This window comes from Diachasma alloeum, unplaced genomic scaffold (assembly GCF_001412515.2).
Source record: "Diachasma alloeum isolate Michigan unplaced genomic scaffold, Dall2.0 Dall_scaffold_00340, whole genome shotgun sequence".
Classification (NCBI taxonomy): domain Eukaryota; kingdom Metazoa; phylum Arthropoda; class Insecta; order Hymenoptera; family Braconidae; genus Diachasma; species Diachasma alloeum.
In genome coordinates, this window is record NW_021680479.1 from 124,259 (window position 1) to 195,817 (window position 71,559).

The 71,559-nt window shown below is 36.4% G+C and overlaps 6 protein-coding genes and 1 non-coding gene across 7 annotated transcripts; 6 read left to right on the top strand and 1 right to left on the bottom strand.

Moving 5' to 3' along the window:
• The first annotated feature begins 845 nt into the window (after positions 1-845).
• Positions 846-9,335, top strand: LOC107040734 (isocitrate dehydrogenase [NADP] cytoplasmic). Its single transcript, XM_015260951.2, has 3 exons — positions 846-1,307; positions 5,187-5,827; positions 8,645-9,335. The coding sequence occupies exons 1-3, from the start codon at positions 1,110-1,112 to the stop codon at positions 9,213-9,215; spliced, it is 1,410 nt and encodes a 469-aa protein (XP_015116437.1). The 5' UTR covers positions 846-1,109; the 3' UTR covers positions 9,216-9,335.
• Positions 9,336-9,422: 87 nt separating this feature from the next.
• Positions 9,423-14,592, top strand: LOC107040702 (rRNA N6-adenosine-methyltransferase ZCCHC4). Its single transcript, XM_015260901.1, has 5 exons — positions 9,423-9,566; positions 11,005-11,546; positions 12,234-12,927; positions 14,024-14,206; positions 14,342-14,592. Exons 1-5 carry the CDS (start codon positions 9,491-9,493, stop codon positions 14,566-14,568), a joined length of 1,722 nt encoding a protein of 573 aa, XP_015116387.1. The 5' UTR covers positions 9,423-9,490; the 3' UTR covers positions 14,569-14,592.
• A 159-nt stretch (positions 14,593-14,751) lies between these two features.
• Positions 14,752-16,396, top strand: LOC107040709 (neurophysin 1). Its single transcript, XM_015260911.1, has 3 exons — positions 14,752-14,937; positions 15,955-16,159; positions 16,218-16,396. The coding sequence occupies exons 1-3, from the start codon at positions 14,809-14,811 to the stop codon at positions 16,316-16,318; spliced, it is 435 nt and encodes a 144-aa protein (XP_015116397.1). The 5' UTR covers positions 14,752-14,808; the 3' UTR covers positions 16,319-16,396.
• A 1,927-nt stretch (positions 16,397-18,323) lies between these two features.
• Positions 18,324-25,054, top strand: LOC107040704 (serine protease HTRA2, mitochondrial). The gene is made up of 7 exons (XM_015260907.1): positions 18,324-18,736; positions 20,216-20,339; positions 20,489-20,575; positions 21,027-21,221; positions 23,025-23,175; positions 23,258-23,426; positions 24,563-25,054. Exons 1-7 carry the CDS (start codon positions 18,324-18,326, stop codon positions 24,723-24,725), a joined length of 1,302 nt encoding a protein of 433 aa, XP_015116393.1. The 3' UTR covers positions 24,726-25,054.
• Positions 25,055-30,963: 5,909 nt separating this feature from the next.
• LOC107040706 lies at positions 30,964-36,397 on the top strand. Its single transcript, XM_015260909.1, has 3 exons — positions 30,964-31,043; positions 34,680-34,845; positions 35,366-36,397. The coding sequence occupies exons 1-3, from the start codon at positions 31,035-31,037 to the stop codon at positions 35,962-35,964; spliced, it is 774 nt and encodes a 257-aa protein (XP_015116395.1). The 5' UTR covers positions 30,964-31,034; the 3' UTR covers positions 35,965-36,397.
• Positions 36,398-37,226: 829 nt separating this feature from the next.
• On the bottom strand, positions 37,227-52,938 carry LOC107040729 (octopamine receptor Oamb). Its single transcript, XM_015260937.1, has 9 exons — positions 51,990-52,938; positions 50,446-50,583; positions 50,232-50,330; positions 49,071-49,201; positions 47,008-47,145; positions 42,159-42,444; positions 40,580-40,741; positions 39,224-39,534; positions 37,227-38,955 (listed from the first exon to the last, which is right to left on the bottom strand). Exons 1-9 carry the CDS (start codon positions 52,257-52,259, stop codon positions 38,838-38,840), a joined length of 1,653 nt encoding a protein of 550 aa, XP_015116423.1. The 5' UTR covers positions 52,260-52,938; the 3' UTR covers positions 37,227-38,837.
• Positions 45,396-45,469, top strand: Trnat-ggu. The gene has a single exon. It is a non-coding gene; the product is annotated as a tRNA-Thr (tRNA).
• Positions 52,939-71,559: the final 18,621 nt, after the last annotated feature.

The following is a 71,559-nucleotide window of genomic DNA, read 5'->3' on the forward strand; positions in this document are numbered from 1 at the left end:
GATTGGAATAAATGAAAGCTCATTTCCAACTTAGCTCTTAGCTGAGTTTTCGTGGGATATCGCCGAATATAAGGGAGATATGGAAATTTTTGTAATAACCTTTTTTGTAGCCCTCCATTTGCTCTACAAAAAAGGTTATAACAACAATTTTGCTATCTACCGCAGATTCCGAGATATTCATTGAAATACGAGCTATTAAAATCTTATTTTGGAATAAATTCCACTGAACAAACGTTAAAAAACAATTCATCTTCAATCAGCAATATTTGTTGACCGAGTGAGGCCATTGGAATAAATAAAAGCTTATTTCCAAGTTTGAAAAAAGCCCTGGAAAATTTTAAAAAATCCTCAAATTTCGTTTTGCTGAAATCAGTAGCGAATTAGCTGAGTTTTCGAGAAATATCTCCGAATCTAAGGGAGATATCTAAATTTTTGTCATGACCTTTTTTGTAGTTCTCAATTCGCTCTACAAAAAAGGTCATAACAAAAATTTCGCTATCTCCCTTATATTCCGAGATAATATTCCTTGAAAACTGGCCAATACTCAAAATAGACCGTTGAATAAAAAACGAATGTTATCTGCAAATCTAAGCGACATACCGCAAATTGCATAAAAACCTTTTTTCTAGAGCGAATTGAGACCTACAAAAAAGGTCATGACAAAAATCCCGCTACCTGCCTTAGATCCCGAGATATTCACTGAAATCCTAGTAATAGTCAACTTCGACTTGAAAGTTAAGCCGCTTCGCTACGGAAATCTCATGGAAGAGTGAATTTCGCCGGTCAAAAGTCAACTTTCGTTATCACCTGTCAGTCCAAAGGTGCCTGAGGCCCCGGAATTCCATTCATAAACCATCGCCAAGTGCCATTTCGAGGCCCCGAAGTCAATTCCTCGATTGAGTCGAGCGTGTCGTGACCCCGAGGAATAAAAAAAACGAAACAAAAATCATGAATATGATTTTGTAACTCAGCCTTCCAGTCGCTGCGTTGTCACACACTCGAGTGGGGAAGGTGCATAGTGGGGCGGGTCGTCAGGGAGGAGAAAGAGAGAGGCCTAGGGGCACTCGGTAAAGTTAGAGTGAAACATAAAGCCGGCGAGGTGGGTTGCCATGTCCCTCCTGCCCCGTGGGTTCGTCGTGACGAACGCAAAATTCATTCGCTCGGCTTTCCCTGGACGATTACCCGGTGCATCGGTGATTGCCGAGTCACGAGTATCAAGGCTGTTCGATTCCAGACGTTCGAAAGGTTTTGGGGATTCATTTGTTCGGGGATTTGGTGCATCCGCTGCTGCGATGGCTAAGATTAAGGTGAGTTGACGACATTCGAGGCACACCCTTAAATCTGACGTAAATGGACAAGTTGTGGGAACGAGTCGTTCGATTTCCCCAGATTTTTAACATTAGCGCGATAATGAGGGGGCAAAGGGGGTTTCACGATTCTAACTGACATTTTAACCTTCACGATGTTTTTGATTGCGAATGGGAGCTTGGAATCGATCAAAATTGAATTTTCAATTTTCTGCGGGGGTCAAAGAGCCGAAATGTAGTGATTTTTTGAATTAGGGGTGAGTGGGGTAAAATGGACACTTTAGACTTTTGCTTTAATTACGCATAACTCAGAAACAAATTTATCAGTTGAGCTCAGTTTAAGCTCATCACTAAGGGAATGAATTATTCTTTGCAATGAAAAAAATTTTTATTAAATTTTATCAACATTTCAACCCGTTATTAACATTTAAAAAAAAATCAAAAGTGCCCATTTTACCCAAACCTCCCCTATTTTTTTTAGGATTTTTTTGGGATATCCAAGTATTCTTTATAGTTTAGTGTACATCACAGGATAGATTCAACCATTTTTAATCATCAAATTTGTTAATTAAATTGCGTGAAAAAAATTTGAAAACAATCAGGAATATTCAGAATCTTGGAAGAGGCCAAGGAAGCTTGAAATCGCTCAAATTCGAGCCAAAGAGCCAAAATATGGTGATTTTTTTTTAATTAAGTTTTTTAGAATTTTTTGGGGGTATCCAAGCATTTTTTATAGTTTAATTGAAACCACGGGGTAGATTCAACTATTTTTAATCATCAAATTGTTAATTAAATTGCGTGAAGAAAATTTGAAAAAATCAGGAATACATTGAGAATTTTGGAATAGTCCAAGGAAGCTTGGAATCGCTCAAATTCGAGTTTTCAATTTTTTGTGGGGGTCTATAAAGCCAGAATGTGGGGGTCTTTCTTTATTATTTTTTTTAGAATTTTTTTAGGCTATTCAAGTATTTTTTATAGTTTAGTGTACATCACAGGATAGATTCAACCATTTTTAATCATCAAATTTGTTAATTAAATTGCGTGAAAAAAATTTGAAAACAATCAGGAATATTCAGAATCTTGGAAGAGGCCAAGGAAGCTTGAAATCGCTCAAATTCGAGCCAAAGAGCCAAAATATGGTGATTTTTTTTAAATTAAGTTTTTTAGAATTTTTTGGGGGTATCCAAGTATTTTTTATAGTTTAATTGAAACCACGGGGTAGATTCAACTATTTTTAATCATCAAATTATTAATTAAATTGCGTGAAGAAAATTTGAAAAAATCAGGAATACATTGAGAATTTTGGAATAGTCCAAGGAAGCTTGGAATCGCTCAAATTCGAGTTTTCAATTTTTTGTGGGGGTCTATAAAGCCAGAATGTGGGGGTCTTTCTTTATTATTTTTTTTAGAATTTTTTTAGGCTATTCAAGTATTTTTTATAGTTTAGTGTACATCACAGGATAGATTCAACCATTTTTAATCATCAAATTTGTTAATTAAATTGCGTGAAAAAAATTTGAAAACAATCAGGAATATTCAGAATCTTGGAAGAGGCCAAGGAAGCTTGAAATCGCTCAAATTCGAGCCAAAGAGCCAAAATATGGTGATTTTTTTTAAATTAAGTTTTTTAGAATTTTTTGGGGGTATCCAAGTATTTTTTATAGTTTAATTGAAACCACAGGGTAGATTCAACTATTTTTAATCATCAAATTGTTGATTAAATTGCGTGAAGAAGATTTGAAAAAATCAGGAATATATTGAGAATTTTGGCATAGTCCAAGGAAGCTTGGAATCGCTCAAATTCGAGTTTTCAATTTTTTGTGGGGGTCTATAAAGCCAGAATGTGGGGGTCTTTCTTTATTATTTTTTTTAGAATTTTTTTAGGCTATTCAAGTATTTTTTATAGTTTAGTGTACATCACAGGATAGATTCAACCATTTTTAATCATCAAATTTGTTAATTAAATTGCGTGAAAAAAATTTGAAAACAATCAGGAATATTCAGAATCTTGGAAGAGGCCAAGGAAGCTTGAAATCGCTCAAATTCGAGCCAAAGAGCCAAAATATGGTGATTTTTTTTTTAATTAAGTTTTTTAGAATTTTTTGGGGGTATCCAAGTATCTTTTATAGTTTAATTGAAATCACAGGGTAGATTCAACTATTTTTAATCATCAAATTGTTAATTAAATTGTGTGAAGAAAATTTGAAAAAATCAGGAATGCATTGAGAATTTTGGAATAGTCCAAGGAAGCTTGGAATCGCTCAAATTCGAGTTTTCAATTTTTTGTGGGGGTCTATAAAGCCAGAATGTGGGGTCTTTCTTTATTTTTTTTTTAGAATTTCTTTGGGGTATCCAAGTATTTTTTATAGTTTGGTATAAATCACAGGATAGATTCAACCATTTTCAATCATCAAATTTGTCAATTAATTTGTGTGAGAAATTTTTTTTTTAAATCAGGATATTTATAGTCGTTTAAATGATATTTTGCACAGAATTATTATTTTTTTTTAGGCATGAAATCGATTTCTGGGGAAATTATGAATATGAATAAATTGGTTACGATTCCTAGCAAATGATTTTTATGATGGAAAATTGACTGTGTATAAATTATTTATAGAAAATGTTCGTAATTTTCAAAAATTGCAATTTGTTAATTGTTTCATTAATCTCCCTCCAAAAGTAAACTTTCTAATTTTTTTTAGATTTTTTAAATGTTTTTCAATGGTTCAATATCGAGATTCAAATTCAGAGCTGCAAAGTTTAAATAATAAAATTATTGTCAAATGTCCGGAAACTTGGAGTCAAATGTTTTTTAAAATAACAATTGCACTTATTGCAGAGCTAGGGACTTTTTTAATTAAAATAATGTGGTAATACAATTTTTTATAGTTATTTCGATTGACATTTTACTGTTTTATTTGACTATTTCACAGCTTCAGTCATTATAAAATAGAAGAAATTCATAGAATCACTAGATTCCACCACTTTCAATCATCAAATTTGACAACTAAGTTGCGTGAAAAAAACTGAAGAAGATCATAAATATTCAGATGAGTCATTCAAATGACATTTTGTACAGAATTATTATTCTTTTAAACATTCGTTGTTTGTAAATGAATAATTGAAATTATTTCAACTTTCGGAGTCCGTATTTTTTTAGAAATTTTAAAGACTTTTAATTTTAAAGAAATTTTAAAATCGTTCTTTTTAATAACATCATTCTTAAATGAAGAGATAGACAAAATCGCAGTACAGAATTAAAATTATTTTATTACATATAAAATTAAGTGTAGTGTACAATTTTTCAAATTTTATTATAATTTTTATTATACTAATTGTCAACCAACATTTTCAATTTTTCAAATAATTTATAAATCAGTAATCAACTTGAATGATGATTATTTGATGAATTGAAAAATCAAATTCAGATATTCAGTAACAAATGTTATAAAAATCTCTATCTCTAAACTCGGGTGCCACTCTGCTATGTTGAATACTTATTCATATTGATTCATGCTCCCGACTAACTTCTGACAGAACCCGTGTTAAACTCCGGCTAAATCCTGAATAAACCCTGATTAAATTCCAGCTACACACTGATTAAGCCTTGATTGAACCTCGATTAAACCCGAAAACGAATTCGAGTCTTGAGAGGGTCTGAATAATTTTCCAGAACAAAATAATACGCAAAACTTGAATGACAATTCACTTAATGATAGTTCCATGACATGAAGAATTAGAAGAAGAGAATACTGAAATAAGAATTTAAGATAACTCCGCTCATTCACAAAAAATCTGGGGGCGATAGCAAAATATTTGTCACGACCATTTTAATGTTTTAGATGTATTAAAATATTCCATTAAAAAGCCTTCCCTCAGGCAGGTCCAGTTGTCGACATCCTGGGGGACGAGATGACCCGAATAATCTGGGACTCAATAAAAACCAAGCTGATCCTCCCCTACTTGGACATTGAACTCCACACATACGACTTGGGAATCGAGCACCGTGACGCCACCTCCGACCAAGTGACAATCGACTGCGCTGAGGCAATAAAAAAGTACAACGTCGGTATAAAATGTGCGACAATAACTCCAGACGAGAAGAGAGTCGAGGAGTTCAAGCTCAAGCAAATGTGGAAGAGTCCCAACGGAACAATCAGGAACATCCTGGGAGGAACAGTCTTCAGGGAGGCCATAATCTGCAAGAACATTCCACGTCTCGTGACCGGCTGGAACGAGCCCATAATAATCGGCAGGCATGCCCACGGCGATCAGTACAAAGCAACGGATTTTGTGGTGCCTGGTGCAGGAAAATTAGAGATAACTTGGACTGGCACTGATGGAAACAAGATTCAGCACACAGTTCACGAGTTCAAAGGGGCTGGAATAGCTCAGGCTCAGTTCAATACCGATGAGAGCATCAGGGCATTTGCCCACAGCTCTCTGCAGTACGCACTGTCCAGGAAGTATCCCCTGTACCTGTCCACCAAGAATACAATTCTGAAGAAATATGATGGAAGGTTTGTAATTAATTTTTATGTCGAGGAGAAATATTTTGGGAACTAGAGATTTCAAAATTGGGGAAAATAGTATAGTATAGTATAATTTTTTTTGCTAATAAATCAGTAATATACTTCTGAATGGTTATTTAGCACCTCGTCTGCTTCTATAGTACATAATTCATCGTTTCATATCGTTTGATTAAAATGAATGAAATTTCTTCTTCAATTAATTGTTAATTATTATTAATATTATTATTATTATTAATATAATAATAATATTATTATATTAATAATAATATTATTATTAATATAATAATAATAATATTAATAATAATAATTAACAATGATTATTAATATTATTATGACTATTATTATTATTAATTGTTATTGTTATTAATTGTTGGTTAGTTTAATATTTGATGAAATTTCAAATATGAAATAATATATATCTATACCATCCTTTTATTCGGTGAAATTGAAGTCGAAGTAGGTCGTTTTAATGATAATTGAATCAATTTTAATCTTTCTTTTTTTTAATTCAAATAATCAGTGGAAGTAAATTTTCCAAAAGATGGAAAAACAACAAATTTTTGAATGCTATGAGAATAATTTCCGAAATTCTTTTATAAATCGAATGGAAGAATGATACTATCTATATTATGGGGTGAATTTGAAACATCATATTCTGAGAAACCATCAGAAAGTTCCCTTTCATTTTTTTTCAATTCAAAAATTTAACATATGGATTAAATTTTAATTAATGTCACTGGATGGGGCTCAACAATACCTACATTTGAAAAGAAAAATGATTCAATTCCATCGCTTTATTAGCGAACAATGGCACATTCACTTTTTGGATCACAATAGCTTCATAAAACACAAAATCCGAAACTTGAATTTTCAAGATTGCAAAGATTCCATTCGGAAGCAAAACTGGTACGATCATCAAAGAATAAATTAGTCACTCACTCAAACAGGCCTAGAATAACCAAAAATCCCCACAAATTCAATAACCCCAAGACACAATAATCAGAATTCACATTCCTCACGATTTTTATTTTGATCAGAAAAATTGATTTTCATTCACACTTTCGGCTCCCTTCGTTTCCTTCCATCATAGCAATAAAATTCCCATTTCCCCAGGTTCAAGGACATCTTCCAGGAGATCTACGATGCCCATTACAAAACGAAATACGAATGGAAGAATGATGCTATCTATATTATGGAATGAATTTGAAACATCATATTTTGAGAAACCATCAGAAAGTTGACTTTAATTTTTTTTAATTCAACAATTTAACATATGGATTAAATTTTAATTAATGTCACTGGATAGGGCTCAACAATACCTACATTTGAAGAGAAAAATGATTCAATTCAATCGCTTTATTAGTGAACAATAGCACATTCACTTTTTGGCTCACAATAGCTTCATAAAACACAAAAAATCCGAAATTTGAATTTTCAAGATTGCAAAGATTCCATTCGGAAGCAAAACTGATACGATCATCAAAGAATAAATTAGTCACTCACTCAAACAGGCCTAGAATAACCAAAAATCCCCACAAATTCAATAACCCCAAGACACAATAATCAGAATTCACATTCCTCACGATTTTTATTTTGATCAGAAAAATTGATTTTCATTCACACTTTCGGCTCCCTTCGTTTCCTTCCATCATAGCAATAAAATTCCCATTTCCCCAGGTTCAAGGACATCTTCCAGGAGATCTACGATGCCCATTACAAAACGAAATACGAATGGAAGAATGATGCTATCTATATTATGGAATGAATTTCAAACATCATATTTTGAGAAACCATCAGAAAGTTGACTTTAATTTTTTTTAATTCAACAATTTAACATATGGATTAAATTTTAATTAATGTCACTGGATAGGGCTCAACAATACCTACATTTGAAGAGAAAAATGATTCAATTCAATCGCTTTATTAGTGAACAATAGCACATTCACTTTTTGGCTCACAATAGCTTCATAAAACACAAAAAATCCGAAACTTGAATTTTCAAGATTGCAAAGATTCCATTCGGAAGCAAAACTGATACGATCATCAAAGAATAAATTAGTCACTCACTCAAACAGGCCTAGAATAACCAAAAATCCCCACAAATTCAATAACCCCAAGACACAATAATCAGAATTCACATTCCTCACGATTTTTATTTTGATCAGAAAAATTGATTTTCATTCACACTTTCGGCTCCCTTCGTTTCCTTCCATCATAGCAATAAAATTCCCATTTCTCCAGGTTCAAGGACATCTTCCAGGAGATCTACGATGCCCATTACAAAACGAAATACAAATGGAAGAATGATGCTATCTATATTATGGAATGAATTTCAAACATCATATTTTGAGAAACCATCAGAAAGTTGACTTTAATTTTTTTTAATTCAACAATTTAACATATGGATTAAATTTTAATTAATGTCACTGGATAGGGCTCAACAATACCTACATTTGAAGAGAAAAATGATTCAATTCAATCGCTTTATTAGTGAACAATAGCACATTCACTTTTTGGCTCACAATAGCTTCATAAAACACAAAAAATCCGAAACTTGAATTTTCAAGATTGCAAAGATTCCATTCGGAAGCAAAACTGATACGATCATCAAAGAATAAATTAGTCACTCACTCAAACAGGCCTAGAATAACCAAAAATCCCCACAAATTCAATAACCCCAAGACACAATAATCAGAATTCACATTCCTCACGATTTTTATTTTGATCAGAAAAATTGATTTTCATTCACACTTTCGGCTCCCTTCGTTTCCTTCCATCATAGCAATAAAATTCCCATTTCCCCAGGTTCAAGGACATCTTCCAGGAGATCTACGACGCCGAGTACAAAACGAAATACGAATCGGCAGGCATCTGGTACGAGCACCGTCTGATTGACGACATGGTGGCCTACGCCATGAAGTCAGAGGGGGGCTTCGTCTGGGCCTGCAAGAACTACGACGGTGACGTGCAGTCGGACTCTGTCGCCCAGGGCTTCGGCTCCCTGGGGATGATGACCTCAGTCCTCATCTGCCCCGATGGCAAAACTGTCGAGGCCGAGGCAGCCCACGGGACCGTCACTCGTCACTACAGGCAGTATCAGCTGGGCAAGGAGACCTCCACCAACCCCATCGCCTCCATCTTCGCCTGGACTAGGGGACTCCTTCATCGTGCTGAACTGGACAAGAATCCAGAGCTCAAGAATTTTGCTGAGACCCTCGAGAGAGTCTGCGTCAGCACCATCGAGGAGGGCTTCATGACCAAGGATCTTGCCATTTGCATCAAGGGAATGAGCAGCGTCACCAGGTCTGACTACCTGGAGACCTTCGAGTTCATGGACAAACTCGCCGGTAATTTAAAAAAACAACTGGGGAAGTAGGGGGACTCGTCATGAGTCGGTTGTAATGGGTTTATGAATTTTTAATCTGTTTTTACGTGCTTTTTGTACTTTCTAAGCGATATTTGCACTGATGTAAGAAATAAAGTTTGTAATTTCAAATTTTTGGAGACTGTTTTACCCTTTGAGTATTGGATAACCTGAAACAATTTATTCTGGTGATTCTAACCTGAATGTGATGTTGTTTATGGCGCTCTTGGGGGACTCACGTGCTCACGTGGGTTTTTGTGAGTGAGATTTTTTGGTTGTGAGGAGAGATGAGTGCTGAAGGCTCGGGGTCTGGGGTGGAGTGCTTTTGGGGGAATCTGAAGGATCATCCGCAGTGTCCTCATGGTAATTTATAAAAAGGAATATTTATTTTTGGGTGGGGTATGTTAGTTGGAGCAGTAATGGCCTGAGCTGGAATAATTTTTGGTTTGGTAATTCTGCATTTGTCTAAAGAACTGCCGCAAGAAATTGTATCATCAGAAGTTAGTTTTCGTCGATGTAATTTACATTAAAAAATGTCTCAATTTTATCCACTTCTTGAAAAAGAGATCAGAGTAGAATATTTTTTATTAAGAATAATTCAAGATTGGCTGAGTTAAATTCCTAGAATTTTTGCTGCTAAATGGAAGCTTTTTAATCGTTCAAATTTAAGTTTTGGATTTTTTCTCTGGAAAATGCAATTTTTAGACCTCGTCCGTAGGGGAGGGTAGGGTAAAACGGACACTTGACTTTTTTTTAAATATTCATGACGTGTTGAATTGTTCGTGAAATGGAATTTGTGATGAGCTTAAACTGAGCTCAATTGATAAATCTGTTTCTGAGTTATGAATATTTTTTAAAAAGTCAAAAGTGTCCATTTTATCCTACCCTCCCCTACATCTGTGTGCATGTGGGTACATAACAAAATTTTTCTTCAATTGTTCGCTAATGAATGAATGGAATTGAGTCGTTCTTTCAAATGTAGGTATTGTTAAGCCCTATCGATCGCCATTAATTAAATTTTAGTTCATCGATTAATTTTTTAATTTTCGAATTTTTTCGAAAATCGGTTGTCCCTCAATAACTAAAAAAATTTTCTGAATTGATTGAATGATGACTTAAAAACTTCGTTTGGATGTCCTTTTGACCGAGTTCGAAGATGAAGGCGATAGCAATAATCGTGATTTTGATTAATTTGAAAATTTGCAAAAATTTTGTATTTTTTGAAAATCAGAATTCCGGGGATATCTTTGAATATCATGCTTCAAATAAATTCAATCATAGCTTAAAATGTTTGTTTCAATGCCATTAAGTCGAAGTTAAAAGATGATAACGATAGCTATATTGGTTGATTTGATTTTTACGATGATTGTTGAAAATTTAGAATTTTTCATGAATTTCCCTGAAAGTGAGCTTTCTGATGGTTTCTTCAAATGTGATGTTTCAAATTCATTCAACTATGTGTAAATAAAATTTTTCTATTAACATTTTATCGAAGGGCTGAGGGGAGAGATAGAACTGTAAAAAAGACAATCGGTTGTATAGAAGAAAGGGATAATAAGAATAATGACGATGATAACATTCAACTAAGTTGAAAATCTGACAAAATTAGTTGAAAAGAAATCTTATTCAATTTAATAAAATGAAATAAACAATGAATTATCCACGATAGAAGGAAATGACGTGCAAAATACCATTCGGAAACATATTGCAAATTTATTAGCAAAAATAACAATACTATATGCGATACAAGAGCAATTCCCCACTTGATTCGATTTTTATCTCGCTATTAATGTAATCATAGGACCAACACTATTATTTGGAAAAAGACTAAACGGAGAAATAACGCAGTACTACGCCTGCTCAGCCTGCAGAGACCGAAAGCTCTGCAACTTCTACCTAGAAAAGACCGATAAACTGACTAAAATCCAGAAGAACGCGTGGCAGGCGGAATCGAAGAAGTTCATTCAACAATACAATCACAGAAAATACTTCTTGAGACTGAATGAAATCACATCTGAACGTCCAGAGAACAGGGGATACTGCCACACCTGTGGCAGACTATACTTCGTCAACGAGATCGCCAAACATAAGGATCACGAATTGACAACTGGAGTCACTGACGATCAATTGAAAAACCCCACGAAGATCCTCAAACCCCTATCCAACCCGAAGAAAGAGGCCCAGTACTTGTTCTCGGAGAAAGCAACAGCTGAGGTCGTTGATTTATTGATAAAGGCTGGAGCGAAACATATCTTGTGCATCGGTGCCCCTCGAATACATGAATATATTACACAGAATCATGAGAAGATGACGAGTCTTCTACTCGATTTTGATGGGAGATACGTAAGTAAAATTAAAATTGCCATTTTTTAAATATTTGAAGATTTTGCAATGATTTTGCGATTTAAACTCTGAAATTCTACATCTAATTCTTCTTTTGAAACTCTAAAAAAATATTTAAAAAAATTGGATAGTCTGTTTTTAAGAAGAATTGATCAAATACTAAATAAACAATTGAGAATTAAAATGTTAAATTTAATTCAATTCGTAATTTAACTTGATTCTTCTTTCAAAGCTTCAAGAAACTTTAAATGAATCTGAACAAAAGTTAGAAAGTCCGTTTTTAAGAATAATTGATGAAATACTTTATAAACAATTCAGAATTAAAATGTTAAAGAACTTAATTTAATTCTTAATTTAATTTAATTCTTCTTTTGAAGCTTCAAGAAACTTTAAAAAATCTGAACAACAATTAAAAAGCCTGTTTTTACGAATAATTGATGAGATACTTCATAAACAATTGAGAATTAAAAAGTTGAAAAATTTAATTTAATTCTTAAATTAATTTAATTCTTCTTTCGAAGCTTCAAGAAACATTAAAAGAACCTGAACAAAAATTAGAAAGTCTTTTTTCAAAAATAATCGATTAAATACTTCGTAAACAATTAAGCATTAAAATGTTAAAAAAATTAATTCACAATTCAGTGCAAAAGCTTGTGAAAAATAAAGTCAATTTGTTTTACTCATTAGCACAATTTCTTTGGACCTCTGAGTTTCTGCTGGTACAATCTCTTCAACAACCACTTCTTCACCGAAGAATCCCAAGAAGTCTTTAATGATTTTCTCACCCAGGACAATGGAAAGAATATATTTCTGGTCTGTGACCCCCCATTCGGTGGTCGAGTGGAATTCATGTCCCAGACGATAAAGTCAATAACCGATTCCCACAGGATTTTGAATAAACTCGATAATAACGAGACACTGAAGATATTTTTCGTACTCCCATATTTCATGGAATCCATAATGCTGAATAAATCGAATCCCCGTGGGGTCGATGGAGGTCTGAAGGACCTGAAGATGTCAGACTACAAAGTTGATTATGAAAATCATCCTCTCTTCGTGACAGGCTCGAGTGGTAGAAAGTACGGCTCCCCTGTTCGTATATTCACAAATGTATCGTTAAATTTACTGAAATTACCAGAGGACGGGTACAAGTGGTGCAAGAGATGTGATAAGTGGGTGGCGAGAGAGAATAAACACTGTAAATTATGTAAATCATGCACATCGAAGGATGGAAGACGCTACAGACATTGTAAAATTTGTAACAGATGTGTTAAACCTACTTGGAAACACTGTGATAAATGTGAACGATGTGTTCTCGAGAAACACGTCTGTGGAATTAAGCCGAAAATTACGGGCGAGTGTTTTACATGTTGTGGAACAGGTATTTATGCATTCAGAGCGACATTAGTCTTCTTTTAATTTAAGTAGCGCCGCCCGAAGGGTGTTGATGCCCCTTTGTCTCACTGCAAAAAGCAATACGACCGATGAGAATCATATGTCCCAATTTATCAGCTGCTAAATTTTCATATTACGATAAATGATCTACTCATGCTCTAATTCCTACGCTCACTGGAAGATTTTAATCATAATTACAAGTCAATTCCTTCTGGAACACACTTTAGAGTGTGAATTTCTGGAATTCAATGTTTGTTGATACTCTGGTAAAAGTGCGTGCCCACACTGTTATCAATTTTTAGTTAGTTCACACGGTAATTCAATTAATCTGTTGTTCATCTCATCAATATAATTCCGTGCTTAGGATATTGTCATCTTGTGTTATCAGCACCAGATTAAAAATTAAAACTTCATTTGGAATATTGAGTCACAGCTTCTTTTTATTCATATCAGAAATTTTGTATTTGTATATTAATATTATTTGTTCAGAGTGAAAAAATCGATCATCATTTTCACTATATTGCATTCAGATTCTCCTATCCTTAACGTCAAAAATGTGAGATAACCTCATAATTGTAGCTATTAATTCTAGTCAATTTTGTTCGAAGAAAACCTTAGTAAACACAATATTAAGAAAGTTGAAGTAGTCTATTTTCCTCTGACCTAAATGATTTGGGCAATTATGATTCATTTATTCATGTTTCATAGAATGGTATTCAATTCTCTTCGACGCAAGATGAATGTATTTTTGAAAACAGTCATACTTTCTCCATTTATTCCAGATATTGCCCGTGCTTCAATTCTTAGAATTTTTAATTGAACCAAAAACCCAATTAAAAAACCCTTAATTAGTTTTCATGATTATTATTATTACTATTATTATTTTTCAATTCAATCGAATTGAATATTTTTCTTTTTTGGTAATAAAATGAAAGTTTCAATTCTAATTACGAGATTCTGGAAAAAATGAGTGTCATATTGGATTGAATTTGAGATAATTAAAATGTTGAAGTAAATTTTCGTAATGTTGATTAATTGAAAAAAAATCTTAAAATTAAAATAAAAGTGAATTATTCTTTCAGATCACATCGCAAAAGACTGCCCTAGAGATCAATCACCCATAAAACGAAAGAAGGAAGATCTCTCCGTAAAGAAGAATAAGAAAATGAAGATTGAGGCAGTTGCGCCAGATGTGACGAGCAAGAAGCAGAAGAAAATTAAATTAAAAAATTCCAAGGAAAAATCTACGAATGGAGATTTGAGGAGTAAGAAACTGAACATCATTTGCAATTATTCAAATTCATTTTAAAAATCACAAAAAATTAGTGTAAAAATCACTAATTAAAAATTTAATTGCTGAACTTCACAGAAAATTAAATGAAAATGAACTATTCTTCCAGATGACATCGCAAAAGACTGTCCTGTCCTCCGTTCACCTAAAAAACGAAAGAACGAAGAAGATCTCTCCCTGAAGAAGAAGAAAAAAGTCAAGATCGAGGCAGTCGCCCCAGAAGTGCCGAGCAAAAAACAGAAGAAAATTAAATCCCAAACCTCCAAGGAAAAATCTGCGAATGGAGATTTGAGGGGCAAAAAATTGAAGAAACGACAATTGAAAAATAAGAACTGAATAAACCATCTTTTTAAAATTCCACAGTGCTGCATTTTTTATTCAATGACAAATAATTATCATAATCCTTAGAGTGCTCCATTGTGGCCACCCCCATGCGAAATCCCCTCCGGGAATTTGAAATCTCCCTGAGTTGTATAAATATAGAATTCCCCGATGAATCTGCAGCAGTACAATTTCAACTTTGGCACTGTCAGCACCACGCGCCAATAGTCAACGAATCGCATCAAACTTTTAAACATGTCGAAAATAATTTTGATCATTTCTGCGCTAGTTTGCGTTAGTTGCGCCTGTCTCATCACGAACTGCCCCCGAGGGGGCAAAAGGGGTGAGAACCCATTGCTCTCGCTGCACAGCCTGGCTGCAGAGGTATTTTTCCCCACTTCGTGGTATTCTCTTTTAAAAAAGAATGCAATTTTTTGTCATCAATGTATTTTGCTGCGCTTGACTCGGGAATATTTCCATCTTAAGAGCCATGTGTATTATCTTACTGAAATGTTCTTCAAAGTCTCCAAAAATTATGTTTCCACAATCAAAACAAGTGGAAAATTGCTCTCGTATTGGATATAGTATAGTTATTTTGCACATCATTTCCTTCTATCATGTATAATTCATTGTTTATTTCATTTTATTAAATTGAATACGATTTCTTTCCAACTAATTTTGTCAGATTTTCAATTTAGTTGAATGTTATCATAATCATTATCCTTATTATCCCTTTCTTCTGTACAACCGATTGTCTTTTTTACAGTTCTATCTCTCCCCTCAGCCCTTCGATAAAATGTTAACAGAAAAATTTTATTTACACATAGTTGAATGAATTTGAAACATCACATTTGAAGAAACCATCAGAAAGCTCACTTTCAGGGAAATTCATGAAAAATTCTAAATTTTCAACAATCATCATAAAAATCAAATCAATCAATATAGCTATCGTAATCATCTTTTAACTTCGACTTAATGGCATTAAAACAAACATTTTAAGCTATGATTGAATTCATTTGAAGCATGATATTCAAAGATATCCCCGGAATTCTGATTTTCAAAAAATACAAAATTTTTGCAATTTTCAAATAAATCAAAATAACGATTATTGCTATCGCCTTCATCTTCGAACTCGGTCAAAAGGACATCCAAACAAATTTTTTAAGCCATCATTCAATCAATTCAGAACATTTTTTTAGTTATCGCAGGACAACCGATTTTCGAAAAAATTCGAAAATTAAAAAAGCTAATCGATGAATTAAATTTTAATTGATGGCGATCAATGGGGCTCAACAATACCGGCATTCCATTCGGAAACAAAAATTCTGCGATCTGTCTTAGACTTCCTGCGCTCTCGCCTCAGGAAAAATTGAAAAAATTAATAATAATTAATCCTTCAAGTGCCCTAGCTGTGGCCCTGGACATCAAGGCCAGTGCTTCGGCCCTAATATCTGCTGTGGAACAGCAATTGGCTGCTTTATAGGCACTCCGGAGACCTATAAATGTCGAACCGAGAGTCTGTACTCTCGTCCATGCATCGCAGGCTTCGCCATGTGTCGAGACAATACTGGCAGATGTGCTGCTAATGGAATTTGCTGTTCACAAGGTAAAACATCCCACACATCGTCTCGATAGCTCCAAGAAATGTTATTTGTTTCTTGCAGAGAACTGTCATGTGGATTCGTCCTGCAGAATCAGTGATGAATTCAACGATCGGAAAATTGGACAGGAATACTCGAGGCTTTCTCCGGAGAATGAACAATAAAACTTGATCGAATTGAAAAGCATTATTATTGGAGCATCGGTGTTGAATTCTAAATAAATCTGCAAATTGATGATTACATCTAATTTGTTTTCATTCATTTTCCCTTAATTTTGAGTCAATAGTTCGGGGCTATTTTTTGAATTGCTGATGAAATTAAATTCAGTGGCGAAGGGGTAAAACGGGTTGAGGATATCCAAGTGTCTTTTGTAGTTTAGTACAGGTTATTTATTCAACTATTTTCAATTGTTAAATTTGTCAAGTGAATTGCGTGAGAACAATTTGGAAAAAATCAGGAATATTCAGCGCCGACATCGGCATAATCATAATTTTTAATTACAGTTAAATTTTGAAAAAGAATTGTTAATATTACTCACCAATTTTTTTTATTATTAAATTAACCGGCAGTTTTAATACTTAAATTCCGAATTTTTCTATCAGTCATTAATGTAAATATTTGAATTCTGAATTATTTTATCAGTCATCAACTTAAATATTCAAATTTTGAATTATTCTATCAACCAATAATTGAGAAATTAAAATTACCCATTATTAAATTATTTTTAGAATTTCAATGAAGGTAAGTAAAAACTCAATTATTGTAAGGTACAACTTCTCAGAATATCACTAAAGTAATGATTGATGCCGATCTGTGATTCAACGTCATTCAAATTACATTTTGCGCAGAATTATTATTTTTTTAAACATTCATTATTTATAAGCAAATAATTGAAATTGTTTGAACTTCCGGAAACCTTATTTTTTTAGACATAAAATTGATTTGTGATATAATTCTGAATATGAATAAATTTGTTATGATTCCGAACAAATGAGTTTTACGATAGAAAATTGATGGCTTATAGATTATTTATAAAAAATGCTCGTAATTTTCAAAAATTGCAATTTTTTCATTATTTCATCAATCTTCTTCCAAAAATAAATTTTCTAATTTTTTTTTTAGATTGAAAAAATGTTTTTTAACGGTTTAATATCCAGATTCAAATTCAGCCCTGCAAAGTTTAAATAATAAAGTCATTGTAAAATGTTCGGAAACTTAGGATCAAATGGGGCTCAAATAAAAGCTCTGATGTTCGACTACAAAAGTAGAAAAGCATGTTACTGGCAAAAAAATACTCAAGGTACTATATCTCCGAATCCAAGGAAGATAGCAATATTTTTGTCATGACCTTATTTGTAGAGCGAATTGAGGGCTACAAAAAAGGTCATGACAAAAATTTTGCTATCCCTCTTAGATTCCGAGATATCCATTGAAAACTGCCCAGTAGTCAAAATCGACTTGAAGTAGTATAAACATAACTTAATTTTAAAGATGAAAATATGAAATAAATTCCATACGGAAGTTGATATAAATAAAAACATTCCGGTTGAGTTCGTGCTCAATTGGCACTCCACTATTATCGATAACAATGAATTCAGAAGTGGCAAAATAACACACTTATGAAAAAATTCATTTTTCGAGATTAGAGAGAAGATTAAAATAGAGAATAGAAAACGCCTAAAACATTGGAAAAAAATAAATAAAAATTTTATGCCTAATACCAAAATTATTGTCAATTATTGTTTAACGAAATAATTGTAGAGAGACCTTCATGAATTAATTCTTTACTCTCGTCAAAGCTAGAATTCATGTAAAAAAATACCAATAGTAAATAATTTTTGTTTCAGGCATTTCAAATTTATTTTTGAGGAGTTTGAACACTACTTTCAACCGTCTTATTGCTTCGCTACTTAATTCTTGAAATTAAATTCTTGAAATTGACTAATGCGACTCCAAAAGTTCGAAATAAATCTACGAATTCCAGGATAAAATCTAATCAATTGATTGGCTTCGGCTGTTGAATTCGTGTTTCATTAAATAAATGAATGAATGAATAAACAAATAAATAAGTAAATAAGAGAAAATAAGTAATTATGCTTGCGTTCCCCGTCTTCAAATTCAAAAATTCAAAAATAATGACGCAATTTCGCGGCATTTGAACAGTGAAAAATGGCCGCGCCCTTGTCCCGCGTAATATCCACTACTCTCGAGAGAAATCAAAGTTTTTACCACAGATCGCTGGTGGTGTCGGCCTTCCCTCGACTACTAAACAATAAAAATGCTAAATTCTGTAATGACAGAGGGAAAATCGAGGGGACTAAGGAAAACATCAATCTAACCTGGGCTCTGACATCCGGGGCTGTTTTCGGCGTTGGTTATTTGCTGTACAAGTGGAGGAGGGAATTCCTAGAGTGTATCAATCCTTCCACTATCGGTTCAACGCTATTCCCGAGTGTTCACGCGGGTAAAAATTTTTTCGTCACTGATATCAGCCAAAATCGCGAAAAATACAATTTCATCGCGGATGTCGTCGAGATATCAGCGCCATCTGTTGTCTATATTGAGATCAAGGACCAGAAGAGGTAAGTTTCGAATGCAGTCGGTGTTGAATCAATCGGGTTGTGGCATGAATTTTTCAAACAAGCGCAACAAGCGGGAAATTGCTCTTGTGTTGCACATAGTACAGTTATTTTTGCTAATAAATTAGCAATATACTTCCGAATGATTATTTTGCACGTCATTTCCTTCTATCACGTATAATTCATTGTTTATTTCATTTTATTAAATTGAATAAGATTTCTTTTCAACTAATTTTGTCAGATTTTCAACTCAGTTGAATGTTATCATCATCATTATTCTTATTATCCCTTTCTTCTATACAACCGATTGTCTTTTTTACAGTTCTATCTCTTTATGAAAAAATTCATTTTTCGAGATTAGAGAGAAGATTAAAATAGAGAATAGAAAACGCCTAAAACATTGGAAAAAAATAAAAATTTTATGCCTAATACCAAAATTATTGTCAATTATTGTTTAACGAAATAATTGTAGAGAGACCTTCATGAATTAAAGATTTTATTTACACATAGTTGAATGAATTTGAAACATCACATTTGAAGAAACCATCAGAAAGCTCACTTTCAGGAAATTCATGAAAAATTCGAAATTTTCAACAATCATCATAAAAATCAAATCAACCAATCTAGCTATCGTAATCATCTTTTAACTTCGACTTAATGGCATTAAAACAAATATTTTAAGCTACGATTGAATTTATTTGAAGCATGATATTCAAAGATATCCCCGGAATTCTGATTTTCAAAAAATACAAAATTTTTTCAAATTTTCAAATTAATCAAAATAACGATTATTGCTATCGCCTTCATCTTCGAACTCGGTCAAAAGGACACCCAAACAAATTTTTTGAGCCATCATTCAATCAATTCAGAACATTTTTTTTAGTTGCCGTGGGACAACCGATTTTCGAAAAAATTCGAAAATTAAAAAACTAATCGATGAATTAAATTTTAATTAATGGAGATCGATAGGGCTCAACAATACCTACATTAGGAAAAAAATTCAATTCCATCCATTCATTAGCGAACAATTGTAGAAAAATTTTGTTAGATACGTACACACATGCACAACACGTGCGGACGAGCTCTAAAAATTCATTGCATTTCATTTTCGGAATTTTTGGATCATAGTGGGGCGATATAACACAAATAATCCAAAACTTGAATGTAAACGATTACAAAACTTCCATTCGGAAGCGGAAATCTACTAGAAATCTCTTGCAATTTCCAATATTTTTTAACAAAATTTTGATGTATTGAATATGACCTCCTGGAAAATCAATCGTATGGAGTTTGGAATTGGAATTTGACGATTTAAAAAATGCTCATTCAAAAAATGATGAAAATCGTCCGCCTCATGGTGTCACATTTTACCGTCACGTCACAAAAATGTAAAAAAATAATAAAGAACACCGAAAAAATTCACTGCAAACCCGAACTATCGAGTGAACAATCCTCCAGAATTAATGATTAATCCGAGAATAGGATGGACTTTTTCACAGGTAAACCCGCAACCACCAGCAACGGCTCTGGCTTCATCGTCTCCTCGGACGGATTAATCCTCACAAATGCTCACGTGGTTGTTAATAAGCCAAATACCCAAGTTAAGGTAAACGTAAGTCCAGTAACACCTGCTCCCGTCCCAGGTATTCCCTCCCCTCTTCCCTGTTCCAAATAACCCGATAGATAGAGATCAATATCTTCGTCTCATTTTTATTGAGCTTGACACTCCTCATATTTTCATGAACTTTTTTAAAGGTAAGATTGCAGGACGGATCGACTTACACTGGAGTTGTGGAGGACGTCGATATGCAGAGCGATTTGGCGACTGTTCGAATAAATAAGGTTTTTTTCGCATAAATTATTATTTTTTAATTATTGAGAAATCGTATTTCTATTGGATTTTCATAAAATAATCGTGAATTGCATGATTTTTTATTTGTTGATACTATTTTTTTAACGAAAATACAAGCGTTGTACCATAAAAACACAACGACAAAAAATTAAAAAATAAAATATAAAATATAAATATAATAAAATATAATATAATCAAATAATGAATAATAATATATAATAAAATATAAATATAAATATAAAATGTAAATAATAAATAAGTAAATTATAAAATAAATAATAAATAAATAATTAAATTATGAATATTTTTCAGTCTCAAGGCGATTAAATATGCAAAATAAAATAGTATTTAATTATTTAGAGTCGTATTTCCATTTGATTTTCCTGAAATAGATCAGCTTTTGCAATTAAATAATCGTCTGACATTTTCTGTTTTCTCCAGACAAACTTACCTGTAATGAAACTCGGTAGTTCTTCAAATATACGCCCCGGTGAATTCGTGGTTGCAATTGGATCTCCCCTGGCCCTGAGCAACACAATAACCAGTGGAGTTGTCAGCAGCGTCAATAGACAGAGCGCCGAATTGGGCTTACACCATAAACAAATGGGTTACATTCAGACAGACGCTGCAATCACGGTAAGTTCATTTTCCCAATCCAAAGAGGATGAAAATTTGAAAATTAACGCAGTTGCGCTTGCGAGTGAATTCCAATATTTCCTCGGCTTGATTAAAGATAATCAAGCGAATGATTGCCCGCTGATTTCGTTGACTGAGAGTTGGTAAATATGGTTGAATATTTGATGAGAGAGGCCGGGGGCGCTAATGACCTGATTCGATCGATAAATTCACTGTAAATGCTTTTTCAAAAAAATATGTGCAATATTTCGTAAGGTGGTTTCCATGAGTACAATCGTCGTGCGTCGAATTTTCATGAAGCCCGCCTAGCAAATGAAAGAGAATTAAATACCATTCTATGAAACATGAATGAACGATTCATAATTGTTCAGATCATTTAGGTCAGAGGAAAATAGAATAATTCAGCTTTCTTAATATTGCGTTTACTAAGGTTTTCTTCGAACAAAGTTGACTAGAATTAACAGCTAGAATTATGAGATTATCTCACATTTTTGACGTCAAGGATAGGAGAATGTGAATGCAATATAGTGAAAATGATGATCGATTTTTTCACTTTGAACAAATAATATTAATATCCAAATACAAAATTTCTGATATGAATAAAAGAAGCTGTGACTCAATATTCCAAATGAAGTTTTCATTTTTAATTTGGTGCTGATAACACGAGATGACAATATTCTAAGCACGGAATTATATTGATGAGATGAACAACAGATTAATTGAATTACCGTGTGAACTAACTAAAAATTGATAACAGTGTGGGCACGCACTTTTACCAGAGTATCAACAAACATTGAATTTCAGAAATTCACGGTCTAAAGTGTGTTCTAGAAGGAATTGAATTGTAGTTATGATTAAAATCTTATTCAGTGAGGATAGGAATTAGAACATGAGCAAATAATTTGTGATATGAAAATTTAGCAGTTGATAAATTGGGACGTGCGATTCTCATCGGTGGTATTGTTTTTTGCAATGAGAATGATTATAAACAAAGAAGAGAATTGAATACCACTTCATGAAGCATGAATAAACGAATCATAATTCTCCACATCATTTAGGTCAGAGGAAAATAGAATAATTCAGCTTTCTTAATATTGCGTTTACTAAGGTTTTCTTCGAACAAAGTTGACTAGAATTAACAGCTAGAATTATGAGATTATCTCACATTTTTGACGTTAAGGATAGGAGAATGTGAATGCAATATAGTGAAAATGATGATCGATTTTTTCACTTTGAACAAATAATATTAATATCCAAATACAAAATTTCTGATATGAATAAAAAGAAGCTGTGACTCAATATTCCAAATGAAGTTTTAATTTTTCATTTGGTGCTGATAACACGAGATGACAATATTCTAAGCACGGAATTATATTGATGAGATGAACAACAGATTAATTGAATTACCGTGTGAACTAACTAAAAATTGATAACAGTGTGGGCACGCACTTTTACCAGAGTATCAACAAACATTGAATTTCCGAAATTCACGGTCTAAAGTGTGTTCTAGAAGGAATTGAATTGTAGTTATGATTGAAATCTTATTAAATGAGCGTAGGAATTAGAACATGAGCAAATCATTTATTGCAATATGAAAATTTAGTCATTCATAAATTGGGACATATAATACTCATCGGTCGTATTGGTTTTGCAATGGGAATTATTATAAACAATTAATTGAAAAATGGAATATCCAAGCGGACAGGAAAAAGGGCATAACGAAAGGGCGCCCACGCCCCGGCCGCAAGCGCTAACAAAATAAAATAGTAAAAGTCCTTTTTATTGAATTATTCCACCCGTCAGTTTGGAAATTCCGGTGGGCCTCTGGTGAATCTGAGCGGCGAGGCGATTGGAATAAACGCTATGAAGGTCACGGCTGGTATCTCCTTCGCGATACCAATCGATTATGCTAAAGAATTCCTGAAGAAAGCGGAAGCAAGGAGAAACAACACTGGTAATAAAACTGACCCCCTTTTTTTTCAATTTAAAAAAGCCCAACAATTTATTACACTGTAATTACTTACCGTGCATTACAGGAATTAAAAATACCAGTGAATTGACCAAGAGACGGTACATGGGCATAACAATGCTGACTCTAACGCCGGATATTCTCTTTGAACTCCAGCAGAGGAATAATAACATACCACCGAGTGTCAGACACGGTGTTTTAGTGTGGAAAGTCATGCTAGGGTCGCCGGCGTACATGTAAGTTGCAAAAAGCATAAAAGAAAATGCTGAAAGCCAATTTGTGGGATAAAAAGGGCCAACAACACTGAGAATACGATGCACCCAAAAGAATAATAACTTATTTTGAGATTTCAAATGTATTTGATTGAGATTTTCAGAAGTCTTAAAAATAAAAAATATTAATGAAAATAAAAATATTGTGGTTGAGTTTGTGCTCAATTGGCAGTCTAGTCTCTTCATATTATAAAAATCCAAATAGACTTCTGGTGATAAAAGATTGGTACTCGAAATTAAGACTCCGAAATTGAGGGTCACGAGGGTCGTAAGGGTCAAAATAAGGGTCATGAGGGTCAGAATTAGGGTCACCAAGGTCATGAGGGTCAAAGGAAGGGCTACAAGGGTCACGAGGGTCAGAAGAGTGGTCAGGAGGGTCAGAATAGGGGGAACAAGGGTCGCAAGAATAGGGGTCACAAGATTAAGGGTTACAGGGGTCAGATTAAGGGCCCAAATAAGAGTAACAAAGGTCAGATTAAGGGTCTAAATGAGGGTCACAAGTGTCAAATTAAGGGCCGAAATAAGGGTAACAAAGGTCAGTTTAAGGATCTAAATGAGGGTCACAAGGGTCAGATTAAGGACCCAAAAAAGGGTAACAAAGGTCAGTTTAAGGATCTAAATGAGGGTCACAAGGGTCAGATTAAGGGCCCAAATAAGGATAACAAAGGTCAGTTTAAGGATCTAAATGAGGGTCACAAGGGTCAGATTAAAGATCACAAAGGTTAGTTTAAGGATCTAAATGAGGGTCACAAGGATCAGCTGAAGGATCACAAGGGTCACATTAAGATTAATTCATTTTAAGACTTTCAAAAGCCTGAACTTGCGATCATCAGTCTCAAAATAAAGCTTATTCATTTTGGTGCTTTGTGACTTTCCATTCAAATTCACTATTTTCAATAAATTTTAAATCTAAAAATCGTGCGAAAAACGACAGTTAACAAATTTCTAAAATTTGAACGAAATTAATTTGATGAAATTTCTTCATTCATTTTACAAAGTATTTCACTTTACTGAGAAAAAACAACTCATGTTCTCATAAAATGTGGTAAACCCGATACTCTAGTAAAAAAAATTCCTCCAAAGTGGGTTTTAATTTTTAGTGGTGGTCTGAAAGCCGGTGACATCGTAACCCACGTAAATGGCGAGGTCGTTGTGTCAGCATCGAGTATTTACAAAGTTTTGGAGAATCCTGGTGCACTTATCCTGAGGGTCATACGAAGCGGCGAAGTTTTCGAGCTGCGAATTGAGCCGGAGGAGGCTTAAATTGCCTCATCAATAAGTAGAATAATACAAAAAAAATAATGTACAACGCGTGAATTTATTCTAAACATTAAATATTATCGCATGGGTGTGGCCTCAATAGAGATTTCATGCTTCATCCGCACCATGAATATCCATGTGCCATAACAACTGGTGAGAGGATAGAAATAATAAAAGTAGGAATGATAAAATGGAGACGCATTATTACACGAGTGCGTGGTATCCTCTTGTCGGTTGCATCTTCGCCTACACGATCATCATATATATCCGTATTTACCATAGGTATTTTCTGTCGACCGACAGCAAATATTTCCCCTCCTCAAGCTGCAAAATAAACCCTCAACTCAGTAAAAGACACTAATATTCAACCGAAGGAAAAGTATTTCTTTCCTTTCATTTCTCTCTAGATTATAAAAATCCAAATCGACTTCTGGTGATAAAAATTTGGTACTCGAAGTGAAGATTCCGTAATTAAGGGTCAATATAAGGGTCATGGGGATCAGAATAAGGGTCATAAGGGTCAGAATAAGGGTCACGAGATTCTGAATCAAGGTCACGAGGATCATAATAATGAGAGTCACGAGGGGTTGCATTAATGGTTACGAGGTTCTGAATTAAGGTCACGAGGGTCGGATTAAGGGTCACAGGAGTCAAATTAAGGATTATGAGGGTTAGATTAAGCGTTACGAGAGTCAGATTAAGGGTCACGAGGGTCAGATTATGGGTTACAAGAGTAGAATTAAGGGTCACAGGGTTCAGATTAAGGGTGATAAGGGTTCGATTAAGGGTCACGAGGGTCAGATTAAGGGTTAAGGGTTATATGAGTCAGATTAAAGGTCACGAGGGTCAGATTAAGGGTTACAAAAGTCGAATTAAGGGTCACAGGGTTCAGATTAAGGGTGATAAGGGTTCGATTAAGGGTCACGAGGGTCAGATTAAGGGTTACAAAAGTCGAATTAAGGGTCACAGGGTTCAGATTAAGGGTGATAAGGGTTCGATTAAGGGTCACGAGGGTCAGATTAAGGGTTTAGGGTTATATGAGTCAGATTAAAGGTCACGTGGGTCAGATTAAGGATCACAAGGGCTAGAATAAGGGTCCCGAGGTACTGAATCAAGGTCACAAGACTCAGAATAAGGTTCACGAGGTTCTGAATCAAGGTCACAAGGCTCAGAATAAAAGTCACAAGGGTCAGAATAAGGGTCACGAGGTTCTGAATAAAGGTCACGAGGGTCAGATTAAGGGTTAAGGGTTATATGAGTCAGATTAAAGGTCACGTGGGTCAGATTAAGGATCACAAGGGCTAGAATAAGGGTCCCGAGGTTCTGAATCAATGTCACAAGACTCAGAATAAGGGTCACGAGGTTCTGAATCAAGGTCACAAGGCTCAGAATAAAAGTCACAAGGGTCAGAATAAGGGTCACGATTCGGATTAAGGGTCACTAGGGTCAGATTAAGGGTCACGTCATATGAGGGTTGACGGGCGGAGCGAACCGGGGGCGTAGCCCCCTGGTATATTTATATTTCATTACGATCATATACCTCCGTATTTACCATAAGTATTTACTGTCGGCAGCAAATATCTCCCCTCCCGAAACCGCAAAATAAACCCCAAACTCAGTAAAAGACAGATATTCACCCGAAGAAAGAGTATTCCTTTCCTTTAATTTATATTTCATGAGCGTTAAGGTGGAAAGAGTGAGGATTCCCAGAGTTTGAGCGCTGAGGTTTTTTCCTCCTCGAAGTACTCGAGTGAACTCGGGCTCTTATATGGCCACCGTCTCATGAAAGTACAAACGGCCTTTCGGTGCATTGGATAATCGATCAGACGTTTTTTTTCCTCCCCCTCTGCCAATTCTTTTTTTTTTCTCCCCTCGAGTCGTTCCAACGAATGGAAAACTTCGACTGAATCCAATAATATTGATATATTTTCATCGATCCCTCGAAATATCAAGCACTTGGGTCGAGGAAAAATGTGCGGTAAATCCGATGCGTGAGATATTCAAAGTGTCGAATAAAAATTGAATATTCCGGTGTGCAAGGGGGCCATGAGCCCCAAGCGATTAGATTAAGGGTCACAAGTGTCAGATTAAGGGTTACAAGGGTCACGAGGGTCACGAGGGTCAGAATAAGGGCCACGAGGGTCAAACTTCGACTGAATCCAGTAATATTTACATATTTTTATCGATCCCTCGAAATATCAAGCACTTGGCTCGAGGAAAAATGTGCGGTAAATCCGATGCGTGAGATATTCAAAGTGTCGAATAAAAATTGAATATTCCGGTGTGCAAGGGGGCCATGAGCCCCAAGCGATTAGATTAAGGGTCACAAGTGTCAGATTAAGGGTTACAAGGGTCACATTCAGGGTTATATAACTCGGATTAAGGGTCACGAGGGTCAGATTAAGGATTACAAGGATCACAAGGTGGCCCTTAGATTCAGAAATCTAGGTCATGAGGGTCAGAATAAGGGCCACGAGGGTCAAACTACGACTGAATCCAGTAATATTTATATATTTTCATCGATCCTTCGAAATATCAAGCACTTGGATCGAGGAAAAATGTGCGGTAAATCCGATGCGTGAGATATTCAAAGTGTCGAATAAAAATTGAATATTCCGGTGTGCAAGGGGGCCATGAGCCCCAAGCGATTAGATTAAGGGTCACAAGTGTCAGATTAAGGGTTACAAGGGTCACGAGGGTCACGAGGGTCAGAATAAGGGCCACGAGGGTCAAACTTCGACTGAATCCAGTAATATTTACATATTTTTATCGATCCCTCGAAATATCAAGCACTTGGCTCGAGGAAAAATGTGCGGTAAATCCGATGCGTGAGATATTCAAAGTGTCGAATAAAAATTGAACATTCCGGTGTGCCAGGAGGCAATGAACCCCAAGCGATTAGATCATTCCCTGGTTGCCTCTAAGTCGCATATATTGGTCTGGGTATGCGAGAAAACCGCCTCAGCCAATACACGCGCCAGCAAGGATCTTCACAGCTCCATATAAATACCCAACACTGGGACGGCCCAAGTATAAAAGACATGGCGTGTGCACTCTTGTTCCACTGAGTTCTGTACTGTTTCGTTCAAGTTCTGTGCAGCAACTTGGGCGAAAACTCGTTTCCCCTGCAGCGTTAATTTTTTATTTTTTATTTTTTATTTTTCCCCACTATCTTCTCTCCATTCTCTTCATATTCTTCCTTTTTCTGCGGCAAGTTACGTGGTTGGGTTGAATGCGTGGGTGTAACAGATGCAACTGAGGGGTCCGCAGAATGCGATCCAATAATAAGAGAGATTTTACGGCGGTTTGAACGACGGAAGTACATGGATACCAGAGCGTACTTAACTTCAATCCGAATTGTAATATCTCATGGATGGAAAAATTGTTATTATTTATGGAGTACGGGGGATCGAGCGAGGCCAGTGATAATGCTGGATTGTGTAATTCATTGTTTGATAAGGCGATTTTTTTACGGGAAGGCAGGTGTTGTTGCGTCATTGAAACAGCGGAACTGTCGCACGGAGAGAAATATTCAATAAAAATTACGTATCTTTTCCGTAATTCCGGAGCGATATGTGGTTGTGGGAAATTTTACGGAGCTGTCACGGAAGTTTTCCAGAGCGTTCCGTAATTTTTATCTGAACTCCTGTGGAAAATTACGATACCCTCACTTAAATTTTCTGAGTCGATTCCGTAATCGGTGAGTGAATTGTGAGTTCCGTAATTTTTACTGAATATTTCTCGCCGTGCGGGTGAATGAAAAATGGAGATTCGATTGTTGGGGATGACGTGGTACTTGTCACGGAAAAAATGCATTTCTGCAGGCGAATGGTGATGGAGACAGAGAAATCGACGCCGGCAGGCTAATGCTGCAAGTGTTTATTTGGTGCGAATGTCGTATTATCTCACTGGGATTTGAACCCGTTCCGATTACGTGTCAGGCGAGCGGCTTGGCAATTACCCTATGGGGATGTATGATTTCAAATCACTCTTTCCTTGAGGATATTATCATCATTAATTAAGGATATAATCAAATTTGTTGATTGAATTGCGTGGGAAAAAATGAAAAAAATCACGAATATTCAGCGGCATTCCAATGACTTTTTGCGTAGAGTTATAAATGAATAATTTTAATTGTTTAAACTTTTGGACACCTCTTTTTTTTAGGAATGAAATCGATTTGTGGGAAAATTCTCAACATGAATAAATTTTTTGCGATTCCGAAGAAATGGTTTTTGGTGGAAAATTGATTGTTTATAAATTATTTATAAAAAAACGTTCGTAATTTTGAAAAATTACAATTCTCAAATTATTTCATCAATCTTCCTCAATTTTCGTCAATTCCAAATCACTTTTTCCTTAATATCATCATTAATTAATGATATCATCAAATTTGTTAATTTAATTGCGTGAAAAAAAATGGAAAAAAATCATGAATATTCTGCGGCATTGACATTACATTTTGCACAGAATTATTATTTTTTTAAACATTCGTTGTTTATAAATAATTTAAATTGTTTAAACTTTCGGAAACCTTATTTTTTAGGAATGAAATCGATTTGTGGGAAAATTCTGAATATGAATAAATTTGTTGCGATTTCGAACAAATAATTTTTGTGGTGAAAAATTGATTGTTTAGAAAAAATGCTCGTAGTTTTAAAAAATTTCATCAATCTTCCAAAAGTAAACGTTCTGTTTTTTTCAGGTTTTAAAAATGTTTTCTAATGGTTCAATATCGAGATTCAAATTCAGACCTGCTAAGGGGCTCAAATGAAAGCTCTGAGGTTGATTTCAAAAGTAGAAAAGCATTTTACTGGAAAAAATAGCCAAAGTACTTTCATTTTCATTTCATTCTCATTTTTATTTTATAATCACCCAACAGCACAAGGCCAATTACAGGATCAAATCAAAACGTAGAAAAAGTTGATGAATGAAAATGTTAATACCTAAAATTTAACGGAACAGTCATGACGGAAAGTATTACTTAAAGCAAATACTTCAGTAAGTTATACCTCTAAATATCCTATTTATCTAACTTATATAACTTATATTTTCTCAAAAGTCTCAGCTTGAGACTTTTGAAAACCTCAGTTTGAAACATTTGAAAATCTCACTTTGAAACTGTCAAAAGTCTCGACTTGAAATCATAATTCTCAAAATAAACCTTCCTTTTTCGGTAAAGTCCACTCCTCCAATGAAAATCCATCAAACGAGAAATGCATTTCATCAAAAAATTCCGCATTCTCAACAATCACTAACCGATTCCCCTCATTTTTCATGCCAATGTCAAATCCAACGCATCATCAAGAGGCACCCACGTCCGCGATTGTTTCTCCACAGGTGAGTAATTCACCTGGAATTACGTGCCTACCACATACATCCCAATCTTCCCAAACGATTACATCAATAAACAATGTGAAAATTTCACAGTAATTTCCAGACATTTTACCAGAAATACCAAGAAATTTTACCAGAAATGCCAAGAAATTTTACCTTAACAGCACTAGGATTTTTCACAGACGGTGGATTATAATTTTTTCCAGTACTCGTACTAGAATTTTTCTAGAAAATTTCTCTCGGTGCACACGAAGAGAAATTTTTTAGAAAAATTCTAGTGCTAGCCTGGGAAAAGAAGCGCAAAGTGACGGCCAGTAAAAAAATCCAGTTTCGGCACTAGAAATTTTATTGGGGAACACGTGAATTTTTCCCCCCGCATTTCCCCCGCATTTCTGTAAAAATTTCACAGAAATTCCCAGACATTTTACCAGAAATACCAAGAAATTTTACCTTAACAGCACTAAAATTTTTCACAGCCGATGGATTGTAATTTTTTCCAGTACTCGTACCAGAATTTTTCTACAAAATTTCTCTCCGTGCACGAAAAAAAAAAAAAAACCAAATGGGAATGAAAACGCAGCGTCCTGAAGCTGCGAGAATATCAGCACGACTGCGGCAGCTCGCGTTGAAAGCAATAAACCATGATTTATCGAGGTGGAAATCGAACCCTTGATTTGTGGTGTACATATAGAGAACGAGAAACGAGGGAGAAGAATACCTGGTTTTATTTCCGTAGGGCCCCACAGTGATGTTCACAAGTGTGGGTAAATGTACTTTAAGCTTGTCGAACATTCAGTTGAAATCCCCACCCGTATGATGCAGGCGGGGACCTATTCGTGTGCGCGCATCCCATGGCTATATAAGAGGATGCCCAAGCGCTATTGCCGATCCTTCTGTACTGTATCTCCTCTTGTTGATTTTACCAGTGTCAATATCTTCTTGATCAATTAACGTCGGTTTTCCCGGAATCCTGTGATGTTCGAAGTGAGTATTTTTTCGCCCTTGAGGAGGTTGGGGTTTAAGGAACGTGAAGTCATAGTATTTTTGGTTTCGAATTGACGATTTTTAATCGTGATTTTTTTTATTTCTTAATTTTGCGTGGGAATGCCTGGAAATTTCATGAAAAGTGCAGAAATGATGTTTTTAAAAAACAAGAATTTGAATTTTATTTTTTTTTGTTTAAGGAACGTGAAGTCTTAGTATTTTTGCTCTCGAATTGACACTTTTTAATCGTGATTTTTTTCATTCCATAATTTTGGGTGGAAGTGTCTGGAAATGTCATGAAAAGTGCAGAAATGATGGTTTTAAAAAACAAGAATTTGAATTTTAGTTTTTTTTGTTTAAGGAACGTGAAGTCTTAGTATTTTTGCTCTCGAATTGACACTTTTTAATCGTGATTTTTTTCATTCCATAATTTTGGGTGGAAATGCCTGGAAATTTCATGAAACGTGCAGAAATGATGTTTTGAAAAAACAAGAATTTGAATTTTAGTTTTTTTTGTTTAAAGAACGTGAAGTCTTAGTATTTTTGCTCTCGAATTGACGCTTTTTAATCGTGATTTTTTTCCTTCCCTTATTTTTCTGTGGAAATGCCTGGAAATTTCATGAAACGTGCAGAAACGATGTTTTAAAAAAGCAAGAATTTGATTTTTTTTTTTTTAAGGAACGTGAAGTCCTAGTATTTTTGCTCTCGAATTGACGATTTTTAATCGTGATTTTTTTTATTTCTTAATTTTGCGTGGGAATGCCTGGAAATTTCATGAAAAGTGCAGAAATGATGTTTTTAAAAAACAAGAATTTGAATTTTAGTTTTTTTTGTTTAAGGAACGTGAAGTCTTAGTATTTTTGCTCTCGAATTGACGCTTTTTAATCGTGATTTTTTTCATTCCATAATTTTGGGTGGAAATGCCTGGAAATTTCATGAAACGTGCAGAAACGATGTTTTAAAAAAGCAAGAATTTGATTTTTTTTTTTTTAAGGAACGTGAAGTCCTAGTATTTTTGCTCTCGAATTGACGATTTTTAATCGTGATTTTTTTGATTTCTTAATTTTGCGTGGGAATGCCTGGAAATTTCATGAAAAGTGCAGAAATGATGTTTTTAAAAAACAAGAATTTGAATTTTAGTTTTTTTTGTTTAAGGAACGTGAAGTCTTAGTATTTTTGCTCTCGAATTGACGCTTTTTAATCGTGATTTTTTTCATTCCATAATTTTGGGTGGAAATGCCTGGAAATTTCATGAAACGTGCAGAAACGATGTTTTAAAAAAGCAAGAATTTGATTTTTTTTTTTTTAAGGAACGTGAAGTCCTAGTATTTTTGCTCTCGAATTGACGATTTTTAATCGTGATTTTTTTGATTTCTTAATTTTGCGTGGGAATGCCTGGAAATTTCATGAAAAGTGCAGAAATGATGTTTTTAAAAAACAAGAATTTGAATTTTAGTTTTTTTTGTTTAAGGAACGTGAAGTCTTAGTATTTTTGCTCTCGAATTGACGCTTTTTAATCGTGATTTTTTTCATTCCATAATTTTGGGTGGAAATGCCTGGAAATTTCATGAAACGTGCAGAAACGATGTTTTTAAAAAACAAGAATTTGAATTTTATTTTTTTTGTTTAATGAACATCTAATCTTAACATTTTTGGTTTCGAATTGACGCTTTTTAATCGTGATTTTGTTCATTTCTTAATTTTGGGTGGAAATGTCATGAAACGTGCATAAATGATGTTTTAAAAAAAGGACTTTTGCGCACGCTTTCGCGCGCTTATCTATTCGTTGTGGAAATGAAGAAATCGAATTATCGAACTGTCTGGTCGCTAATCCTCAATTCTGATTGGTCAATGAGTCACGTGAAGTAGTCGTTGAAAAAAATCCCCGGTGTTTTCAAATTCTTCAAATGCCAAACATTTTTTCTGCGTAATATTTTTCATTTTTTCATGTGTGAAGTTTATCTTTATATATCAAAACATATCTAAATTGCCTAATTGTTGATCATGAGAAAAAAAACAGTATTTCTAAATTTTTCTAACTCACAAATTATTCTTCACTTCCCAAATTTTATTTTTTCATATTTATAATGCGCAAAAATGATCAATTCTTGTTTCTGAGATGTCCATACATAAATTCTAAACTCTACAAAATTCATGAAAATTCGTCGGCTTCCCAAGTAATTCGAGAAAAATCTGTGAAGATCTACGATTATCTGGAAAACCGTGAAATTTTCCGAAGAATTCAGGAAATTTTTTCACGTTTCTAGGAAATCAATTCATAACCCTCGCCTCATTTTTCAACAATTACAGATTTTAATCAGATTATTTAAAAAAAAATTAATCGAAGATTAAAAATTATTCATTGATGTTTCACTCTTCATTCTCTTAATTCTCTTCAAGTCTTTATTGCTTTAATAAATTCGACTTCTTCATTTTCACAACGAATACATAAGACTGACGCACAGCTCTACACGGAGAGAAATTTTTGGTAAAAATGATCCTACTGCTCTATAAAAGTGTATCATGAGTCATCGTTTCCTCATTTCTATCCCGAAAATTAGTAAAAAGTAATATATGATGATCAAATTTTCTAAAGCTAAAGAAATTTTATCCTGACGCATAATAAATTTTACCCTTCCAGTCCAATAATTTTTATGTAGATAACAACGAAAACTCTAGAACAGTTGGTAAATTTCACCCTAGCGATACAGTAATTTTTACTCTACCGGCACGGTAATTTTTATTTTTATCAGGATAAAATTTCCCTAACGTAGAATAAAATTTGATCATCATATATTACTCTTTACTAAATTTCGGGATAGAAATGAGGAAACGATGACTCATGATACACATTTATGAAACGGTGCACTGTTAAAACATTTTCACTGAAGTTTCGAGGCTTTAGTCTTGAAATATGAAACAAGTGCCGGTTTCATTGAAATTTCAGGGAATTTTACCATTGAAAATTCGTGGTTTTCGTGGAAAATTCGTGGAAATTTTAAATTTCAGCTAAATTATTCCATGAAAATGAATAGAAATTAGAAAAATTCAAGCAAAAATGTCCTTGAATTTTCAATTTTTTGAAATTTCAGAGTAATTTCTTATCGAATTACCATGTTTACATTGAAAATTCATGTAAATTTCGGAATCTTCATGGTTCTTCCACTGAAAAATCAGGAATTTCCTTGAATTTTCATGGAAACGTGAAGTTTCATAGACTCTTTTCCATTAAATTGAATTCAGTGTCATTTTCTGGAAAATTCATTTAAATTTTTTTAACAGTGTAGGATAATTTTTATCAAAAATTTCTCTCCGTGTAGTAGGGGAGGCTGGGGCAAAACGGTCCCCCTTCAATCGTCAATATTTTCCGATTCAATAATCCGATTGGGAAGAGTTAGAGCTCGTTTTGAAGAATGAAAAATTATCTTCAAAATGAAGTTGAAACTGGGAATTTTCACAATGTCATTCACAAGTTATTGACAATTGAAGGGGAGCCGTTTTGCCCCACCCTCCCCTACATGTAGAAGTTGGAATAAGAATCCAGAATTTGGCCACCAGTCACCCCCACTGAGTCACCCTCTGAGTTTCGGTGCCGATCGATTTAACCCGCCTTATTTCTTCATTTTCACTCAATAGCTGAGCATTATAATCGGTCTATTGGGCGCTGCGACCGGCTACCCCACAGCGATTTGGCCCGCATCACAGTTCCACGCACAAGACCCGTCTGGTTCTTACCGATATGGCTATTCATCCCCCCATCACGCCAAAACGGAGTCCCGAGTGAATGGAGTTACCCAAGGGGGTGAGTTACCCGTTTCGATTCTATCTCCCGCTGATAAAACCCAAAGGACATGCCGAGTGGATCAAGCTCTCGATAAAAATTCCTTAATTACCGCCCTCAAACTTAACCCACTGAACATATTAGGATTATGGCGATAAATGAAAACACTCGTGATTGATTATTTGAATTTAACTGGTTTTATTAATGAGGGCACGTCTTTACTCTTCAAAGCTCTCCGAGAGACTGATTCGACACAAAGATATTGGTGACGAACTCTGGTCAAAAATCTGATCCATAAAGAGGCATTCATCCCACTCCTCCACTCTACTGAGACCAAACAAAATTCTTATAAACACTCTGACTCCGGTGTTATTAAACATACAATCCATACCAAGAAAAATGAACTCATTAGAGATGGTTTTTCGCCTTCATCTACGTCTCACTCATATAATAATTCCAACAGAACAATTCAATCTAAATAAATTTCCCCCTCGCCGAAGCGACTAAAAACTAAAAAAGTTTAATTGGAAATTCTTCCCAGGCTACTCTTACATCGACGCGAATGGAATCCTCCAGACAGTAGCCTACACTGCGGACGATGTGAATGGTTTTCGTATTCGAGCGAGTAATTTACCGCAGCCAGTTGAAAATTCATTAATTCCATCTGAAGTATCAAAGCCACCAGCAGTACGTCAAAAGCACTTGGCGGACTACGATAAATTTGATAATTCAATTGTTGATAATCCGAGTAGTGCCGAGAGCAGCGTTAATCCATTTTTACTATCAACGATTGAAGCAGCGAGCATTAAAGTCCCCCGTCCCTACCTGAGTTCAAACGTCAAAGAGACAGCATCACTGGTTAATTATCCACCGAGTAATCCACAACCAAGTGGTGTATATGTGCCAATTGTCCCCTGGAGACTGACGCACAGTGCACTGCATCATACGCAGGATTCACTCGGACAATATGACTACAGTTATGCGGGTGATACCAGTGCTAAAACCGAAAGTAGGTCTCTAGACGGTACAACCAGGGGCGCATACAGCTACATTGATGCTAATGGATTACTACAACAGGTACACTACATCGCTGATCACAATGGATTTCGAGTGCTGGCTACGAATCTCCCCGAGGCTTAATAAACCACAATTTATCACAGCTAATTCCCCGATTTATAGCTTTTTCTCTCACTCTCTCCCGTTTCATCGCTGTCGTCGAGTGGAATAAAACGGTTTCGTATCAATAAAATTGTCTGTAATGCGAGTGGAGAATCGAGAATGATGAATGGAGAAATAGATAGGAGACGCTCGCAATACGAATATTCATTACGACGGGAAACATTTCGAAATGGTATATTCGTGTTGCTGTTATCGTGTTTTTCACGGAGTGCAGGCGTAGTATTATTTCAACAGATGATCCCTTGCAATTCGATGGCGAAAATTTTTGATTATTCGGATCGAATTGACAGGGCTCCACTCGTAATTTCTTCGGTTAAAGGGAGCCTTTGTTTCTGTATCATTACGAAGCGAATGCCTTTCGAGTTGATTCAACAGGTTTTCAATAGTACGAAAATATGAATGCATACTTGACTCGTATTCGCAGCATCTGTGCACTAGTTGTATCGAATACATGCTATTAAAATGGAATTCGATTTCTTTATTATTATTTTTGTACCTGTGGGTGGAATAAAAACATCTGTTTCCTCCTTTGTGTTTTATTTTATGGGAGTAACTGGCGAGATAACATCCGACCCGGAAGAGGACCTGTGCAAATAATTCAAGGGGGGACTCAGAGTATTGATCAAATGGGTTACATGATGATGAATGACGAAATACGAATATTCGTTACGACGAGAAACATTTCGAAATGGCACATTCGTGTTGCCGTTATCGTGTTTTTCACGGAGTGCAGGCAAAGATTTTTTGATCCTGCGGATTGAATTGACAGGGCTCCACTCGTAATTTTGTCGGTTAAAGGGAGCCTTTGTTTCTTTATCATTACGAAGCGAATGCCTTTCGAGTTGATTCAACAGGTTTTCAATAGTACGAAAATATGAATGCATACTTGACTCGTATTCGCAGCATCTGTGCACTAGTTGTATCGAATACACGCTATTAAAATGGAATTCGATTTCTTTATTATTATTTTTGTACCTGTGTGTGGAATAAAAACATCTGTTTCCTCCTTTGTGTTTTATTTTATGGGAATAGTTGATGAGATAACATGGAGAAGCATCGGGACGTCCCAGCGGACGTATCATCCGACCCAAAAGAGGACCTATGCAAATAATCCAGGGGGGGAAAAGCAGTGTTGATTAAATGGGCTACAATTTACTAGGAATCGCCGCAGGATTAAAGCTGACAGGGTCATGACAAATAGACTTTTTTTTGTTTTCGCATCTTTGTGATATTTTATTCACTCTTTCTCTTTTACGTATTGAGTATTATTGTACGCGAAAGCAGAATACATTTGTCCAGTTATTTTCTTTCTTCTTGTAATAGAAACACCTAGTTCTCTCTCTCACTCTCTCTCACTCTTTCTCGCCTAAATAACAGTTTGTCTATATTCATGTTACAGTGCAAATAAACACCGGAGCATAATAAAAAACAAACAGATTTTTAAAACGAAGTATATACATTCATATGTACAGGGAGAAGATACTTAACACGTTCCATATTAATGCGGATAGCATCGGCGACGTATCCCTCGATAGACACAGAATTAGAACGAAGCACTCGTCTTGTCTTTATTTTTTATTCAGAAATCCACAGCGCGCGATGAAAAGGCCACTCCGCACGGAGAACAATTTTTTTGGCAGGAGTAGAGTCCAACGTTTTTTTTTTCTTTCTCATTTTGAAGCCAATTTTTTCGGGCCTCGAAATGAAGTGCGATTCATTCGCTCATGAGATATTCATTCTCGGAACAGCTCTCTCCGTGCGAGTGTATTTTTTTTTTTCAATTTCAGAGAGACACCCATTAATAATTTAATACAGGGGATAGTAGACTAGAGATCCACCCGCTCAAGATGTACGGTTCAACGATGGAAAAGTGGGAATTGTCCAAAAAATTAATGGCAATTTGTCTCACGAGGGTATCTGGGGGTACTTGTTCCCCGGAAAATCAAGATTTTGACTTCTGGCCAGTTTTTGATTAATATTTTGGAATCCAAGAGAGATAGGAAAATTTTTGTCATAACCTTTTTTGCAGAGCTAGTTCGGGACTACAAAAAAGGTCATGACAAAAATTTTCCTATCTCTCTTACCTCTTACTATTTCTGACGAGTGACGAACCAAAATAAAATTTCGGGCCGAGTAATATAAAGTTCTTTTCGACAGACGCCAAGTGTCCGTAAAACGACATTTTACGGATAGTGTGCTGAAAAAAAATACTTTTACGCACTCGTATCGAAATATACTATTTCTGACGAGTGTAAAGGTTGCAGACCGAGACGAAGCCGAGGAATACTTTTTTGGCTGATGACGAACCAAAATATAATTTCGGGCCGAGTAATATAACGTTTTTTTCGGCAGACGCCAAGTGTCCGTAAAACGACATTTTACGGATAGTGTTGAAAAAAATACTTTTACGCACTCGTATCCAAATATACTATTTGTGACGAGTGTGAAGATTGCAGACCGAGACGAAGCCGAGGAATACTTTTTTGGCTGATGACGAACCAAAATATAATTTCGGGCCGAGTAATATAAAGTTCTTTTCGCCAGACGCCAAAGGTCCGTAAAACGACATTTTACGGACAGTGTGCTGAAAAAAACACTTTTACGCACTCGTCTCAAAATACACTCTTTTTTGTATCTTTCCATATTTTTCGTGTTTTCGCTCATATCGAGAGACTGTATTTTCTGATTTTGGGGCCAGTTTCCGGAGTTTTTTTTTTGGGGAACATTTTTCCGGGGAGCATTTCTCCCAGAACCTCTCACGAGAGCTCAATCGCGACTGTGGTTTTTCGATCGAAGAGAACGCGATTACAGACGCGGCTCCGCTTACGCTACAGTCACCTAGAGTCACTCTGTGAGTGTGCATTATGATCGGAGTTTGGATCTGGATCAGAGTCCTCGACAGACACACCATGCTGTGGTACACGTATCGAATAACTTGGGCTTCTGTCGTTTCTGAAAATCAATCATTACAAACAAAAAAAAAGGACCAATTAATTTTTGCAATTCTTTTGTGTTGTGCCACAGCGTGATTTAGCAGCGCAAAATCAATGAGCAAATGCGACACCAAAGATTGTTATGATTTTTTTAGTCATCTTCTTGTGCAGGCAACAGATAAAAATAAAAACAAATGTTCAGTTAAAAGCGTGTTATTGCGTGTGATATTCATATAACTCCAGGATTGGAATATATAAAGTGATTGATAATGGAATTAACGAACAACCTCGTTGCCAATTGGCTTCCGTCACTTCCACGACGCAATGAATTTCTGTTTCTCTTGCAGAAACAATTGCATATTATCCGCTTGAATGCAAATCTAAAGTCCTTACTGAAGAGGGCATAGATACATGGATTTATCGCTGAATTGCAGTAACCAAGCCAGAAGAGTACACTGAAGACTGTTGGATTTATACAATTTGGACAGAATGCACGTACTAGATATATTGTGAAGAATGGCAACCAGCAGAGTATGAAACCACCCACTATTATTCCGAGGGTTTTTGCTGCTTTAGTCTCCATGCGAAATCTCTTCACCTGCATTATGATAAATACATTTTATTTTTAGCATTAAAAATCTGTATTAAGAATATCCAAGTCCATTAGACTAAAAATACTTGTATTATTTTTTGCACTTTTGCTTTCGAATGGAAGCATTGGATTCGTCAAATCCGAAATTAAAATTTTTTTTTTGTGTCAAAATTACTATTTTTGGACTCAGGAGTTCGATCATGAGATTGATTACATCGTCTGTTGTTGAAAAAATTTATTCTCTAACTGATATACAGGGAGAGGTAAAAAATTGAGTAGCAAAACGGTAAAACGGTTCAAGTCGATTTTGACCATTTGCCAGTTTTCAATGAATATCTCGAAATCTAAGGGAGATAGCGAAATTTTTATTATGACCTTTTCTGTAGCCCTCAATTCGCTCTACAAAAAAGTTTTTTATGAAAATTTTGTTATCTCCCTTAGATTCGGAGATATTCATCGAAAACTTAGCTGAGGGCTAAATTAACTTGAACTGTTTTTTCGTTTCACTACTGGACGTTGGGACAATGTCGGGTCAATGTTGGGACAATGTTGGCTCCCAACGTTGGGACAACGTATACTACTACTACATTATGACGAAAGCAATTTTGCACTCGTTTTATTTTTACTCTATTCTATCATTATTTGACTGAAAGAAAAACTATAAAAAAATCCATTGGATTATTGTTTAATTAACAATCACATGACTTGAAAAATAGAAAGAAATCGTTGGTGTTCACCTAAAAACGTAGAAAAAAAAACCCTGCCCGAAGTACTTGGATATCCTCCCCCAGCATGATGGATAAGACTTATTCGCCCAGGCGTTCAACTGAAACTGTTCCGTCCCCTCTCAAAAATAAATGATGACACATTGCGGATGATCCCGAGCATCCACACAACGTACATTATTTATTTTTACCTCAACCACAACTGAACCAATTGATTCTGTCAAACTCTCGTCGAATATACGATCAACTCCGAGCCAAATAAAAAGGTAACGTTATGAAAAGTTGAACGCCTGGCTCAACTCCAACGTTCTACAGTTTGCCTGTACCTGTGCCTTTATGTTCCTCTTGCCCATCTTCATTACACGTGGCTTCTCTTCACTGGCACTTGTTAGTTCACGAAGTGAAACTTCATCACCAGTTACTTGACTCTCGCAACTACTGCGACGGCTAGGTCTCCTGGTGCTTCCCACGCGATTAATCCCACTAACCTAATGATCATGCGAATAATAAAGAATAAATAGTGAATTGTTAGGATTTTTATTGAATAAATTGAAAAATTATGGAAAGAATCACGATCTCTCTATGTTATAAAAAACCAAATCGACTTCTGGTGATAAAAATTTGGTACTCGAAATTAAGACTCCACAATTAAGGGTCATGAGGGTCACAAGGGTCATAAGAAGGATCACGAGGCTCGGAGGGTCATGAGGGTCGGAGTAAGGATTACGAGGGTCAGAATTAGCATCACAAGGGTCAGAATAATGGTCACAAAGGTCAGAAGGAGGGTCACGAGAGTTGGATTAAGGGTGGGATTAAGAAATAAGGGTCACAAGGGTCGGCTTAAGGTTTGAAATTAAGAGTTCACAATTAAGGGTCACAAGGGTGAAACTGAGGGTCACCAGGGTCAAAATAATGGTCATGAGGGTTAGAATAAGGGCCATAAGTGTCAGAATAAGGGTCATGAGGTTCCGAATCAAGGTCATGAGGGCCAGAAAAAGGGTCACAAGGGTCACGAAAGTTGAATTAAGGCTCGAAATTAAGACAATTGAGGGTCGCAAGGGTCAAAATGAGGGCCACGAGGGTCAAAATAATGGTTATGAGGGTTTGAATAAGGGTTAAAGAGTCAGAATCAGGGTCATGAGTCAGAATAAGGGTCACGAGATTTAGAATTAGCGCAATGAGGGTCAAAATAAGGGTCATGAGGGTCAGAAAAAGGGTTACAAGGCCAGAATGAGGGTCTTGAGGGTCATGACGGTCAAAATAATGGTTATGAGGGTTAGAATAAGGGTTAAAGGGTCAGAATCAGGGTCACGAGGTTTAGAATTAGCGTAACGAGGATCAAAATAAGGGTCATGAGGGTCAGAATTCGGGTCTTGAGGGTCAAAATAAGGGTCACGAGGGTCGGATTGAGGGTCACAGGGATCAGATTAAGGGTCAAAACAACGATTACGAGGGTCAGTTTAATCAAATCTGAAATCTCTTTCACTGGCTCATCGAGTCCTCAATTTCCCCGACAAATGCTGTAGCTATGAATATTTATAGTCGTTCATGATGTAAATATCCCCGGCGATTTTTCATCAGGAATGAATATTAATTGAGCGGTTGTGTGGTCATTGATATAGAAGCAGTAATTAAAACTGTACGCGTCAGGTACATTGTGACTGCGGGCCGTTTTCACATTCGTTTTTCCCCGCTATTAACCGATTTTGCACGGGGGAAATAACACTTTTATATCGATATCGCCAACTAGTTAACGTGCAGTATTCAGTGGGTCAATTAGTCGTATTCTGTGGCACCAATTTCGACTTTTATGTTCAACGAAACGAATGATGAAAAATAAATACGCGGAATTGCTCATTCAGGCGCGGATTAATTGAATTCAACTATTGAGTGGAGTGACATTACCTTAAGATGAGTATTTCTGGATGTTGTGCAGAGCTGATTCAGCGTCTGACCATTGCTGTAATGCACTGATATCTGGGAACACTTTGATGGTGTACGTTCAAGGGTATTGCACTTGGTATTGAGTGTCTCTGTGCTCGGATACGAGACTGATATCTTGATCTTGTCTCTCCGTACAGAAGCACTCCGACTTGATTCAGGACTACGTGGGCTACTACTGCTGTTAGCACCGTTGTGGACACTACCACGTCCACGGTGGATCCTCAGGGTCAGTCGTTGCTCGTCAAATCTGGTAATCAGTCGGTGTATTACGTACAATTGCGACAACTTCATTAAAAAAAAAAAGATTCATTTAATCATTGATATCTCTCGACGGAATAGGGCGACTTCAATGAGTCGAGTCTCATTTTGAAGTCTGAAAAAAGATCTTCAAAATGATTCAACTATGAAAACAATTTTTAATTCTCAATTATAATTAAACAATTAATTCTGAACTGGAATTAAGTTCGCTAGATTAATTTACACTATTTTATTTTATTTTATTTCAATTTCCGTCTTCACAATTAAATTTATTTAATTTGATTCGTTCTTATTCGTATTGTATATAGTTTTTCTTTTATTCACAAGTTGCAATATTTAATGAAGAGGAATTGCGTTGAAGATCAATAAAAAGTGTTTTTTGTGATCAAAATGAACACGCGAAACAAAAGTCATTCGAAATCTCATTCGGGTAATGGAAAAATCTCTTCGTTTCTGAAAATTTTTGAAAAGGGATGATCAGCTAGAAAATCGAGAAAATTTGTTTTTCTTGATTTTGTCACTTGGAATCACTGTTTTGTCTTCGAATGTGGGCGGAATATGAATATTTTTAAATTTTATGATCTAATTTTAATGCGAAGAAATGAAGAAAATGCTGAAAAACGTAGGCAGTAAGAACTAAAAAAATTAATTTTTCAAGGTCTCCGGAAAGTTACAAAATCGATTTTTTTCAAATAATGGAAGGCTACCTATAAATTCGATTTCTATTCTTGGCTTTTGCTAGAATGAATACAATAAATGACGGAAATTGAGAATTGGAGACTACAAATTTTCTCGGATTATTATTATGTAATTTTCTTCGAATGTTGTCGGAATACGAATATTTTGGAATTTTATGATCTAATTTTAATGCGAAGAAATGAAGAAAATGCTGAAAAACGTAGGCAGTAAGAACTAAAAAAATTAATTTTTCAAGGTCTCCGGAAAGTTACAAAATCGATTTTTTTCAAATAATGGAAGGCTACCTATAAATTCGATTTCTATTCTTGGCTTTTGCTAGAATGAATACAATAAATGACGGAAATTGAGAATTGGAGACTACAAATTTTCTCGGATTATTATTATGTAATTTTCTTCGAATGTTGTCGGAATACGAATATTTTGGAATTTTATGATCTAATTTTAATGCGAGGAAATGAAGAAAATGCTAAAAAACGTAGGCAGTAAAAACTAAAAAAATTAATTTTTCAAGGTCTCCGGAAAGTTACAAAATCGATTTTTTTCAAATAATGGAAGAATACCTATAAATTCGATTTCTATTCTTGTCTTTTGCTAGAATGAATACAATAAATGACGGAAATTGAGAATTGGAGGCTACAAATTTTCTCGGATTATTATTATGTAATTTTTTTCAAATGTTGTCGGAATACGAATATTTTGGAATTTTATGATCTAATTTTAATGCGAAGAAATGAAGAAAATGCTAAAAAACGTAGGCAGTAAAAACTAAAAAAATTAATTTTTCAAGGTCTCCGGAAAGTTACAAAATCGATTTTTTTCAAATAATGGAAGAATACCTATAAATTCGATTTCTATTCTTGTCTTTTGCTAGAATGAATACAAAAAATGACGGAAATAGAGAATTGGAGACTTCAAATTTTCTCGGATTATTATTACGCAATAATACCTGAGTTTGATTTCTCAATTAATCTAATCCTCATTCTCTCGAAGTTCATTACTGTTTTATAAACATTTGAAAAGTTGAAAAACGTAATAAAATAATTTCAATTCTGTACTGCGATTTTGTCTATTTTTGTTCATTCTCCCGATCTTGAGATGTTCACCACTGAAACCGGTGCACCCTCTTCTCTGCACAGAGGTAATCATCGAAATTTGTCGCATGAAGAGTAATTGAATTTTAAAATCAGGCCACCTCAACTGGGCCAGGCTCCGGCTGCCCCATTGTCCCGCGGAAAAAAAAACAATGATCGGAATAATGAAAGAACGAGCGGATGAAAATTGTATCAGTGAAAAGCGGGACATCTTGACGACAAATTACATCGTACTAAAGCAATTACGGGGAAGCATTTAAAGTCCCTCAATGGGCAAGCAAACACTCGCGCTATAAATTGTCCGTATCGCTGTTGAGAAATAACTCGAGTAACGAGGCACCCACAGCCACCGTAGCCCACCGACCACACGACGATATACCCCCCCTCGAAGGAAATGTGGGCGTTTGACTCGTGCCCCACAGGCACACACGCTTATCAAGAATAACTTCTTTTCATATTCGTAATAATTGTTATTCTCCCCCTCCCTTTTCATCATCTCTCTTAGTTTCCATTCGCTTCTTCAAACTTATGTAGCAGTAAAAGCGTTGAAAGTGAGTACTTGTGTTAAAGAGTCCATAACTCCGTGATCATTGAAATACCGAGAACTTTTTCCGAGTTTATGACTTTCTACCCCACATTCTCTTCTTAATGATAAGAGTTTTATCACTTCTAGTTGAGTATTCATATGCTGAGTGCTTGGAATTGACGTTGGGCGATAATTTATTGGACGATCCTTCACTCTATTTTTCCTGCCGAATGGAAGCATTGTATTCCTCAATATTAAATATTCTAGTTTTTTGTAGCGAAGCTACTTTTATATTTATTTCACACCATTTCAATGTATTGTTTTCGAGCTCGGCTTAGCAACCGAATTGCGTAGGTACCCGGATAGATGTTCCCCGGAAAATCGTTCCCGGAAAATTGTTCCCTGGAAAATTGTTCCCCTGGAAAATTGTTCCCCGGAAATTTGTTCCCTATTTTGTTAGGATGGCCAACAAAATCTCCCTTTATTCGTAATCTTTCCTGTTCACCTATATTTATTCATTTAGGTGATGAGTGTTTACCTTGAAAAACTGTTGTAAAAATGGTTGCCGTATGAAGGACGGTGTGGCTCAATATGGACAAATAATTTGAATGGAAATCAGTATATATTCGGATAGCTCAGCTGGGAAGAGCACCCGACTGGTAATCGGAAGGTCCCGGGTTCGATTCCTGGTCTGAAAATATCTGAATTTTTTCTCGAATTATTTGTAGACTAATATATTGAGAAGGAATTCCCATCTATCCAAAATCCATTCCATCCATTATTTCCATTAGCCTACCTGAAAAATGTGGAACGCAAATACCCCCCACCCTACTCCAAAAACTGTTGTAACAACAGTCCATGACAATGGACCAATGGAACAACCATTTTGTCCGGGTCCATTTTTTAGGGTACATTTTTTTGGGGAACGATTTTTCGGGGAACGATTTTCCAGGAACGATTTTCCGGGGAACATCTTTCCTAGAACCATTTCGTACCGTGACGTGTCGCCGATATATCGCTGTCCTTGTCGCAAGACATCCTCGCGACGATTCGTAATAATTCGGACATCCTCGATCGGATGATCTAATACCGTTGTCGCGGGAGCTCACTCATGTTCCAGCTCTCATGGTGTAAACCAAAGTTACTTTCGCTGTGAATAAATTCAATTCGATATATACGTTAATTCCGAGTGTTTTACGTTACAAAACCCTTCTATCCTTCACCAAAACCCACATTTTTCGTGTTAGGATGAGTAATTCTGGGCTCAGGTATTGGGATATGGGTAAAAGTGGATAAATAAATGTAGTAACGCAATGAATACTTTTATCTTGAACTCTTTATTATTGGCACGAGGAAGGCACGACTGTACTAGAGGACCGTTGTCCAGAGACTAAATTCTAACTATTTGAAAAACCTTTACTGAAGGAAAAGCAAGACAAAGTTTATGACTCCAGAGGACAGAGTTTCCTTTGAATTTCTACATGTGGTAAGGATTGCAACGCTCTCGAGTTCGGAGCACAACGGATCATAAATTAGTCCTTTTCTGGGGACTTTCCCCAACACGTCATAAACCTTGTCGAGTGATTTTTGAAGAAAAACAGAAGAGCTGTGTTCAAATATTCCAACATCAGGAATCAGAGTATGATGCTTTTAGAGCACGTCCGTATGTATGTTTGTGCGTGACCAATTCAGTCTTGTCACGGTAATTAAAAAAGTAATTGTCAAAATCGATTGAATTTGCACTATGAAAATGCCTGTACATTGAAAAAATTCAAATTCAGATCTGTACAGTTTAAATAATAAAATCATTGTGAAGTAGACGGAAACTTGGGGTCAAATAGGGCTGAAATGAAAGCTCTGGTGTTCCCCTACAAAAGTAGAGAAGTATTTCACCGGAGGAAAAATAGCTAAAGTACTTGGATATCCTTAAATCCTTTTACCACTTCGCTATACTCAGACGTCTGATTCAAAACATTCAAAGACTACTTCGTCTCATGTCTGTTGACTTAAAAATAGCACTAAAATAAAAAGAAAATGAACGTTGAAATGGATGAAGTGTTACAAACGTTAAAAATCGTTGTTTAAATAGTGATTCATTCAAACAGTTCAAGCATTAATCATTCAATTCAATTTAATTAATGAACGACTCAACATGTTTATGGACTCCCATTAATACCCGTCCACTTTGAATAAATAAACAAATAAATAATGCGCTCGAAGACAAAAATTTTCTCACCTCGTGCCAAACATTTTGGAGCCTTTCGTCGTCCGAAAGCCCTGATTTATGGCCTTTGTAGTTGACACTGCGGCTTTGTAGATTCTCCAGTAGAAAAACATCATGACTAGCATTGGTATGTAGAACGACCCCAGTGCACTGATCACAGATAAAAAAAAAAGAAAACAATTGCATGACTCTCGTAACAGGTATGACAATGCTAGAATGCAGATGCCAAGTGCATCGATAATGATGAAAGAATGTCTTAAGGATGTTTATCCAAAATCGTGAGTACTTAAAGAAAATTGAATTTTTTTTCAACTGAGAGATGAAGATATCCCCTTCACTTCGATACAAATTTCAATCCACCAACCCATGTTCATTATTTAGAAATGAAATAGACAAAATTCACCAAAGATATACACCAATATGGGCGCTTGTACACTGGGAGAAAAATGTGATTCTTCTCATTATATTCCATCACCATCGAACTATAGTCAAAAAGTCCTCAACAATTTCCCATGGGTTACGGTAACTGGCCGGAGAAGTGATTATTACCATGGAATGTAGTCATTGCTACTATTTTATAGTTCTACTCACGATAGATTTGTCGTGGTTACTTTTGAACTTTGGTCAGTTGAACTGCACTTTGATTTGCAAACTTACGCTTGTGAAGTTACTATAATGTTATGTGCCGCATACAAAAAAAAATCGTATCGTTCACCAAAACTGCCTCAACTATTTTCTTATTGTGAATCGAACTTCAGATTTTTCTCTCAGTGTATGGGATAGAATCATTCAAATATTTCCTCTTTTTGTCCGGGTATCCCAGATTTTTCTCTGGCCATTGGATTCAGTACACTGAGAGAAAAACGACAAAGTTCTCAAACAAGTCTTACTTGTCTTATATAATAGCAATCTTGTAACTTAGGGATAAAATATTTGTTGATAAATTTTCCTCCGTATGCGATATTTTCATCCTGAAAAGGCACCGTCTGGTGTGAATTATCCGCCTCTTGAGCCAAATATTTCGTTGCTGTTGAAAGCAGAACAATTATTCATGTTTGAGACTTTCAAATTCAAACCAAACAAATTCTTTTTTGGCAATTTTCAACTAGCGATTTTGTTGGCCCAAACAAGACTCGTTTGACGTGTTTGGTTTTCTCTCAGTGTATGATTTTACACATTACCTTCTATTTTTTTTTCTATTTTCAGAGTCTTCGAGTAGGTGAATTATCAATTTGAACATAAATTTCGTAAGAGCCCGTGTGCAAGGAAAATTAGTTTATTCATTTCTTCCAAGACTATTGGGATTAATTTTTTTTAAGGGGAGACCACTATGAGTTTTAAAAGTCGAGGGTTATTGGAGTGAGATTTTTCATACGTTGAAGATCGATTATATAGATCTGAAAACGAATAATTAGTGCAAAAAAAATTTTTTATTGTTCGTCTGCCCGAAAACGCTTAAAATGCTAAAAACAGTCCAGGGCCTCCAATTTTTAAGCTACAACAGATTTTTGTCTTCAAAAGTTTCGGAAAAATGTGTGGAACAACAATTACGAGCCAGTTTTTTGGAATTCGACTCCTACACAGCTGATTTCGGTTTTTTTCATATAAAAAAATTCACTATGTGTGTAAAAAAATACAAAAAAGCAAATTTAGCCATGTAAGAGGCGAATTAAAAAAAACTAGCACGTAATTGTTATTCCACATATTTTTCCGAAAATTTTGAAAAAAAATCCTTCGTAGCTCAAAAATTGGAGGCCCTGAACTGTTTTTGGTATTTTAAGCGTTTTCGGGCAAACGAGCAATAAAAAAAAAATTTTTTTTTGCACTAATTATTCGTTTTTAGATCTATACAATCGATCTTCAACGCCTGAAAAGTCTCATTCCAATAGCTCACGACTTTTAAAGATCATAGTAGTCTCCCCTTAACGTTAGAAAAGTTAGTTTCATGTGTTCTCCTGTCAGCCGGAAAAATTACAGAATTTTCCTTGACCATGAAAAAAACACAATTACCGACAATTTACCGACACTGGCTAAACATCCTTAAAAATCACGCTCCTGAGCGATAGTGATAGTACCTGTACACGACGTAACCAGGGTCATTGGTGAGCTCGCATTTCCACGGACACTTTTTTTCACGTAGATCTATCGTCGTGCTGTTGAACGGGCCATTTCGTTCGGGTACTGCGTCACTCCACGATGGATAGGACTTTGGTACAGGCAATAATGGGGGATCGATTAATTTTAGTGGAATTACTGCCCTTCGGTGGTTAAAATTAAATTCCCCCGAGCCGATTCCCACTCATGAGAGAGTGGGGTAAAACAGAATTCACGGAGAAAATATAATTTTTTTTTACTGTGAGAACATGCACTGCACTGTTAGAAAATTAGTCCTGAAAATTCAAGTAAAAAATCTTGAAATTGAAAAATCAGTTGAATTCTGGAGTATTCAAGGGAATTGCAATTTTCAGGTCCACGTGATGATAAAAATTATTGAATAATTTGAAAATTCAAGCAACAATTTTCCTGAATTTTCAATTAATTGAAAATTCAGTTGGATGTGATGGCTAATTTCAGCAATGAATTAAAAAATTCTAAATGTCACTGAAATATCAGGGATAAATCCTACATGGAAAACCCAATTATCCTGAATTTCCAAGCTGAATTAAATAGAAAAAATTCGAATTGCGACTTGATATGATAATTGAAAACAATCGACGCACTCGTCGTTCGCTGGAGTTTTTACAAGTCAACATAGTAATTTCTGCAATTTCCCCGAGAAAAATGTAGGAGACGCGAGAGTACAAACTGAAGTTTTAAATCGTAAGAAAAAATTACCATTTAACATACTAAAAATTCATACGATTTGAATCATTTTTCGTCGTTTAATAGTGAAAATTGGTTTAAAAAAATGAATTGGCACTGTTGATTTAAAAAAATCAATTGTCTACTTATGAAAAAAATTACAATGTTAACTCGTAAAAAATGAATTTCACATCGCAAACGTCCAGTTATTTTCCCCGATTACTACGTTCACACAGTAATTTTCAATTTTATATTCTCTCCGTATATAACGAAATATTTTGAGAATGAAAAACTCTGAGTGGACAATTTTACGCCGTTCCCCCATATATTTTTAAATTTAGAATATCTCCACAGCGGTATTAACCCTCAGGTTTGACTAATCTTGAATGAAAAACAAAATGTAAAAAAAGAATGGACCCGGCTTAATGGATTACCATCTGATCCTTCCATCCAACGAGCGGTGGAAAACATATGACAAAGCTGAGAACCCAGACCGCAGCGACCAGTAATCTAGCTCTCTTCGGCGACATTATCTGGGAACAATAAAGTTCACCCCACCATTATTGATAAGTCAAGCACACTTGGCCCAATGACACGGCGTTCATTTAGCCGTACATGGTGTGATACTCGGTGTGAACTCAATTTTACCTGAGGATAGCTGACGGGCCGAGTGACCGCGAGATATCTGTCGAGACTGATTGCACAGAGGTTTAGGATTGACGCAGTGCACATCCATACATCAACTGCCAACCACACTGAACACCATATGCTCCCAAATATCCATACCTGTTACACAATTCATGTGCTATCATGACACATAAAATCTGATGAATATTTTTAACTTTATGCTTCAAATGGGTTCGAGAGTTCTACGTGTTGTAATGACTAAATCAGGATTTAGCTTCACTATATTTATATTTATATTCAAAACGAATATTTGTGTTTCATATCCACTGAAATAGTCAAATAGTGAAGTGAAGTATGAAAATTTTAGAAAATGTATCTTAACACAACTCATCTTCCCTCAATCGTTACAAGGACAACCTTTACTTTGAACATATGTGCAGGAAAAAATGAAATCTCATTCAGAATTACCTGCTCCACAATCCTGATGCATATTTTTAACTTTATGCTTCGAATGGGTTCGAAAGTTCTAGGTGTTGTAATGACTAAATCAGGATTTAGCTTTACTATTTATTTATATTTATATTCAAAACGAATATTTGTGTTTCATATCCACTGAAATAGTCAAATAGTGAAGTGAAGTATGAAAATTTTAGAAAATGTACCTTAACACGACTCATCTTCCCTCAATTGTTACAAGGATAACCTTTACTACTCATTCCGAATTACCTGTTCCACAATTCATGTGCTATCATGACACAAAATCTGATGCATATTTTCAACTTTATGCTTTCAGTGGGCTTGAGAATTTTACGTGTTCGAAGATTATTGTGATGACTAAATCACGATTTCGCTTCACAATTATTTTAGTTTCATATTCATTGAAATAGTCAAATAGTGAAGTGAGGTGGGAAAATTGTAAAAAATGTATCTTGAAACAACTCATCCTTCCTCAATCGTTACAAGAACAACCTTTACTTTCAACATATGTTCAGGTAAAAATGAAATCTAATTCAGAATTGCCTGTTCCACAATTCATGTGTTATCATGACACATAAAATCTGATGAATATTTTTAACTTTATGCTTCGAATAGGTTGTAGAAGTCTATATGTTGGAGGACTATTGTGATGTCTAAATCAGGATTTCAGTAGTAAAGCGGTAGAACGGTTTAAGTCGATTTAGTCAGCTGAGTTTTCGAGGAATATCTCCGAATCTGAGGGAAATAACGAAATTTTCGTCATTACCTTTTTTGTAGCTCTCAATTCGCTCTACAAAAAAGGTTATGACAAAATTGTCACTATCTCCCTTAACTTCCGAGATATTCATTGAAAACTGGCCAATAGTCAAAATCGACTTGAACCGTCTTACCGTTTCGCTAGTGATTTAGCTTCACTAGTATTTTATTTTCATATTCATCGTAATAGTCAAATAAAGTAAAGTATGCAGATGTCAACAAATGTATCTTAACACAACTCATCCTCCCTCAATCGCCACAAGAACAACCATCACATTCAACAATGCTCACGTTCAAACGAAACATATTCGAAAACATGATGTTATCCTCACTTTGTAAACCTCCCAAGTAGCGCTAAAAGGTAGAACAGCAAGTCCAACGAGTAGATCAGCAACAGCAAGACTCACAATGAACATATTGGTGACATTTCTCAACTTGCTGGTATGATAGACAGCAAGTATGACGAGAACATTACCAAGTATAACCATGACATCGATAATGGCAAGTACAACTAGTGTCCCAACAATTCCAGCTCCCGACCAGTCGACCGCTCCATCATTGTACGGGTCGATGCAGGCACTGGCGTTTAAATCCCGCATCATTAGCGTCAAAACCCCGTTGTATTTGGAGAGACAACCGTCTTATCTACGGTCCTCCCCTTTCCGTTCTTTTACCATTTCGTTTACAAATGAGTACAGCTGGCTCCGAGCACGTTCTCTCCCCCATTTTACTTTCATTTTTCTAAACATCCACTAATTATTATTTTACATTTAATATTAACAATGACTATTCACTTTCACAAGAAAAACAATTAACAGCCTTAAATCACTTTGTCGTTAATATTTGTCAACCTAACAACAGACTTAGTCGTTAATACCGATAGAAAGGATCTCATTACTCCCTTAAAATGTAAAAACGAGGTAAATATATTTGATTAATCAGCCTTTGCGTGAATTAGACTTATCAATTTTTGTTTTGTTTTTTTTTCAGTTAATTCGTTGCAAGCAATTGTCCATAAACTTGCATCAATGGTATATGTGAAATCACAGTCGACAGCAGAAGAGGAAACAGTTAAACAATCAACATGATTATTAATGTCTTTTTACACGCAAACCGAGAACTTTGGAATCAGAGGATCTTCCGATACTTGCGGTATCGTCGATACCTCGTCAACATACCGAGGCTCCGTAAAACGTTTTTATCGCGCTCTTTGTTAAACATTATCTCTCTGTTCCCCCCTTGATCTTCAACAAACGCCCGCCCCCTCCCCGCCCCTCAACGCAACCGCCCTTTCCACTTGAACGTTTTGTGATTCTTCACCCACAAATCTTTTAGGATATCCTTCCAAATCGCGTGTATCGCATTTCCCTTATCCGGTCTCGTTTTTCTTCTCACTTTGAGTTTTTCGGTTAGGGCTTCACTTCACGTATCCAACATTCGTCATGTTCAAGGGGTTGTTGTTCCAGACACTGTTGCACACCAACATCTGGAAGAATGAGAGGAATTAATGTACCGTAGATTCAACGGCTCTTCAATTTAGTCTTAATCATTGAGGGAATTGCCAATCTCCGAGGGTTTGAATACTTCGAGAGGTTGGCAAATTGAGGAAAATTTCAAGTTCATCAGTAAGTTTAAATGGGATTATTTGAAATGGCTGTTGAATCGTATCGAAGTATGTTTTTTACTTCTGAATGGAAGGATTGGAAGTGGATTGGATCTGGAAGCGGGAAACGGTTTCAGGGGATCCAAGTACTTTGGCGGTTTTTTCTTCGTGAAATGAATTTCTACTTTTATTGTCTAGCATCAGAGCTTTCGTTTAAGGGCGATTTGACAACAATTATTCATTTATAACTAGTGAATGTGAACAAAATGATAATGATGTGCTAAATGTAAGTTGGATAACGCTGAATATTCAGGATTTAAGAAAAAAAAATTTCACGTAATGGCTTTCTTCTTTGGGTATTTTTGCTCCAGAGAAATGCTTTTCTATTTTTGTTGTCTCACATCAGAGCTTTCATTTGAGGTTGATTTGATCGCGAGTTTCCCGACATTTTGCAATAATTTTATTATTTAAACTTTGCAGGTCTGAATTTGCATCTCGATATTGAAACGTTAGAAATCATTTTAAAAATCTGAAAAAATGAGAAAGTTGACTTTTGGAGAAATAATTGAAAAATCGCAATTTTTGAAAATGACGCGCAATTTTTTATACATGATTTATAAACAATCAATTTTCAAATTTATTCATATTCAGAATTCTGCTGGACTTGTTGTTTATAAATCTATAATTCCAATTATTGATAAATCAATAATTTCAATTATTGATTTATAAACAAAGAATTATTAATTGAATAATTGTAAATTCTAAATTCTAATTCTATTAATTTTTCAAATTCTTAATCATTATTAAGAATTATTGATTTATTTTGCAAAGAATCTTTTTTTAAACACTTGTTGTTTATAAATCAATAATTCCAATTATTGCGTGAGGTCCTCATAAGTGTTTAAAAAAATAATAATTCTGTGCAAAATGTAATTTGAATAAAACTGAATATTCTTGATTTTCATCAAATTTTTCTCACGCAATTTAATTTACAAATTTAATGATTGAAAATGGTTGAATCTATAGTGTGATCTGTACCAAATCGTAAAACATGATTTAACCTTTGGCTGAGTTTTCGAGAAATATCTCCGAATCTAAGGGAGATGGCGAAATTTTTGTTAAACCCTTTTTATAGAGCGAATTGAGGGCTACAAAAAACGCTATATTAAAAATTTTGCTATCTCCCTTGGATTTCAAGATATTCATTGAAAACTGGTCAATACTCTAAATCGACTCAACCAAATGTTCGACTAGTGAAATAAAATCCACAATTAAAAAAAACTCCAATACAATTGAGTCACCCCAAATCACCTCTCGAAATCACCCCCTAAAATCGTATTTCCCTTCGATTTCCACGCAATAGTGTCAAGTTCTGTATTCACATGCAAAACCCTCATTTTCCCCCAAGTCAAGTAGATCCAGACGCACCCGAAAATTGATGGAGACTCAGTCCCCCGCCGGGTCCCCCCCTTCCCACAAAAAAAATCACCGAAATACAAAGTAAAAGCTCTGTTTGCACCTTGAAAATGAAGCCTGCCTGATCACGAAACCGAAAGGTAAAAAGAGGATCCGAAATAAAGCCGGCGGGCGTTGGGGCATGAATTTTCATAGCCACATTTNCCCCCCCCGGGCCCCCCCCCCCCCCCCCAAAAAAAAAAATCACCGAAATACAAAGTAAAAGCTCTGTTTGCACCTTGAAAATGAAGCCTGCCTGATCACGAAACCGAAAGGTAAAAAGAGGATCCGAAATAAAGCCGGCGGGCGTTGGGGCATGAATTTTCATAGCCACATTTTTCTCAAAGCAACATTCCCCTGAAAGACTCTTTTCAGTAGCGCCGAGCCACCCAACCCCGACAATTATCTTTTCCTTAAATATGAAGAGCCACCACAGGTCCTCATAAAGAATCCAGCGCCCTAGTGCTAAGATAATAACACGAGACAAGCCCGAGAGGGCATTAAATCAAGGATCCTGTACCTCCCAAGACGCGTTTTTTGTCCCCCGTGCACTCTACAGGTTGTCACGCTCGTTCGCAACATCACAATATGACAAACGTCGTCTCCGAGCACCAACCGACAGTCTCCCTCGTCCCAAACCAATTTTCCATCTTGTTGAACCAACAAGAAACCGACCGAGAATGTATTTTCATGTTTGCGAGTGGATAGTTAGTGGCTCAAGCTAGCATTAAACGTCCTGTGTCTTTGAGTTGTGCATAAAGTTGACTGTGGCCCGTAGAGTTTACAAACCGAGTTTACAAGCCAACCTAACGAGCCAATTGTCTACTCGCGTCCTTCGGTGAGACCCATGCACGTGGAATGACAAACTATCATCGATTAATGAAAATTCTCGGCCAGCTCATCGGGGCTATTCAATATTGGTCGCTGGAATTGGAATTTATTGAATTGTTGTTGAGGACGTCCAAGTAATTTGGGTATTTTTTCACCAGTGAAATGTTTTTCTATTTTTGAAGTCCAATATCAGAGCTTTTATTTGAGCCCCATTTCGCCCAAGTTTCCGGATGTTTTCAATGATTTTATTGTTTACATTTTGCGAGTCTGAATTTGAGGCGTCAGAATAGTATATTTCGTAACGAGTGCAAAAAAGTGTTTTTTGACGCGGAGTGTGCCGAAAAGTTCACTTTTCGTCACAGCGTGATGAAAAATATTTTTCATCACGCTGTGTGTAAAGTGACATTTTACGCACGCTCCGCGTGCGCAGAACCCCACTTCGCCACTCGCCTTCGGCTCGTGCTATAAACCTCCCACGAGCCCAAAAACACTTTCCCGCAATCGTATCGAAATATATTATTTCATCGCTTGTGCGTAAAGTGAAATCTTACGGACGCTCCGCTTTCCACGAATCGCGATGAAAAATAGGGTTCGACATTCATGGAAAAAGTGTGCTTTGACCTCTGGAAGAGCAGCAATCGTCTTTGGCGAGTGCTACACACCTCCCACGCGGCAAAGAACATTTTTTCATCACTTGTGCGTAAAATGAAATTTTACGGACGCTCCGCTTTCGACACGTTGTGATGAAAAATAGGGTTTGGTGCTCATGGGAAAAGTGTGCTTTGATCCTCGGGAGGGCAGCACTATACCTTCCACGCGACAAAAAACACTTTTCGCCACTAGGCCCGATAAACCGTGATTTTAACCTCGCTTCGCTCGGTTAAATCGCGGTTTTCGGGCCCAATGACAAAAAATATTGTTCGACACACGGCCGTGGGAGATTTTCTACCTCATATGATCACAGAACTCGTCTTCGGCTTGTCCTGTAACCTCATATTCGCCAGAAAAATTCCTCACGGCCTAGTGTCGAAATCTACTATTTTGACGCTTGTGCGTAAAGTGAAATTTTACGGACGCTCCGCTTTCGACACGTTGTGATGAAGAAGAGGGTTTGGTAGTCATGGGAAAAGTGTGCTTTGACCCTCGGGAGGGCAGCACTACACACCTTCCACGCGACAAAAAACACTTTTCGGGCCCAATGACAAAAAATATTATTCGACACACGGCCGTGGGATCTTTTCTATCTCATATGATTACAGAACTCGCCTTCGGCTCGTCCTGTAACCTCATATTCGCCAGAAAAATTCCTCACGGCCTAGTGTCGAAATGTACTATTTTGACGCTTGTGCGTAAAGTGAAATTTTACGGACGCTACGCTTTCCACGCATTTTAATAAAAAATTTCACAAATCGTGGTAAAAATTCGTAATAAAATAATGTTCATAATATTCCACGAAAAATATGAGGACAATCGTAAGAAAAATCCATTTTCCACGGATATATATTAAGTCGTTGTATTGATTATTTTGATTTGATTCAACACTATCAATTTAAATATTTGAATTTTCAAAACGGAAATTGCATAGTCTATCTCTAATTGAATAATCTGATATTTCAGTTTATCCAAATGAAAAACGGCGAAACTCCCTGTCATAACTTCATTCGACTATTTGAATGAACATAAAATGGAAAAATGTGTTTTTCTCAAAATGAAAAACTATAACCCGATGAATAAAACTTCCCAACTAGCTCATCGCGACTGTTCATTATTACCCATTGAAATACTTAAATTTGTCGTCTATTTCCCATCGAGGAGGTGGAGTCTATTCTAGTAAATTGTACTCAAGTTGTTGAATTGATTACTTCAATTGATTCAATAGTATCAATTTAAATATTTGAATTTTCATCCCATGGAAATGAAAAACCCAATGAATTCCGTGTGCCTCATTCGACCCTTTCCATGAATACAAAATAGAAAAATGAGCTTTCCTCACTGGACACTGAACAAAACTGAAACTTCAAGGGTATTAAAATAAAAAAATATAATTGATGAATGAAAATTGTCAACTAGCTCATTAGGACAGTTCATCATTACCCATTGAAACGCTCAACTTCTTCGTCTATTTCCCTTCGAGGAACTGGTGCAGCCAGTCTTATTGAATTGTACTTAATTCAATGGTATCAATTTAAATATTTCAATTTTCAAAACGGAAATTGAACAGATATCTGTTTCATCCCATGGGAATAAAAAAGAAAATGAAACGCCCTGTCATCGCCTCATTCGACTATTTCAATGAATATAAAACAGAAAAATGAGCTTCTCTCACTGGAAATTGAACAAAACTGAAACTTCAAGGGTATTAAAATAAAAAAATATAATTGATGAATGAAAATTGTCAACTAGCTCATTAGGACAGTTCATCATTACCCATTGAAACGCTCAACTTCTTCGTCTATTTCCCTTCGAGGAACTGGTGCAGCCAGTCTTATTGAATTGTACTTAATTCAATGGTATCAATTTAAATATTTCAATTTTCAAAACGGAAATTGAACAGATATCTGTTTTATCCCATGGGAATAAAAAAGAAAATGAAACGCCCTGTCATCGCCTCCTTCGACTATTTCAATGAATATAAAACAGAAAAATGAGCTTCTCTCACTGGAAATTGAATAAAAATGAAACTTCAAGGGTATTAAAATAAAAAAATATAATTGATGAATGAAAATTGTCAACTAGCTCATTAGGACTGTTCATTATTACCTTAAAAACCAAATGAAACTCTCTATGTCACCCCCTCATTCGCCCATTTCACTGAATATAAAATCGAAAAATATGCTGTTCTCACTGGAAACTGCACGGAGAGAAATATTCAATAAAAATTACGTATCTTTTCCGTAATTCCGGAGCGCAATGTGGTTGTCGGAAATTTTACGTAACTGTCACGTAACTTTTACCTAAAATCACGGAATTTTTCCAGAGCGTTCCGTAATTTTTACCTGAATCTCTGGCACGGAGAAAAAAATACCAGAAAAATTACCACGCTGGCACGGAAAAATGGGTCCATTTGGATGGACTCGGAAAAATTCTCGTGCCAGCACTGGAATTTTTGCTGCGCGCTGCAGGGATTTTTCTCCACGGAGAGAAATATTCAAGAAAAATTACGGAACATTTCACGTAATCCGCAAGCGAGAATCGTTTTCAGTGAATTTCTATAGGAATATTAGAGAATAAATCTGAAACGTTCTGTAACTTTTCGGGTCTGTCACCGAAAAAATACGAAAAAGTCACGTAATTTTTCTGGAAGTTGTAAAATCTAACAGAAACTTCAAGACTTATTATGCCTCAGAACATGAAAATTCTTGGATGTTTAAGAATTTTTACGAAAAGTTCCGGAAAAATTACGGAACGTGTTGTTAAAATCTCCCCCTCACGGTGACTCATGGCTAGCCGTGAGGCGTCGGACGGATGAGTAATTTTTACGGAACAGATCGTAGAATTTACATGACGATTGACACTTTTTATTGAATTTTACTTCGCTCCTACATTACGTTTCGAAACGTATTTTTTACGTCTTTTTTCTGGTAATTTTTATTGAATATTTCTCTCCGTGTCCGATATACCGCGAAAAATTCTTGGACTCCACAGCAGATTTTCCGGTACTGGCACGGTAATTTTTCCGAGTCTATCCAAATGAATCCATTTTACCGTGCCAGCCCAGTAATTTTTCTGGTATTTTTTTTCTCCGTGTGTGAAAAATTACCGTCACAAATTTTCGTAATCGCTGAGCGAACTGAGCTCCGTTCGTTAATTTTCACTGAACATTTCTCTCCGTGTGACCAAAAGTGAGTCCTCAAGAGTCTAAAAAACCTATGATCCTCTGAATGAAAATTCCCGACGACCTCATCGCGCCTGTTCACCATTCCCCATTGGAATGCCCAACTTTTTCGTCCCTTCCACCTCCGATAACAGCCCCAGACCAGGTGAACCCAGCGCTGGATTAATCTGATTGACGTTAACGCAATTTTGGCCGAGGAAAACTTGGACTTTAGTTACTTATTGTATACTTTAATCAAGTTGTCATGGTAACTTTATTAATTAGTTAGCCCCCCCCCCTCCCCCCACCTACACTCGTACCATCTTCAAAAGGTCAAATGAGTCTGGTATACTTCCGGATTGTTTTCTCTCTTTCCTCCTCCCGAGGATTCCCTCCGTGGGATTCGAGTTGCTCTTTCAGTTTATCTTGACTCAATTTTTTTTTCCTCCATCCGGGAGAAAACAGATGAGCAACTAATGAGTGAGAGAAAAGCCTCGGGACTGAAGTATTTGGATTTCCCGGTTTACTCAGCCCACGAGAGATTCAAACATTTATTCATCATCTGCATTCGAATGCATTCAATTCCCCGGCGATGCCCCGGTGGATTTGTTTACGCACCTCTCGACGCCCATGACTACAATAATCTTTCATGAAGTTGACAACTCCATATCCCCCGGAGCGTCAGCCGTTACATTTTTTTTTTCTACCGAGTGTCCTCAACTGTCGGGAATGTAATAAATGGACCAAACTATTTCCAAGAATACTTATCGCTGCGGATTTTTATCCACTAGTTTACATTATAAATTTCCACTCTTTCTCAACATTTTTCTGTAATCTCTATGGCTGGAGTCCTTGATGCAGCCGGCAATAGAAATCATAATTACGTTATCACCCATTTATCAGTATTCGCACGACAACTCACGGAGTTGTCATTTTATTCTCTCTCTCTACCTGACTTTGAAGAAACTTTTAATTCTGTTTCATCGGGCAAATTTAATTCAACCTACCATTCTCCAATCACTGGTATAACTTTTCCCGAGAGACACGACACTCAATTCACTCAGGATTTAATGGTGCACACATCGAGCGGAAACAGAAAAAAAAACAAATGAGAAAAAAAATGAAAAAGAAAACGTCGAATCGAGGAGAATTGACGGCTCAGAGATTCATTTTGCCCCGAAATTACCGCAGTTGATCGAATTTAATTCAGTGTCCCTCTCATTATTTTCAAATCGAAACGGCTAAACGTAAAAATATGTATAAAACACGGAAAAATGATGTTGTCACAACGGCGATGCTGAGCGCACTGACAAGATCCGGGCATAGAGAGGCGCGAGCCAAGATATCCTCGCATGCGCGCAAACGTCAGACCAAAGAGAGCCGACTTTACTCTAAAATACGGTGGGAATGGTTTCTGTGTACTCACTCAGTATATGGGCTCCTAGGAGTATTCTCCTATCTCTCCAGTACACAGTAGTTGAATCTAGTCTGTCCCAGGCCACAAATATCATCACATCGACCTTAAACCAATCCCTTCTCATTCCCTCCAGCCCGCCCTTTCAATACTCCACCCAATCCTCAATAAATCTTTTGAGGAAAAATGTATTCAAGGAATCCTATGCTCTCATCCACCGGCAAAATAACATTTCACCATTCATCATATCGAAATGCCAATACCGAATAAAATATGGAAGTCATGTGTCAACAGTGGCGCCGAGTCTATCAGCGAGTTCATTAAAATATGAAAGTACCTCTTCAGATTGACATTTTCGGTGGATCATTCTGGATAGATACAGATGGGAAATTCACGAACCATTACCCGTATTTTGGGGAAAATGAAGTGGAGAAAACTGTTTTTTTAATGATTTTTCAGAGAAAGGGATTGAATGGTTTTCAATTCATATAAATGAAGCTTGGATTAATGCTGATGGAAAGGTCTCAATGAATCGTTAGATCGAGATGTCAATATCCAAAAAATATGGAAGCTGTTTTTCAACAGTGAAGCCGAGGTTATCAGCGAATTCATTAAAATATGAAAGTACTTCTTCAGATTTACATTTTCGGTGGATCATTCTGGATAGATACAGATGGGAAATTCACGAACCATAACCCGTATTTTGGGGCAAAAAGAAGTGGAGAAAACTGTAATTTTTTAATGATTTTTCATTGAAAGATCTTGAAGTGGTTGTCAATTCATATAAATGAAGCTTATAATTAATGGTGATGGAAAGGTCTCAATGATTCGTTAGATCGAGATGTCAATACCCAAAAAATATGGAAGCTGTTTTTCAAAACAGTGAAGCCGAGGTTATCAACGAGTTCATTAAAATATGAAAGTACCTCTTCAGATTGACATTTTCGGTGGATCATTCTGGATAGATACAGATGGGAAATTCACGAACCATAACCCGTATTTTGGGGAAAATGAAGTGGAGAAAACTGTTATTTTTTATGATTTTTCAGAGAAAGGGATTGAATGGTTTTCAATTCATATAAATGAAGCTTGGATTAATGCTGATGGAACGGTCTCAATGATTCGTTAGATCGAGATGTCAATACCCAAAAAATATGGAAGCTGTTTCTCAACAGTGAAGCCGAGGTTATCAGCGAGTTCATTAAAATATGAAAGTGCCCCCATTCTGGATAAAAACAAATGTGAAAATCACGAGCCATTCCCCACATTCCAGAAAAAATCGACAAAATCCTCATTTTTTCATGATTTCTATCAAAAATCATTGAAAAACAATCTGATGAATTTTAATAAAAAGCTCTCAATTGAGATTCATCGAACGCATTTAATTGAAGTTGCTGTATTGAAGAGCACGTGGGTTTAAATAAATACTGGTTTATTAATTAAAATGAGGCAAAGCTATCATCAAATCAGGATCAAAAGAGTGAATAGGAAACAACTGAGTGACGCTAACTTCACAGTTGAGGTTCGGAGGAAAAGAAAAGAATGCATGAACAATAGAATGTAATCGGAGAAATTAGAGATTCGTTACACTACTCCCTCTGAAAGAAAGATTGTCGCCCCACCTGCAGCGGCTAATTCTCGTTCTAATAAATTTTGAACACTAGCCTGCAATTGGCGAGGGACTTATCGACGTATTGACGAATCCCCCGATTATTCCAAGTAATTCAACCATCCACGAATCCTTGCATTGACTTCCGGTTGTGTAGGAGGTGAGCGGATAATCCGTCGTCGAGATCCAGTCTCGATCGGTCCAATTCGGAGATTCATTCGGGTACCGAATTTAGAATTATTTGAATAAAATATTTCGCCACTTCTGACACCAATTGAAGAGCATGTGGGTTTAAACAAGTGGGATGTTGCTTCCAATTTTTATCAATTATTGTACCTGTTTTTGCAAATAAATTAGCAATATTGACATAAAAAGGATATTGTATATTCAGGTTAGTGCAAATGTAATAAATGCGTGAATTTTGAAGACAAAACGAGTATTTATCGACGAGTATTTATATCAAATAAATACTAGTTTATTAATTAAAACGAGGCGAAGATAAAATACAAAGAGAAAATGCAAAATCGAGTTCGAAAGAGTGATTAGAAAACAACTGAGTGACGCTAACTTCAGAGTTGAGGTTCGTAGGAAAAGAAAAGAATGCATGAACAATAGAATGTAATTGGAGAAATGAGAAATTCGTCACAGTATATTCCCCCAAATAAAGCTAGCAATTAATATCAACAGAATACGTCTAATAAAAAAATAAAAAGAATCAATCGTCAAATCGACATTTCAATTTCAGATAAACTACGAAATTCCAAGTTCCATTCCAGAACCATAACTCCAGACTAGTAAAAAGAGAAATCTACGCGCCATTACCCATATCTCCCGAAAAATAAATAAAGCCATGTCGACACCGATGGAGTCATTGCGGAGCAACGAAAAACGCGAAAAAGAAGGAATACGAATGAAGGAGATAGAGACTTTGACGAGCGCTTTGCTTTGACGATCTCGTGATACAGATGCCTCGATATCAACTCGGTCGACCTTGAGGTGGACCCGGCGTTCAGTAAAGATGAAGAGAAATGAAAAAAAAAAAAAAAGAAAAGGGCACACGAGGTTGGGGTAGTCATTCATCGACGCGAAAGTGGAACAGAGGGACCCTCGGTTGGGCAGGGTCGGGCTCTCACCGTTTCCCCATTACTTTTTCAGCAGTAATAACAGTTATTTCGGGTTATCTTGATTATTGCTAACATGTACCATCGATTTTCGTTCGCGTTGGCATTGATTTCATCCCCATGGAAATTTATTTGGTCTTATTGTACAACATTGTGTACTTAGTCTGTCCTTGGAGGATTATTTTACCCCAGGTCTGACTAAAAAATTATTTTTCGGTCGTCGTAGTCATTCTGTGATTCACATTCGCGTAAAAATGAATGAAATTAAATAAGTGAACAAAACAGATGAGCGAATTAATGAAATTCTTACTGATTAAATAAATGATTCGTTCTCATTTCATTCGGAACGACCTTATAAGGGTCATGTGAGGTTCGTGAAAAGGTCGAATACACATAAGGGTCGCCTGAGGGTCAAATGAAGGTCATATAGTCTTATAAGGGTTAAATAAAGATTACAGGGACCTTATGAGGGTCAAGGAAAGGTCAAATACACATAAGGGTCATCTGGGGCGAGATTTGAGAGCCAAATAAAGGCTGTATAGAGTCTTATGAGGGTTAAATGAAGGTCATAAGGACCTTATAAGGGTCATGTGAGGGTCCAGAGAAAGTTAAATAAAAATAAGGGTCATCTGAGGGCCAAATCAAGGTCGGAGTCTTATATGAGGGTTAAATGACGGTCATAAGGACCTTATAAGGGTCATATGAGGGTCAAGAGAAGGTTAAATAAAAATAAGGGTCATCTGAGGGCCAAATCAAGGCCATATAGTCTTATGAGTGTTGAATGAAGGTCATAAGCCCTTATAAGGGTCATGTGAGGGTCAAGAGAAGGTTAAATAAAAATAAGGGTCATCTGAGGGCCAAATCAAGGCCATATAGTCTTATGAGTGTTGAATGAAGGTCATAAGCCCTTATAAGGGTCATGTGAGGGTCAAGAGAAGGTTAAATAAAAATAAGGGTCATCTGAGGGCCAAATCAAGGCCATATAGTCTTATGAGTGGTGAATGACGGTCATAAGGACCTTATAAGGGTCATGCGAGGGTCAAATACACCTAAGGGTCATCTGAGGGCCAAATGAAGGTCAGAGGACCTGGTAAGGGTCACGTGAGGGTTACGAAAAGGTCAAATACACCTTAGGGCCATCTGAGAGTGAAGTGAAGGTCAGAAGGACCTTATAAGGGTCATTAAAAGATCAAATAAGGGTCACAGGAACCTTGTAAGGGTCGGGTAATAATTAATTAAGATAATCGATATGTAACTCTTGTTATCCCTGAGGAGTTGTCTGTATTTCAGGGTATAATGTAATACATTCTGGCTATTCACATGACGAATGGGGTATTGTGAGGTTGTTCAATGGGATTTTGTCTATGGGCCAATTTTCAATGAATATCTCGAAATCTAAGGCAGATAGAAAAATTTTTGTCATGACCTTTTGTGTAGAGTGAATTGAGGGCTACTAAAAAGGTCATTATGAAAATTTCATTATCTCTTTTGGATTCTGAGATATTCTCCGGAAATTCAACTAGCAGCTGACTCGACTTTAACCGTTTACCGCTTCGCTACAGCATTATATAAATATTATACTTCCAATAAAAATCTAACCGGTCCCATATTCCTGAGGCACGTAATGTTGAGAATACGCGCGCCGAGCGTGCGGCCTAATCTAGTGAAAAAAAAAACGAGGAAAGTGCGTGGGTGTTACTGTACCCAGACTGATCACTCCGAAAAAGGGCAAATGCCAGGTACAATCCCGGGAAGTGAGAAAAAAACAAGGAGTGACGGGTACCTCTGCGCGCGCGTATTCCGTTGTATGAAGGAAAACGTAGAGACGTAAGTTTACCCAAAGGTAGGAAAGAAGTGATGAGGAGTGGCCCCGCGGCGAATGAGGAAGGGGAAGTAAGCGGTACGTGATCGGTGAGAATGACTCGGGACATTCTGAGCACATGCCAGCCAGTGGTAGCACTGTTACAAGCTCCGAATCAGGGGAGAAGAGAGCCAGTGGAAAACGTTGAACGCGACTGGACTGAATACGACTCGAGGGCAGCTTTTTCTTCCTTCCTTCCTCTTTAGGTATTTCCGAGGTTCAATGAAGGAGCCACGAGGAACGAGGAGAAATGGTCATGAGATAAAGTGGTGTTTGAACGTTGAATTTAACGCTGACACGTCTCACAAATGAAACACGCGAATCAATTATTCTGACGTCACACGAGTATCGAAGACGCTTAGTTTGACACGAGTTCTTTTTTTCTTTTCATAAAAAAAATCTGTGAAACGTTTTCCGTCACCGATCTATTTGGCGGTAATTTAACAGTATTCATAGGTGTTATTGCAGCGATAACTATAGTTTTTTTTATATTAGAAAAATCCAAATCGACTTGTAGGGATGAAAATTTGGTATTCGAAATTAAGACTCCAAAATTAAGGATCACAAGGGTCAGATTAAAGGTCATAAGGGTCACTAGGGTCAAATTAAGGGTTTAAATAAGGGTCACAAGGATCAGATTACGGGTCTAAAGACCAGATGAAGGGTCCAAATAAGGGTCATGGGGGTCAGAATGAGGGTCATGAGGGTCCGATTAGAGGTCATAAGGGTCAGAATAAGGATCACAGGGGTTATATGGGGGTTGGCGAGCGGAGCGAGCAGGGGGCCGTAGCCCCGTAGTCTCTCTATATTATTTATGAAAATCAAAATCGACTTCTGGTGATGAAAATTTGGTACTCGAAATTAAAACTTCAAAATTAACCGTCAAAATAAGGGTCACGAGGGTCGATTTCATGCATTTATGAGGAATGAACGTATTTTTTACAGAAAAAAAATATAAGGCCCAATGGGTATATTTATAGCGCGTGAAGCACGCAAGATGCGTCAGTCATACAAAAAATAACAAATTGCAAAATCAATTGCTGAGCGTGTTCTACCACAACTTCAAGAAATTCTGCAATGTTGCCAGAGAATTCCGTATGGAATTTCATTGAATTCTCATCATAGACATCATCAGTGAACAACTTTTTGTGACGGTTAATGTAGAGTTATTAATTAAAACGAATTAAAAGTGTGCAATTGATGTTAATGCAAAACTTCTGATTACGGTCCATGGAGTGAATTAAATTAAAATTAATGGAGGTAATAAAGTGAATGGACAAGTATTTTTGAAATGCATTGACGTCTCAACAGTTAATGACACATCCATAATATAACTATTATACTTATTTCTCTATTCACTCACTTCTGCTTTCGCGAATAGCGTTATTGAATCTTGAGGGTGATCAGTATTTATTTTGAAGAAAATCTGGCACTGTGAATAATTGAAACAAAGATATTCAAGTAGTAAAAATCCAAATCGACTTCAGGTGATGAAAATTTGATACTCGAAATTGAGACTTCAAAATGAAGGGTTCTAAGGGTAATGAGGGTCAGAATGAGGGTCATCAGGATCACAATAAAGGTGACGAGGGTCAAAATCAGGATCATGAGGGTCAGAATAAGGGTTATGAGGGTCAGAATGAGGGTCATAAGAGTCAGATTAAGGATCACATGACTCGTATTAAGGGTCATGAGGGTCAACATAAAGGTCAGGAGAGTCAGATTAAGGGTCATGAGAGCTTGAATGAGGGTCACGAGGGTCAGATCAAGGGCCACAAGGGTCAGCATAAAAATCCAAATGAAAACCACAAGCGTCAGATCAAGGGTCCAAATAAGGGTCACAAGGATCAGATTAAGGGTCACAGAGCCACAAAAAGTCCTGAAAATCGGATTCTCTCCACGATTACTCGACTTATTCATTCATTTTTCGGACAAACAATTTTCCTTCACGCATTGAGTATATCTTGACGTAAACGGAAAACGATTACACGTGTCATTAGATAATGCACGAGACATCATGAATTGACATGAGTGTCCGATTGGCATGTCCAGAGTAATGACAAGATATTACTCAATAGCACATCAGTCATCACCAAGAAACACCAAAGAAAAATAGTGAAAGGGATGAAGAGTTGGATAAAAGCGTGAGTGGTTGAGACAAGCGAGAGAGGTGGATTATCGTCTTTGTGGAGAGGTAGTCGGTGGCGTGAAAACTAGGAGGTTTCGTGTTACCCAACGGGATGGATGATGTAGTATTCATGTATATACGTTAAAGCTATGGGTAATGGGGAAGTTGGGGGATGACCAAGTACTGGGGATATGTGCACACAGGGACTTGGTCACTGGCACGGAAATGAAATGTTGGTAATTGCATGTGGCTTTTACGTCGGATTCACACCTATTTCTCACACCCTGTATGCATTCCATTATTTAACTTTCCCATCTGATGTAGAAAACTCGTCTTATCTCTCTCTGAATAATGAGAAAATAGGGGATGTTTGGATATTTTTTTTCTTCAGGTGACATGTGACATGACCGAGGATTTTACAGATCACGATTGTCGAATGAAGGTCATGGGGGTTTTATGAGGGTCATGTGGAGGTCTTATAAGGGTTATCTGGAGTCTTATGAAGGTTAGAAAAGGTCAAATACACATAAGGGTTATCTGAGAGCCAAATGAAGGTTATATAATGTTCTGAAGGTCAAGTAAAGGTCACAGGGACCTTATAAGGGTCATGCGAAGGTCATGAGAAGATTAAATAGACGTAAGGGCCATCTGAGCGCTAAATGAATGTTATATAGAGTCTTATGAGGGTCAAGTAAAGGTCAAAGGAACCTTATAAGGGTCATGTGAAGGTCAAATACACATAAGGGTTTTCTGAGAGCCAAATGAAGGTTATATAGTGTTCAGAAGGTCAAGTAAAGGTCACAGGGACCTTATAAGGGTCATGCGAAGGTCATGAGAAGATTAAATAAACGTAAGGGCCATCTGAGCGCTAAATGAATGTTACATAGAGTCTTATGAGGGTCAAGTAAAGGTCAAAGGAACCTTATAAGGGTTATTTGAGGGCTGAATGAAAGTCGTGTATAGTCTTGTGAGGGTAAAATGAAGGTCAGAAGACCATGTAAGGGTCCTGTGAAGGTCATGAAAGGAACGAATACACATGCGGCTCATCTCAGAGCCAAATCAAGCCCGTACAGAGTCCTATGAGGGTTCAATGAAGGTCATAAGGACTTTATGAGGATCATGGGAGGGACAAGAAAAGGTCAAATACACGTAAGGGTCACCTGAGGGCCAAATGAATGTCATATAGAGTCTTATAAAGGTCAAGTAAAAGTCACAGGGACCTTATAAGGGTCATGCGAAGGTCATGAGAAGATTAAATAGACATAAGGGCCATCTGAGCGCTAAATGAATGTTATATAGAGTCTTATGAGGGTCAAGTAAAGGTGAAAGGAACCTTATAAAGGTCATCCGAGGGCTGAATGAAAGTCGCGTATAGTCTTATGAGGGTAAAATGAAGGTCAGAGGACCATGTAAGGGTCCTGTGAAGGTCATGAAAGAGCCAAATCAAGCCCATACAGAGTCCTATGAGGGTTCAATGAAGGTCATAAGGGCCTTATGAGGATCATGTGAGGGTCAAGAAAAGGTCAAATACACGTAAGGGCCACTTGAGGGCCAAATGAATGTCATATAGAGCTTTATAAGGGTTAAATAAAAGTCGCGGGAACCTTATAAGGGTCATGTGAAGGTTATGAGAATATCAAAAATACATAAGGGTCGTCTGAGCACCAAATGAAGGTCATACAGTGCCTTATGGAGGTTAAAAGAAGGTCAGAGGGACCTAAGAAAGTTATGAGAAGCTAAAAAAACCCGTACACTGAAAATCACCTAAGAAATGAGGGAAATGTTGCGTCCTACTGGTCTTGAGGTATGAGTGGGAGGGGGCGGAAGTCCCCCCCAGTATATTGGACAGTTGAAATTTCCAATGGAAATGAGGGAAAAATCCGAATATTTTCAACATTCTTATTTCTCTTCCAGGTCAACATGGAGGCTCTCGGCACATGGCACACATGTGATACCAATATATGAAGAAACTTTGCGTGACGATATCTCGGGGAAAAAACCGCCACCAATATCGTCCACTGCTGCCTCAATTATTGTATTAAATCCTCAACATGTGAGTTCCATTGCTTCATCGATTCATCGACGAAGCAGAAAGAAAAAATCGCCCTATTCATTTTAATCAGTGATATATCTCATTCCGATGGTGGATGGGGGATCATAACGTGGCATTGGGTAGCATTAATAAATTCCCGGATCGTTCAATTTTCCACTTGGCAGTGCTATTCACCCAACGGATCACTTTTTCCGGATGATTGTAGTAGTCCCTGGATCGCACACATGTCCGTGAGAACCCTCGTGTTACTCCACATACCCAGTAAAGCGTTGACTTGCAGATTATTATTTCTCTCTATTTTTGTTTTGATTTTATTCCCCTCCCCCCACCAGCCCCATTGTACATGAATACGAACAAAGGGACAATGGTATAATATGTTACATGTGACATTGAGTTATTTAGTCGAAAGGGAAAAAGTTTTTCCCTTCGGGTGATTCATATCGTTTTTGTCGGATTCTGTGGCTAATTGGGTTCTATTTTCGCTGCCAAGGCCTGTGGATAAACCCAATGAATAACTCGAATTACCATTAACCAGAGACAAAATATCGCTGATAATAAATCCTGTGAACTTTATTTCACTTTTTCTCATTAAGATTTCTTCTCTCCTTCCCCCCACCCCCCTCCCCGCCCCTTACCGCCGCGGAACGTTTGGATATTTGAAAGAGGTATGGGGAAATGATGAGAAAAGTTGGAGCGGGGATTGTTCGAACGGGTGGTGGTTTGAAAAAAAAATTGCAAAAAAAATAGAAAATGGGAAAAGCCATTGGTGCAGACGTGCATTCTTGTTATTTACGGAGTAATGGAGTCGAGTGAGAGAAACAACGGGGCTGCCGAAATAAGGGGCGGGGAAAAATGAAAGGGGGGTGGGTAAAAAAAAAAAGTATTTCTGTGGTTGCACAAACTTAGCGTCTGCCGGCGACGTACAGCTGGGAAGTGAGACGGGTGCATTAGTGTAATTAATGCTGCGACGCGTGAAAAAGTACTCCAACGTTTCCTTCCTCTCTCTACTATCATTTATTTTATTTTCTCATTTCGAGTTTTATAAACTCCTGTTGCACTATTTACACGAGTGACTGATATTGTTGACTCCACTCTAGGCTGATGTATCGAATAATTCTCGTGAGAAATTAATCCGATTTTTCAATGAATTGATTTAAGTAATGGAAAAATTCATTTTTCTAACAAGGTTTTCCGAGGAGTGTTTTTTCAAAAGGGCGCATGACCTTAAAAAGATGAAATACACATAAGGGTAACCTGAGGGCCAAATCAAGGTCGTATGAAGGCTTATGAGGGTTAAATGAAGGTCATAAATACCTTATAAGGGTCATCCGAGGGTCAAGAACTGATCAAATACACATAAGGGTCATTTGAGGGCCAAATTAAGGTCGTAGAGACTTATAAGGGCTAAATGAAGGTCATAAATACCTTATAAGGGCCATGTGAGGGTCAGAAAAAGGTCAAAATACATGAGGGCCATCTGAGGGCGAAAAGAAGGTCGTGAACATTTTTTTGAGGGTCAAATAAGGTCGCAGGGATCTTGCAAGGGTTATGTGAGGGTCAAGAAAAGGTCAAATACACACAACGGCCATCTGAGGGCTAAAAGATCGTGAACAGTCTTATGAGGGTAAAATCGAGGTCGGAGGACCTTATAAGGGTCATGTGAGGGTCGAAAAAAGGTCAAATATATATAAGGCTCTCAGAGTCAAATGAAGTGAAGTGAAATGCAATGATTTCACACAACGCGTGAAAAAGTACTTCAACATTTCCTTTCTCTCCCATCTTCAATTTTATGTTCTCATTTCGGGTTTTATAAACTCCTGTTGAACTATTTACACGAGCCACTGTTATTCTTGGCTCCACTCTAGGCTGATGTATCGAACAATTCTCGTGAGAAATTAATCCGTTTTTCATTGAATTGATTTAAGTAATGGAAGCATTCATTTTTCCAACGAGGTTTTCCGAGGAGTGCTTTGAAAGGGCGCATTTATTATGCGTTCTGCAGATCTACGCTCT

Bases quoted from the DNA above. Each gene is read 5' to 3' on its own strand.
- LOC107040729 (XM_015260937.1), bottom strand. From the start codon at position 52,259: ATGATGCGGGATTTAAACGCCAGTGCCTGCATCGACCCGTACAATGAT. The intron at 42,445-47,007 runs GTGAGAAAATTT...ACTGATTACCAG, and splicing joins TCCAAAATGTTTGGCACGAG to ATTTGACGAGCAACGACTGA. The intron at 40,742-42,158 runs GTAATGTCACTC...CATGATCATTAG, and splicing joins CCAGAAATACTCATCTTAAG to GTTAGTGGGATTAATCGCGT.
- LOC107040702 (XM_015260901.1), top strand. From the start codon at position 9,491: ATGAGTGCTGAAGGCTCGGGGTCTGGGGTGGAGTGCTTTTGGGGGAAT. The intron at 9,567-11,004 runs GTAATTTATAAA...ATGTAATCATAG, and splicing joins TCATCCGCAGTGTCCTCATG to GACCAACACTATTATTTGGA. The intron at 14,207-14,341 runs GTAAGAAACTGA...CTATTCTTCCAG, and splicing joins TACGAATGGAGATTTGAGGA to ATGACATCGCAAAAGACTGT.
- LOC107040704 (XM_015260907.1), top strand. From the start codon at position 18,324: ATGGCCGCGCCCTTGTCCCGCGTAATATCCACTACTCTCGAGAGAAAT. The intron at 21,222-23,024 runs GTAAGTTCATTT...TCCACCCGTCAG, and splicing joins AGACAGACGCTGCAATCACG to TTTGGAAATTCCGGTGGGCC. The intron at 23,427-24,562 runs GTAAGTTGCAAA...TTTAATTTTTAG, and splicing joins CTAGGGTCGCCGGCGTACAT to TGGTGGTCTGAAAGCCGGTG.
- LOC107040734 (XM_015260951.2), top strand. From the start codon at position 1,110: ATGTCCCTCCTGCCCCGTGGGTTCGTCGTGACGAACGCAAAATTCATT. The intron at 1,308-5,186 runs GTGAGTTGACGA...GCCTTCCCTCAG, and splicing joins CTGCGATGGCTAAGATTAAG to GCAGGTCCAGTTGTCGACAT. The intron at 5,828-8,644 runs GTTTGTAATTAA...CCATTTCCCCAG, and splicing joins CTGAAGAAATATGATGGAAG to GTTCAAGGACATCTTCCAGG.
- LOC107040706 (XM_015260909.1), top strand. The intron at 34,846-35,365 runs GTGAGTTACCCG...AATTCTTCCCAG, and splicing joins GAATGGAGTTACCCAAGGGG to GCTACTCTTACATCGACGCG.
- LOC107040709 (XM_015260911.1), top strand. From the start codon at position 14,809: ATGTCGAAAATAATTTTGATCATTTCTGCGCTAGTTTGCGTTAGTTGC. The intron at 14,938-15,954 runs GTATTTTTCCCC...TAATCCTTCAAG, and splicing joins TGCACAGCCTGGCTGCAGAG to TGCCCTAGCTGTGGCCCTGG. The intron at 16,160-16,217 runs GTAAAACATCCC...TGTTTCTTGCAG, and splicing joins TGGAATTTGCTGTTCACAAG to AGAACTGTCATGTGGATTCG.